Genomic DNA, 62819 nt, shown 5'->3' on the forward strand with positions numbered 1-62819 from the left:
CGCGTTCTGCGTGTGCGTATTGCTGGCTGCAATCACTGTTTGTGGTGCCTGGAGACTGCTGCTTGACTTCAGTAAGGGAAGTTTGATGCGGAACTCTGTCTTTCTGTTCTGTTTGTAATTAACACCTTTGACTTTCTGCTCTAATGAGCCCCAGTGGCAACATGTTGTCTGACTCCATTTCCAGTCTTGCATCTCACACTGGGCCCCATTAAAACTCCAAGTAACTAGTTTTGTGCCACTTCCTTCAGCATTATAAGCATTGTGCAGTCAATTAGGGACCTCTCAGCTGTGTTTCAGTGAATGCATACAGTACCATTTTGATTTGTCACTTATTCTAATCATATATTATCAGAAGAATGGGAACAAGTACATTTTGAAAGGAAATTATTCTGTTTTATATCCATGTGGGAATCAGACAGAGAAAGGAGGAATTTCTTTGTGATGAAGCAGTGGTTGGCCAGAGATATCCTTTGATTCATGTGCTGGGAAAAAGACAGATTTTTTTAGTTAGTTCTCTTGCCACTGCAGCCCACAGCAGCTATTTGCAGAGCCTTTGCCTGCTTTAATTACAACTGTCTTTACCTGTTTTCCTAACTATGCACAGAAACCAGAGGAATATTCATCATAATTCCCCCCGGATTTCAAGGCTTGTTTTAATGAAAGGAAGAAAAGTGTTTATTAAAAATAAAAAATTATGTTGTGTGCTAAGAACATTATTCCTAAATGGTTGGGGAAGTGCTTGTCCTGCTCTCCTCTGTTCTGGTACAGCCTCGATTTGAGCTGCAGCTGTGCACAGTTTTGGACATCACAGTATAAGAACATAAAACTATTAGGGAGCAAACGAATAACAACTGAAATGGGCAATGCATGAGGGGTAGCTGAATGCACTTGGTTCAGCCTGGAGAAGACTGAGGGCAGGCCTGGCTGCTTATAGCTTCCTCATGAAAGGAGTGGAAGGGCAGGCATGATTCTGTACAATACTTGGCAAAAAAAGCTACTTTATTTTATGTCTGATATAGGCAAACCAAAAAGTTAGGAAAATTTTAATAATAAAAGATAGAAAAAAGCAAGAAACCTGGGGAAGAAACAACATTTCTTTCTCGAAGTTTTTTTTTTTTTTTTTTTTTTTTTTGTTTGTTTGTTTGTTTTGTTTTGTTTTATATCCATCTATACCATTTTAATTTTAAGAAAGATTACTATCTACCTCTTTATCAATTCTCCGTAGTTTTACTTGTGGCTGTATTGTTTTGTCTAGCTGACAATGGCTTGTAGTGTTTTCTTTTTACTAAAAACGGTATACAAATTTTAAATGAAGTTTCACCAAGATAGACAATAAAAAAATCATCCTTCTGAGCATTTAATCATCCTTGTGAGCATTTAATCTGAACATCTCACGGTGCATCTGTGGCCCTCTATTTGTGTCTGTGCATGTTTAAGGCCTTTTCTTTTTCATTTTCAAAAATCCTGATGAGAACCTTGCTTTTTCATGAATGACCTGTATAGAACTGAGCTGACATTGGCCAGTGGACATAAAGGGCAACAAAAACTGCTTCTGTAAGTATCTCAGAGATGAAAGGAAGAGTAGGGAAAATGTAGGCTCATGCTGGAAGAAGATGGGAGTCCTGGTTACCTGAGATGTAGGGAAGACTGAGGTACTGAATGAGGTTTTGCCCATCTTCACCAACACATTCTTCAGCCACACCATGGAAGTTGCAGAAGACAAAAGCAGAGAGTAGGAGAATGAAGAACTACTCACTGCAGGAGATGTTCAGGTCTGAGACCATTTAAGAAACCTAAAAGTGCTTACCTCCATGGAGCCTGATGAGACGCATCTGAGGATCCCGGGAACTGGCAGATGACATTACTAAGCTGCTATCCATTGCATGCAGAAGCTGTGGCAGTCTGGTGAAATTTCAACTGAATGGAAAAGGGGAAAAATAACACCCAGTTTTGAAAAGTGAAAAAAAAGAACATCCTGGGAACTACAGTCTGATTAGACTCATGTCTGGGCCCAGCAAGATCGTGGAGTCAGTGTTCTTGGAAACTGTGCTAAGGCACATGGAAAATAAGGAGCTGACTGATGACAGCCAGCATGGCTTCAGTAAGGGCAAATTGTACTTGACAAATTTGGTGGCCTTCTTTTACAGGGTTACAGCATTAGTAGATAAAGGAAGAGCAACTGATGTTATCCACCTGGACTTGTGCAAAGCATCTGATACTATCTCTTACGTCATTCTTCTCTCTGAATTGTAGAGACATGGATTGGATGAGAGACATGGACCACTCTGTGGATACGAAGATGACTGGATGGTTGCATTGAAAGACCTGTAGTCTTTTAATTAGAGTCTATTACTTTGTTCAGGTTGAATTCCCCTGTTTTGGGAACGTTTGACAGCTGCTCCATCAGCTTCTTCTGCCAAAGGGCTCTGCTCTCTCTGTCAGGGCTGCAGTAATTCTTCAGCATGAATTTGGATAGGTCTAGGTAGAGACCATTGATGCGCAGTGTTCCTCAGAGGTCGGTCCTAGGACCAGTGCTATGTGACATCTTTGTCTGACGTGGGCAGTGGGATTGAGTGAACCCTCAGGAAATTTACTGACAATACCAAGCTATGTGCTACAGTCAACATGCTGGAGGGAAGGGATGTCATCCAGAAGGACCTTGGCAGGTGTTGATGTTTTTAGTCTGGTTCAGCCCAATTCCATGACTAATTGGGGCGGAGGGACCCACAAACCCAGGCTCCGGGGGAAGGGAAAGGGGATAAGGAACACGTAGAGAGATAAAAACAAAAACAGTGACAGTGAGCTAATGGAGAAAAATAATTTACTGAATATGATACCAGAATGCAAGGTAACACAATATAATACAATATAATTGGAAGCTAATAAATCACATAAAATGAGAGAGACAGTGTCCAAAACCAAAGGCCTTGCTCTAACGGTTTCCAAATTCTGAGAACCAGGTACCTGGAAATAGTGACAATCCATGAACTGGAGCATTAACCCTTTAACTCCCAGTGCACTACGTGATGTCGTGATGTCATAAAACCATAAAACCAGGCTTGAGAGATGGGCCCGTGCAAACATCAAATTCAGCAAGGCCAGTTGCAAAGTATTGCACCTGGGTTGAGAAAATTGCAAGCACAAATACAGGCTAGGTGGGAATGGATGCAGAGTAGCTATGCAGAGAAGGACTTATGGGTCTTGGCTGATGAGAAACTCAACATAAGTCTGCAGTGTCTACTTAAAGCTCAGAAAGCCAATTGTTATCTGGGCTGCATCAAAAGAAGTGTAGCTAACATACTGAAAGACTATGTGGTGAAGAGTTTGGGGGAGGGAGATAAAACATGTTTTCTTTCTCTAAGCCCTTTAATAAAAATTCAGTGCTCAACTTCCATCTGCTGATGGAAGCACCTTGATGTAGGCTTCATCTTCAGGGTTGCTTTGCAATTTTGATGCAGAAAGAATTGTGAGCGTCCTATGATTTTTCTGTGCAGTGTTAGAGGGTGAGTACTAGGCAGAAAAGATGCTAGCAAAACTAACACTACAGACACACTTCACAGAAGAGATGAATTTGCATTAACACAAATGTCTTTTGATATTTAAATTCTCCTGGAGCATTCAGGACTTTCAAATGAGTTTGATGTAGGACATGTGGGATATTTGCATCTTCTCTTTCCCTAAAGAAGAGTTTGGAGTGCAGGCAGTATCCCAGTGTGTAGTAAGATGTCAGTCAGACATCAGTATTCAGGCAAAAGACCACTTCTGGTGTCTTCCACATCTGTGTTGCTGTGTTTATGAGGTGTCCAAATTCTGATCCTCTGACCTGCAAACTGTTTGTGAGATATATGAAACAAAGCTATAGAGGCCAAGAGAGTGTTTTAGGTTCCTTAGGAGGAGACCTATATTTCAACCTATTAATTGCTCTGCTGCCTTAATTGACTGCATTAAGTGAACTTGACTGTATCAAGCATAGAGACACTGACCTATGGGATACAAAGCTTCTCTGTAGGCATCTAAATCCAAATGTCCACATCCGCATCTGATTTGCCCCCTCTGGAATTTAGGGTAACTTACGTTGCTCTGTCATAGCCTTGTAAAACTGCTTGGCTGATCATTTCAAGTCAGCATAATTTCCAAGGTGGAAGACAATTACAAAGGAAATAAGTAATACTACTCCAGGGGTGGATTAAATCCTTCCAAGTCTTTGTGGTGTCTGACTTATACTTCTAAGTTACAGGTGCTTGCCTTGTGCATGGCCAGAAAGGATCTATGCAGTGTGATCTATTTTCTAAATACTGATGGCTAAAATCATTGGATGAATCACTCCCTGGAGAGCCTCGTCTTCTGTCTTGACTGAACAAAGTCCTTGAACCACTGCCTTGCACTTTGGCTGCCCACTCAGATGAATTCTGTCTCAAATGTGTTTTACATTAACACGCAGCTGTTGGACACAACTCCATAGGTAATGCAGAATATACCGTGGAATTTTGGCTAAGATTCTTGAATCTTTTTGAAATTGCAGCATATATAAAATCATTACAGTTATTTCTCTTCTTTTTCTATCACAGTAAACCATTTTTATCTCAACCTGCACATTCTCCCTTTTTTTCCCAGATTCTTTCCCCAGTCCCACTGGGGGAGGGGAGAGTGAGGAAGGGCTGCGCAGCTGGATGTGGTGCTTACCAGGTGAAACCAAGACAGGTCAGTGTCACTTAAAGAAAATGCAAAATGAAAGCCAATGGCACTAAATGAAGGATTTTGTTTTTCTCCACATTTGTCTATCAGAACTGAACCTTTTTGCAGCACATCCTGTACTTTGAAAGGCAGATTATACATAAAGCACATACATGCAAAAGATTTTTTTTTTTCAGGAATAGAGATTAATTTCATTTAAAAAACAAACAAACAAACAAACACAAAACTTGTATAACTGAAATGTCATAAAACAGAATGTGATTTTTTAACTTGCAAGTCAGGTCACTGTGACCTGTGCATAGAAAAACCCCCTCAGAAGAGAAGATAACTCAGTAGAAGTGTTTTTTGGCTGATCTAATCTGTAAAACATTTCCAGGAGTTTGTAAAACAAAAGATGTTCATCTCAGGAATATTTGTTTCTCCCAGTCTGTATGGTAGTATTTCTCTTCCTTTGTATTACTATATATATATATATACAAATACATAGAAAATAATCTGAAGAATGACATGTTCAACTCTCTGCCTTCCTGAAGGAGATGAAAACATGCTTATTAATATAAAATGTATTCCCTGGCTTCAGGGTACCATAAGATTACTGCTGTGTGGACCGTGCCGATCACTGATACATACAGTAAGTTGAGGATGACTACATGGTTTCGTAATGGCCAGGACCAGCATGGCATAGAAAAGTGTGGAAATTCACATACTCTGCATAAATCTTTCTTTAGTTCTGCACAGAATGTACAATTTTCCATTCTCTCACTCCCACTCCTATGGCAGCATGGTGAGAGAATAGGAAGAGCAAAAGCAAGAGAACTCATCTGTTGAGATAAAGGCATTTTAATAAGTCAGGAAAGGAAAAAAATAAATGACCCGTATGCATTCACTTCTGATGCAAATCACATGTAAACTGATGCCCAGTAAGTCTCTAAGCAATGTCTACCTTGGAAGATGACATCCCCAACTTATTCCAGCTCCTTCCCTTCCCTCTACTTTCCTTCCCTTTCTTCATCAGTTGTCCCCGCTGCATCTCTGTCCAACATCTTGCACACCCCCTGCAGCATGGGGAAGTTCAGATCCTGAAGGTGCTGAGCTCTACAGAGCAACATAAGAGGAAATTTGCTGCTTCCAGACACTCATCTAGATGGACATCTGCAGAGAGAAAAAGTAGAGGGGGAACACTGTGCAGAAAGAGAAAATGATGTGTATTGACTGTCTCATAGACTGCTGTACAAAGCACAGGGAAAGAGGAATATAGGTGTTGGCTGTGCATTTCATGGGAAAGGCCCAGAGCATAAGTTCTCCCAGAAAAATCTTCTTACCAGCTTTTTCTCAACAGCTTTGGCCTCCGGAAGCTCTGACCAAGACACCCTCTGTCTGTACTGGTACAACCACACTAAGGCCAAAACTGTGATCTGCACAATTGGATTCATATCCTGGTGTGAGGAACTGAACAATCAGGGGGAAAAAAAGATAAAGAAAGACCTAAAGCAGCATAAACCTCTGGACAAAGAAATTTGTCCAGGCTTCTAAAATCCTCAAGGATGGAATGTTTGCAGATCATGGACTCATAGACTTACAGAACCACAGAATGGTTTTGGTTGAAAAGAACCCTACAGATTACATAGTTCCATGTCCGCTGCTGTGGACTGGTTGTCACCCACTAGATCTGCCCAGGGCCCATCCATCCTGCCCTCAGAGGCCGCTGGCAATGAGATTTCCAGAACTTCTCTGGGCAACCTGTTGTAGAACTTCATTACGCTATGAATAAAGAATGTCCTTCTAACACCGTATCTAAATCTTCCCTCTTAGTTTAAGGCATTCCCCCCTTGTCCTACCGCTGTCAGACCACGTAAAAAGATACTTGTGCTGATTCCATCACCCCTTTCCACAAGCAGAGAGGCTCTATATCCTGACTGTTTTCACATCCTCTTGTCAGTTCAGCTCAGGCTGGAAACTTAGAGCAAAGAAAGTTTCAGCTTGTGATATTTCCATACACTCGACCCTGATCAGCTTACTTTATTGAGACTTTGTCATTCAACATCAGTCTTGCTGTGCCCCAAGGCAGAGAGAAGGGCTGAGGATCTGAATCTCCCCTCCTTTAATTAAAAACCATTCCGTTTTCACCATGTAGAAAGTTGATCCCTATTATTTTTTTTATGAGATCCTGTTAAGGGAAATGCTGCAACCTGCTCTCCTCAAAGCCTTCTCTTCTCCAGGCAGACCAACTTCAACTGCCATTCTTCAGAGGAGAGGTACTCCAGCCCTCTGGTCATCTTCATGACACTCCTGTGGGATCCACTCTGACAACCACCTATTCTTGTGCTCCAGCCTCAGGTCTGGATGCAGTATCCAGGTGGGGCCTCACAAGAGAAGAGCAGAGTGGGACGATCACTTCCTTCATCCGCCTGGCCACATCTCTTTTGATGCAGCTGACCTTGGTACACACCCATGGCTCGTGTAAGTCTTTCCATTCACTAGAACCCCCATTGCCTTCTCCACGAGTTCTTCTCTCAGTCTGCACATGTCAAGGATTTCCCCAACCCAGGCGCAGCACCTTGCTCTTGGCCTTTTTGAACCTCAATCAATTACAGTCCAAACCACTGCCATTCACAATAAGTCTCCCTCCAACCCTGATGGAGTAGCAGTATTAAAAGCCAGAATGCCAGGCTGGCAGTAAAGTCTTGTGGCGTTTTTTTTTGTTTGTTTGTTTGTTTTTTGTTTTTTTTTTTTTTTTTGTTCAATTAGTTGGAAACAGAAATGCTGAGATACTAACAGGCTGACTCCTGTGCTTACCCCTGCCATCAGAATGGTTACAAAGCATGTTTATCAGTCAGGTGATAGGTGCTTTATATATGAAAATGAAAATGAAAATGAAAATGAAAAATATATGTGGAAATACAAAAAAAACTGTTTGAACAGCAGCTGTGGAGCAAGATAAACAGCATGAGAACCAAGGAGACCTCTAGAAGAAGAAAGAACATCTGATGGCTCTGTGGAGAAGTGCCTGCATGAACGGTTGAAGAGCGTTTTGTAGAATGCTCTGCTGTCATGTAAAGGTGGATGGGAAAGCTAGAGAAAGAGAACTTGTGAAGGTATATAAGTGATGTGAGAACTTGTAATAAATGATTTGGATTGTTCACCTCTGAATCTGTGCATCAGACACTGCACATATATAAAAGTATTTTAACATTTTATTTATATGCAGACCCATTTCCTAAGCTTGCCCAGGTCCATGTCCCTTTGGTGTAGTCTGCCTACTTGCTGAGGGTGCACTTAATGCCCTTTTGTCTCATTGATAAACACTGGTAAATATGCTAAAGCATGGGTGTCCAACCTTCTGGCTTGCCTGGGCCCCGCTGAGTGAAGAGGAATTGCCTGCGGCCTCATCTATAAAGGCTGCTCCAAAAATAGTGTCTCCTAATTATTTGTATGGAAACTAACACAGAGAGCAAAATAACACTGTTTGATAGAGCAAATTCCAAGTTATAAAACATCTTTTTTGCACAGAGTCACTACCATTAGCTATGCATTTTCACCAGTTATGAGCGAGAGCCTGCATGCTGCACTCGTAAACACCTGCACTGCAGAGGTGACCCACTGTCACTGCTACCACTGTTGAAATGCTCCATCTCCATTCACTGTGCTGACATCCACTGTTTCATCTCAATAAATATTCAGCAACCATCGATGAATGCCAGTCATTCATGAATGCTGGTGCTGAATTGACCTATCAGTCATGAACCTGGCAATTTCTTCTATCCCTCACATTCTGCATTTTCTTATCCACTCCTTCAACACTCATCTACCTCTCATCTACCTGGATGGCCATCCATATATCCAACTGCAAAGTTACTCATCCATTCTCCTCTACAGCTTCACATATTTCACATTTTTCTGCCATTCACTCCTGCTGGCTCCAAATAGAGCCCACTCCAACCACTGAGATGGGCCACCTGCTTCACACACTATGAATGACTTCACCCATCTGTTCTGTTTCGTCTGTTCTGTCTGTCCGCTCCTCTGCCCATTTCTTCCTCTGTCAGCACTGATGCTCGTTTTGTCTAGGCACAAAATTATGTCTTCATTTTCCAGCCTGAAACATTTAAAGGAGAAGACATGATGTGTGAGTAAGTCACTGAGTGAGTAAGAAAGTCACACAAGAGCAAAAGAGAAAAAGAAAAACTTCAATCACCAACATCTGATACAAGATCATAAATCATGAATACTGAATTAGTAATTAGTAATTAATATACACTCATAGTGAACAAAAGACACACAAAGATGCAAAGCACACTTTGAAACACATCCATTTTTCCAGAATTTCAAGCTATCAGGGCATTTAAAAAGAGTGAAACATGAAAGAAAAATAACCAAAACCAAAACAAACATACAGAGGAGGAGAAAGCTTCCTTTCAGCAGTGTGTGTTTATACCTTCCTCAGGTCAGCTAAAATTTTGATTATCACTGCTTTCACTTCCTTATTCCTCAGGCTGTAAATCAGGGGATTTAGCATGGGGATTATAGCAGTATATATGAGAGACAAGACTTTCTTAGTGTCCTGTGAATTACTGGACTTGGGCCGTAAGTAAATCAAGGTCCCACTGCCATAATAAAGCGACACAACAATGAGATGGGAAGAACAAGTGGAGAAGGTCTTGCATCTGCCCTCTGCAGAGGAAATCTTGAGGATGGTGGAGACGATGCAGGCATAGGATACCAGGATGAGACAAAACGGTGTGAAGATGACCAGCACGGTGGCTGTAACAATCTGCTTCTCGTACAAGGAGGTGTCCGTGCAGGAGAGCATGATGAGTGGAGGGATATCACAGAAGAAGTAGTTAATCTTGTTGGGCCCACAAAACGGCAGTGTGAACACCCATGTTGTCTGCACCACGGACACTACATTACCACTGCAATATGACAGCAGGACTAGGGAAAGGCTAGCTCTTCTGCTCATGATGATGGCATACCTCAGGGGGTTGCATATGGCCACGTAGCGGTCATAGGCCATAGCTGCCAAAAGGTAGCATTCGGTGGCCGCCAGGAAAATGACAAAGTAGAGCTGTGAGGCGCAGCCTACATAGGAAATTTTGCTGTCCTCTTCCTGGAAGCTTACCAGCATCCTGGGGACAACTATGGATGCTGTGGAAATATCCAGGAAGGACAGGACCCGGAGGAAGAAGTACATGGGCATATGGAGGTTGGGATGCAATGTGATCAGGAAGATGAGGAGGTTTCCAGTGATGGTGAAGGTGTAAATCAAGCAGAATGTGAAGAACAGCAAGTTCTGCAGTTCTGGGTGGCTGGACAATCCAGAGAGGACAAATTTCCAGTTCTCATTCTTCATTTGGCTTCATCTGGGAGGAATCAAAAGAACCAGAGGGCCAGTCGGTACACTGAAATCAGAGTGCTTCAGCCCAGCTGGCAACCAAAACACCTACAGTGCAAAAAAGCAAAAGCCTTTTGCTACCTGGGGAGCAGTGGGCACTTCTCTGCTTCAACAGTGCCTGCTTGCTCTCTGCCACAATCTAGTTTTTCCCAGCTAAGAGGACTCTAAGGAACAGCTTCTGCCTCCTGTGCAGCTTGTTTTGCGGATGTCAGAACCAATACATTTTGATCTTAGTTCTTCCTCAGATTTGCTTCATTATCACAGCAGCGAGCATTCTGAGGGAAGCGTCCTACCTTCAGCAGTTCTGCCATCCAGTGCCTTCAAGACAGATGATGTGAATTTCACCAGAAAAATACAGCTTCTTTTCTTCTCTAGGGACAATGTTGGACTGACAGCTCAGATAGACAGCTCGCATTGCAGATTTAAAATCTTATTTTAAATGCAGATGCTGTTCTGCCATCGCTTGGATCATCTGTGACATTAGCACAGGATTTATTTTCCATGGAATACCAGGCGTTCTTTCTCCTAAGCACGATAAATGGATTTAATCTGATACTATCATTCCAGTTGCCAAAGTCTGATCTCACTCTGAAGAAGAAATTTGTCAATGTTGATTAAATTTAGTTAAATTGGATACAGCTGAAAAAGCAGAGGCCTTAATTCATCTGCTGATTTATTTATTTATTGTCCAAGAGTGCAGCTGAGCTTCCTCTGAGTCATGAATTACTTCAGGTTTAAGTAGATTCTCTTGAAATCCCCACTGCCCTTCTGGGCAGGATTACTTTCAGCTGGTTTTGGAAAGGTGTTGATTGCTCAGAACTTGAGTCTTCCTCCATAGTCAGTGGGAAGGGACAAAGCAATTATGTATGTCTAATAGTAGATAATTTGCTATTTTGAGTGGCAATTTTATCTTGCTTGTCTGTTATGGACTTAGACATATCATATCTTACTTATTTAACACTATGAGTGATGCATCCTAATGCAAATGATCACTTTTAGCCAAGAGGGTCTGAAAAATAGCCAGGAACATTAGGGGCTTTGTGATTCAGGTGACAGAATTACAGGAAGAAATCCTTGCTTTAGTCTTAGATCTAATTGCTGATCTAGCCTGCTGTCTTTGTCTAATTGGACTGCCTACCTTTAGAGGGAGCATCTGAGATTTCATTCACCTCTAGCTAATCACTTTTCAGCCTTTGGTTTTTACTAATTACTTGTTAACTTTGAGTCTTTCTCCTTTTACCTTCCCTACTTTTCCCTCTGTTACAGTGACACTGTTGTATTCCACATCACAATTCAAGACGCTGGCAGAAATAATCATGATGGTTCAAGATGCCCAAATTATTACTTGGCATAATATTACTGCAATCCATTAGCACAGTAAGGAGGTTGAAAAACCATGAGAGAACATTTAAAGGAACTCCTTTTCTGTATATTTTCCAGCAATCTGGGTTGTGAATTCTGACGTGTAAGCCAGCAAATAGTTGCAGTGTTCTGAACAGTGCTGATGGAATATTAATGCAGTACTGTGCCACTCGTAGCTTAGCGTTTTCTTTGTTGACAGTAAACTGATGTACAGTGAAAGAGAAGAAATTAGACAGCCACAGAGGAGAAAATGGTCATTAATTCTGTGTTCTCCATGCTCAGCCTCTGGGGGGAACCTTCACCAGACTGCGCTAGTTTTCTCAAGGCACAAAATGTCCTTTGGTGGCAGAAAAGTATCCTTACGTGGGGATCTTGTCAACAAACAACTGCACATAGCAAATCATCAAAGTAAGAACTACAAACACAACTGTACTATGAGTTCATTATCTCTCTTGTTCTGCTCACTTAACCCTAGGCTCCAATTCTGGCATTCAGCAGTTTATCTTGCATCTTTCTGGATACTCTTAGGGAAGGACCTGAAGATACATCCAGATTTTTTCTCCTTGATATGGAAAAAAGCAGAACGCGATTGCGTGGCACAAAAACTCACAGTTGATCATTACTTGTTAGCATTTACTTGACAGAGAGGTTGCAGTCAGTTTCATTATTAGACTCCTCCTAAATGTGCTGTGGGATTTTTCTCTTCTCGTGTCAGAAATTTGCACTGCAGATACAGTGGTACATCTGGTGTTCTGGTGAATCAAACCACAAATATTCCGCTGAGATGTAGCCATTTAATCAGAAGGAATTCATGTTCCCTTAGTCTGCTGCCTTAAATCACCTGACATCAAATTTTAGCCACTGGGTTTTCTAACATGAACCAAGAAGCAAAATAAATATGAGATGGAGCCACCGATGAGTTTAGGTTTCAAAAGAAGAAAAAAAGAAGAATTTGAACATTTTCAAATAGTAAGAATCCTTTGAATTCAAAGATAAATTTTGTTTAACCATATGACAGCAGGTGAATGAATGTCCTGTGTCCAGTGTGCCCAATGGACATTTCTGATACCCTTCTTATTATCAGCAAAATGGAGAGCAAGTATTACAAAAATATAGAAAAACGGAAAGCATTCTTACATACTTTTCATGAAAACAATTTTAGAATGCTTTCTTTAGCATGCTGAAGTGATTTAGCTGAAGTGGAATCAGTTGAGCTGTGTTCCCTGATCTTAAGATAAAAATCTGTGTTGCTATAGTAGCTCTTAAAAGAGAGTTCCAAATTTTGAGCTGCTGATCCTAGGTATGTTAAAAGCAAGTAAACAAACAACAACAAAAGCACCACATTCTGAAGAATCTGCTTTCAGTTTACGAACAATGCACCTTTGATTTCCACAGGCAATCAATGCCTCACAGTTACCTGAAATTTTTGTAGGAAAGTCAGATCAACTCTTGTGAGTAAGCAGCTGAATGATGTTGACAGGCATTCCTTCTAAAAGGCAATCTTCATTTATTTTCCCTGGGAATAAAATGAATCCCATCAGATGCTGCTTGTAAATGCGGCTATGAAGTTCAAGTGTGGCCAAATCTGGGTGAACAGAGCGGGGTTGGTCTCTTCCCACCGGTGACAGGACAGGAGGAAACGGCCTGAAGTTGCACTAGGATAAGTTTAGGTTGGCTATCAGGAAATGCTTCCTTACAGAAAGGGCTGTTAAGCATAGGAATGGGCTCCCCAGGGAGGTGGTTGAGTCACCATCTCTGAATGTGTTTGAAAACCGTTTGGATGTGGTGCTCAGGGACACGATTTAGCGGAGGGCTGTTAGAGCTGGGGTTACATGGCTGGGTTGCATTTGGACTTGATCTTTAAGGTCTCTTCCAACGTGAGCAATTCTACAATTCTGTGATGTGGATTTAGACAGCTTGCAGGCCAACAGATGGAGATGTGGATCAACAGTATTCTAGTGATGTGGAACTTCTCTGGTAACAAGCATTGTTCCTTTCATTGGAGAATAGATCACAGAATCACAGAATTGTAGGGGTTGGAAGGGACCTCCAGAGATCATCGAGTCCAACTCCCCTGCCAAAGCAGGTTCCCTACACCAGGTAATGATGTTACGCAAATAGGAGGGGAAGAGCCTCTGTCAGTGGTTTATGGGCACAGCTCTGTGAGCAGCAGGGCAGAGGGATTTCACAGATCCGTGCCTCCGGAAAAGGGAAACAGGGGACCCCAAAGTCATTAAAAACAGTGGCAACGATCTGAGGAGAAACAAACTGATTTACTAAATAGGGGATCGGAATGCAAGGTAACACACTGCAATTCATAATATGTACATAATACATAATTAGAATTGAAGCTACTAAATCAAATATGATGACAGAGTGTCCGAGAGGTGGACAGGCCTCGCCACAATGCTGAGGTGCAGTGCGCAGTCTGGCTGAGCAGCAGGGAGGAGGGCCTGGTGAAGAAGAGCCCCTCAGGTGACCTGCCAGGAGTTACATCTCCCCTCTGACCGCAGAGCCCCTGGGGCGTGTGGCTCTTCTTCTCTTCCGGACAGGTGCCCGGAGCTGGAGCACTAACAGTTTAACTCCTGGTGCACTACGTGATGTTACGATGTGGAATGCCGATAACCAACAATCATAACACCGCGACAACTTCTTTGTCCTGCGCCCCAGCTGCAATTTAACCAGTGCATCTGCTAGCGTAAACTTCCCAGGTTCCCATCACAGAATCACACATAATCACAGAATTGTAGGGGTTGGAAGGGACCTCCAGAGATCATCGTGTCCAACCCCCTGCCAAAGCAGGTTCCCTACAGTAGGTCGCACAGGTCGGCATCCAGGCAGGTCTTGAACATCTCCAGAGAAGGAGACTCCACCACCTCCCTGGGCAGCCTGTTCCAGTGCTCCGTCACCTCACTGTAAAGCAGTTCCTTCGCACATTGGTGCAGAACTTCCTATGCTGCAGTTTCCAGCCGTTTCCCCTTGTCCTGTCTCCACTCACCAATGAAAAGAGTCTGGCCTCGCCATTCTGCCCCCCACACCTCAGATATTTATAGACCTGGATCAGGTCCCCTCTCAGTCTCCTTTTCTCCAGGCTGAACAGACCCAGTTCACTCAGCCTTTCCTCATAGGGGAGATGCTCCAGGCCCTTCACCATCTTCGTGGCCCTCCGCTGGACCCTTTCCAAGAGATCCCTGTCTTTTTTGTACTGGGGAGCCCAGAACTGGACACAGTGCTCCAGATGAGGTCTTACCAGGGCAGAGTAGAGGGGGAGGATCACCTCCTTTGACCTGCTTTGCAACCAGAGATGGCTCCCTCTCACTCAGCTTGGTAGGATTTCTCCACCTGTGTGCCATTTCCCTGCACTTTGCACACTGCTTTTGTTCCAGTGGGGCGGATCCCTCCCTGTTACACCCTATTCATCTTTGCCTTCCTCAGCCTGTGTCCTTCCCAAACTTTTTACTTTCCAAACTCTCATCATTACATAAACTACTAACGTCATGTTTCAGTTTCACCTCCTCCTCTCCAGAGGCTTCCAGTGCTAACGCTGGGATTTTGGGTTTCCTCGCGCAGCAGTCTCTGTCCCCGGCTCTCTCTCCCACACCAAGTTCTGCTCATGGGAACGGTGCGGGGGGTTGCTCTCATGCCAATGCAGATAAACTCACTTTCTCTTTAACCCTTTTTCCTCTGTACTATTCCACTATTTGTGCTCTCAGTTAAACTTCCACATACCCTCAATTCTACTTCCATATACCATTAACGATTACACTTATACCATCAAAACAGCTTATCCCATCCCTTCAAAACCCACAAATCAAACAATACAGTACTTCAGTTTCCATAAACACCCTTCATACCTTCTTTCCCCTAACAATCCGTGCTGTTTGGTTATAAACACCTCGCTGCAGAACCAGCACTGAGTGACCCGCCTCCCTCACACACCTCCTCGCAAGCAGAACACAGTATTACATAAATGAGTTGGCACTCATTCCCCGAATGGAATGGGAATCTGTCTCTGGGTTCATCATTCCCATTCATAAATTCCTACAAAAAGGCAAAGACTGTCAGACAATGATCATCGTTACTCCACACTCACCCTGCAGCTGTGCTGCAATGTCTCATGAAGTCAACACATCCACTCGCAATCACACACAGTGCCAGCTTTACACTTTACCAAATCAGAGCTCCGGACTCCTTCCCAGTGCTCTGATAGCAATTACTCAAACACACGGTACTGAATGCTTACAGCAGACGGTGATAACAATAACACAACCTGCAACTCCCACATTTCAATTTGACAAGATACCCGCTGTTACCGATCACCCAAGGGAGAGCTATTGCTCTTCCTCGCGTACGACTTACAGGTCTCCTTCATAGGAACTTCTCCAAGGAGTCTTCCTACTCCAGCCAGCCACCCAATCCGTGAGCTCACCTACCTCGGTGGGGAAGCATGCACAATGCACGCTCCTTCATACCCCACACAGGAGGGCTCCTCACGAGTTACGGATTCCCCCTTTGCACACACATACCTGGTCTGCTGATGGATGGTCCTTGTCTGTTCCCGCAGTGACCGGATGAGGAAGGGGAGTCCTGAGGAATCTCGGGGCGCACCAAAGGCGTCCCCCTCTCAGCCGGTCCTGCCGCCGAACAAAGGTTGTCCCATCTGAGGTGCCAAATGGACATGCAGAAATCAAATCCTATAGCCAGACTAAGGATATAGAGCAGGCATGTTTATTCTAGCAATGCACATACACCCTGGAGCAAGGGGGATAGATCTGCCTAACCTGCACACCGTGAGGAAAAAGCATGCTACAGATAAAGGCCAAACTAATACATGATCAATTGTTTCCAGGAATTTGGATGCATATTTATTACATTTGTGAGAACCCATCAGCATGTAGTCCCTCCCCCTCACATGTGCAGGGTGAGTCATGGGGGTCTCCTCCTGGTGGTGGTGGGATGAAGAATCATCCTCTTCCTCACTGTAAACTTCTGATCTTGCGGGAGGGGCAGCTCCCGATCCAGTTCTAGCCTGCCCTGAGGATATCTTATCGCCTACCTGCCGGAGGTCCTCGGGCTGTTCTCAGACTCTTGTCTTTATGTTCGCTACTGCCCTCACCGTCCCAGTGCCATTGTCCACAATCCTCATCCTTTTAGCAGCCGCTGCACATGTGCTTCTGTCAACTCTCTTTTACCCTTTGTTTCTGTGAACCATCTTTTACTCTTCACATCCCTTGTGGCGTCCCCCCCAGTCTGCTTCCTTTCCCTCGCAGTGTTTCCCCCCGGTCCCCTTTCCTTCCCTTGTGGTGTCTCACCCTGTTTCCCTTCCTTTCCCATGTGGCATATTCCCCCAGTCCCATCTCCTTCCCTTCCCTTACACCATCTCCCCCATCCCCTTCCCTTCCCATATGGCGTTTCCTCACGGTTTCTTTCCCATTCCTTCCCTTCCCATGGGGCGTCTCCTTCCGGTCTCCTTTCCCTTCCATTACCTTGCTGCGTCTCTCACCAGTTTCCCTCCCTTCCCTTCCCATTGCCCCTCGTGCAAGTCATGGAATCATGCAGCATTAACTTTTGTTATTACTGTGTGTCCCTGCATGGTCCCTGCTGGATCACAAAAACCACAGGGTAGGAGGAGAGAGGCTTTAGACAAGACGAGGAGGTCAGCTCCTGGACATCAAACCGGGAGCCTCGGAGTGAGATGGCATCAGTTGCCCCTCCTGGGACCACCAGTACTGTCACTCCCATTGTAGGCCACCAGGTGGCTCAGGCACCATCTGCCCTTGGTGAAGCCATGCTTGCAGTCTCGCATCACTTCCTCATCTCGCATGAGTCTCAGCATCTCTTCTGGGAGCATCCACTCCAAGACCTCCCTGGGCTCAGAGCTGTGCCTGCCAATCATCTGCCTTACCAGATTCCCCTCATTTCCCCCGTTTCGGATTTCCCCTCCAGCCGTGTCCCCCGTGGAAAGACAAATGGTTTCTTACAGTACAGCTGTTCCAGTCAAGCTCAATGTGCCCTTCAGACTGCCACCTCAAATCTTTGTCCCAATGCTGTTAGCGCAAGAGGTCGGATGATTTCCTCTGTTTCAGAGAGAGAATGTAGATGTTCCCCTTCCAGACAGCAGTGTAACAGCTGGTTTGAAACTCCCTGGCTACAGTTACAAGCAAACCCACTTTTGCAATACAGTCCCCAGCTGCAGGCAGGAGTGCTCTCGAGCCCTCTGGGGAAAGGAGAGGCCTTTCAGATGCCCTCGTTTTCCCCATGCCCCTGCCTCTGCTCCTTGTCCCCATGGAGCTCCCTTGCGGTTCTGCCACAGCATTTCTGTTGCTGGGAGGGAGCTATGGGGATACGAGGGGACACACGACTTCTGCACAGGAAACATGCACGGACGGCAGAGATGGCTGCCATCCTGGGAACTCACTCTTGGAGAGCATGGGCCTGCCGGGCCTTGGGAGCAGCTCTCGCTGCCACTCAAACTGCTCTCTTAAAGCACGGCTCCAGCTTCCTCACGTCAGTTGATGGCGACAGACACGACACCAGCAGACTGAGTGGAAATAAAGCCAATTCATTTTTATTGGAAGTACTGCGTCCAGAGCTGGAACCCCGGTACAAGAAAGACGCAGAGCTCTTGGATCAAGAGGAGGGCCACTGAGATGATCAGAGGGCTGGAGCACCTCTCCTGTGAAGAAAGGTGGAGAGAACCGGGCTTGTTTAGCTTGGTGAGGAGAAGGCTCCGGGCAGACCTCATTGTGGCCTTCCAATTCTTGAAGGGAGGATGTAAACTGGAGGGGGAACAGCCGTTGACGAGGCTGGATAGTGGTGGGATAAGGGGGAGTGGTTTTAACTGTGAAAGGGGGGATAATCTGGTTAGATGTTAGCAGGAGTTCTTCACAAGGAGGGTGGTGACGTGCTGGAACAGCTGGCCGAGAGGTGGTGGATGCCCCTGGAGGCATTCAAGGCCAGGCTGGATGTGGCTCTGGGCAGCCCGGTCTGCTGGTGGGTGACCCCGCACACGGCAGGGGGGTTGAAACCAGATGATCGTCAAGGTCCTTTTCCATCCAGGCCATCCCACCAGTCTTTGATTCTACGATCTTCCATTCACAGGTGGAAATCTGGACGGCTTCCCAGCCCCCTTGCTGACAGCTCCACCGCGGTCACCACCGTTGGCTGCACCTTCCTCTCTGGAGCGGTGCGAGCATCGAGCCCTAGAGAGGCGAGAAGAGCAGAGCGCAGAGCGTTAGGGCTGAGCGCAGGCAAGGCAAGGCAAGGCTGGGCTCCAGCCCGGCTCTCGGGATCTGCTGCCTATGGAGCTCACCTGGGGAACTGCCGCTTCAGCTCCAGCTTCTGCCGGTTTCTTTCTGCAGTGCTGGCAAAAGCCTCTTGCTGATGGAGGTATGGCTCCAACTTCTGGAGCACCTGAGCCGCTCGCGGGGAAAGGAGGCTGCAACAGGAGGAGAAAGTCATCCCTCGGGCTCCGCCGAGCTGCCCCTGCCTCTGCCCTCACCCGGCCCCGCATCCCCTGCTGCCCCCTGTGTGTCCCCAGCCTTGCACCCCGCCAGCAGTTTTTGGCCCGGGCCGTGCCTGTCCCTGAGCTGCAGTCACAGCTGCCCCAGTGCCTCGGGCAGCTGGCAGAGCCCACACACACTTACTCAGCATGCAGTGCCAGCTTGGTCGCTGTCCCCATTTTACTTGCTGGCACAGGATCCACGTCCTTCCTCCACCTCCTTCCCTCTTTCTGTCCCCTGGGCTGGGCTGGAGGATGCGGAACACGCACGCTCTCCCTGGCCAACAGCTGCCAAAGAGGAGACGCTGTCAGCAAAGTGGCTGGGAGCACGGGGCTGTTCCCCAGAGGCCCTCTGCCAAGGGCCCTGCAGCAGGCCCCGGCAAGCAGGAGACTCGGCCCTGCCGGCCCACAGCTCCCGCCGCCCTTCCCTTCTCCCTGCAGGGCCGTGCCAAGCTCTCCTCCCAGGAGGAGCGGGCCAGCCCCTGCCATGCTGCGCGGCGCCCGTCCCGCTCCCACCCCCTGCGCCCTGCTGAGCTCACACCCTGGCTCAGCAGCTGTTGCCAGCAGGGTCGATCCCTGACAGTACCTGGGGTGGACGCTGGTCCTTCCCTGCGCTCCAGCCTTCCCATGCCGCCATTTCTGCCCGTGCTTGCTCTATTTGCTGCTGGTGCACGGGCCACGTGTGGTCTGCTTCTTTCCAGAGCGCAGACACTTTCCGGAGCTCCTGCAGAGACACAGCAGCATACAGGATCAGCCTCAGCCCCTGGGGCCTTCCTTCAGCTCCCCGTTCCTGCTCCTCTCCTCTGCCAGCCTGTCAGCACTGCTTTGCCCCTGAAGGACCAGGGGCCCCAAAGCCAGGGATCCGCATCTCGTGGCCAACGTGGCTCAGAGGCCGTATTCCTCTCTCACGGCCCCTGTGTGTGCTGTGGCAGGTGGCAGGCCAGGAGGTGAGAAGAGACAGGGAAGGTGTGCAGCACCCCCCATCTACCGAAGAGGAGCTGAAGGAGCGGACAGAAATGTGAAATGATGGCACCCGAAGGGCTGTGCTCCAGATCACTGCACACACAGAGGCTTTTGCTTCCCTCCCTGTGGAAGTTCCCAAGGCCAGGCTGGGTCGGGCTTAGAGCAACCTGGTCTAGAGACAGGTGTCCCTGCCTGCAGCAGGGGATTGGAACCAGGTGATCAGAACGGTCCCTTCCAACCCAAACTTTTCTATGATTCTACCGTTCCGTCATTGGTGCAGTCTCAAGCAGCACAGTCCCTGCAGCAAGGCAGAGCCCGTACCTGCAGCACTCTCTTAGACTCCTCAGTGGCAGGGAGTGCAGCGCTGGTCTGGGCAATAGATGCTTCCTTCTGTTCTCCTTTCTTTGTCCTGCGGAAGCTGCCTGCACACGGTGGGAGCGCGCTGCAAACAGACACAAGAGGAGTTTGCAGGAGCCCGGGGCACCTTGGCCTCCCCGTGCTCCCACAACCGTAAAAGATGGGCTCTGGCGCAACGCGGAGAGACCCCTGAAGGGAGAAGAGCTTCTGCCATCAATAGGGATCAGCACTCAGCTCCCCCAGGGACCGGGGACCAGGGTAGAACACGAAGCTGGTGTGTCTGCCTCGGGAAATCGTGCTGCGCACTTGCCATCCCTGGAGAGAACGGCCCTCCCTGGGACACACGTGTGTCAGGAGCCTTTCTGGGTGCTGAGAGCTGGCAGCTCCGAAGGGGAGGCCGCTCCTACACGAGCACGCACATCTCCTTCTTTTTGCCCAAGGCCCTCACCTGGTAGGAGGCTCCTTCGCCAACTCTTGCTGCCTTGAGCCTGGCTTGCGCTGCAGCATGGGGGGGGTAAGTGTCTTCCGCTTTGGCAGCAGCCTGCCGACAGAGACTCCTGCAACCAAGAGAGAAAGAAGTTCTTCAGAGCAGCCCCATGGGCACGGCACGTGAACCTGGATCCGGTCACCCGGCACGGGACAGGGCCCCCCTCCCCACAGCTGGGACCCATTCCCTCACCTCTACTCATCTTCCGCTCTATTGCGGATTTCTTGTCTGCAGCAGCCTCTGCTCTGCTCTTTTTCACGGTGAGCTGAAACCTGGAAACAGAGAGTGACAACCCTTGAAGAAGGATGACCTCCTGCCCCACGCAGCTGGTCGGTGGTATTTATTCCATGTGCTATGCAAAGCGTGGCACCCTTTTCCTTTCCTGCTTGGGCACCAGTAACACAACCGCGATCCCCCATCACTCCGGGAGAAGACACACACAGCCGAAAAGCAGCAGTAGTTAACCAGGAGCCAGACTTTCCAGGATTTCTCCCCGACTGGATGCTGAGCACGGAGACCCAGCAGGGCATGTTCCAGAGGAGGAGGAGGTGGGAAGGAAGCCTGTCTGCTGGCCAGCTAAGAGCTGCAGAGGAAACGCACTCACCTCGGGAACAAGCGGATCCCACGGGCGGTGGTCTCTGGCCCGAAGTCAGCAAGATCTTCCGTCCAGAATCTCTGCAAAGGGACACAGACCTGCTGGAGGCTAGCCAAGGCCATTTCTTCATGGCTCTTGTTGACAGGAAGCAAGCCTGGCTCCCATGCCAAGAGAAAGCTACTGTCCACCAAAGCCTCATCCATGAACATCAGAGCTTTGTTCTGCTCTGAAGGAGCAGGATGGCCAAATAGTGAGGCTGTGCAAGAGCACTGCCAGGCAGGGGCAGAGATCCAGGAAATCTCTTTGCCCCTGGAGAAAGCCGTGCGGGCAACCGTGGGGAAAGGCATTTGACTGGCCTGCCACGTCCAGGCTGGCCAGCGGTGATCCGATGGTGCACCTCACAACCTCCTCAACTTACAGTGTGGATCAGTGCGAGGATGGGGGCATTGCTCTCCAGCGTTTCAACGCAGCTGCAGAAGAACCTCATGCAGAGGAAGTTGTCCTGGCAGGTCATAACGCCGAGGTTCTTGAACACAAACGGGACGGGCGTCTTGTTCCTCAGGAGGTGACAGTAGAAGAGGACGCTCTCCCGCACGCAGCGCGGCACCAAGTGCAGCGGGACACCGGAGGCTCGCGAGAGCTGCCGGTAGTTGAGCGGCTCAATCTTGATGCTGTCTGCAAGGAGAAGGCACATTCTCACTGCCACAGCCAGCCCATGCAGCATTCATAACCAAATCCACAGAAAAGGTCCTTTGGAGAAACAGCTCTTGGGCTGCGGTTCCTTTGGGAGGAACTCGCACTGCACCCCGAGCTTTGCAGATGATTCTCTGCTGCTCGCTGCCATTTCCAAAGAGCAGGGAGAACACAGATGGCCCGGACGTGGGGTGGGAAGGGGAAGGTGGCTGCTGCCTTCTTACCAGGGATGATGTCGCTGGGAGACTGGAGGTCCGGCAGCCACAGCACCCTGATGTTCAGTTCGAAGACGGGTCTTCGGACTGAAAGCACCTCTTCTTTGCTGTGGAATTGCTCTCGGACCCCAGCAAAGATCCCGAGTCCCGGAACCAGGACTCCCTGCACAGGGAAAAAACATAATGGCTGATGAGCGTGTACTTTAGGGGCGGCAAAAGCCACGAACATCAGGAGCATGGGGTCACTGCTCTCCCCACTCCTGACGGACAGGGGAGCGAGATGGGTCTCTGGAAAGCTTTGGAAAACATCTGTGGTCCCTGCTATACGTCTATATATATATATATATATATATATATATATATATATACGTCCCTGCTATATATGTCACCTCCGCACAGTATTTCCCAGCATCCCTTGGCTAAAGAAGAGCCCAGGCATTGACAGCACAGGGCTGAAGCCTGGGACTGATTGCCACGGATTATCCCTGGCACAGCCAGAAAAACCCCCCACCCATTTCTCCCTTTGCTCTCCCCATTCTGACCGCAGGGCAGAGCGAAGCCCCTGTGTGTGCCAAATGCTTGATCAGGGCAGCTCTGGCCATGGGTTTCCCTCCCAGTTGGCCAACAAGCCGCTCTGAGCACCCGGCTTGGGCTCAGTGTGCTGCTGTGGTGCTCAGGGAGGGATTGCTCTGCGGAGCCCAGGCTCTCGGCAGGACTGAACCCCTCTCCAGGGCGAGGGCCACCAGGACACCAGCCCACCTTGTCCAGCTTCATCTGTTCCAGGATGTACTGAGACACAGCGTCCCAGACTGCCACAATCTCTGCAAAGGAAAGAAAAGACAAGTCAGGCTCCAGGCCAGCCTCTTCACAACCTCTTGGCAAGCTCCTCACACAGACAGCGATCGATACAGGCACACGCAGAAAAACACCACCATGGCTAAGGAGCTGGGCTTTGCTCCGATTTCAGCCTTATTCAGAGCCCCAAGGGGAAATGGGGACATAGGAAGCCTCTGGGATACAGGATGTCTTTCTTCCCAGAGCTGGAATCTACAGAAACACCCTCTCCCAGGGAAACCTGGCCTTGGACTGCCCTATCACAGAACCCAGGGGCTATGGGCAGCTCTACTCTCGGGAGCTGGCTGCCACGTGGTCCCCAGAGCCCAGCGGGACCCTTTGGCGGGGCTCTTGCAGCGGCCCCCAGCCACGTCCAGCCAAGCGCAGAGGGCAGGAGCTGCGGCTTTGGACTAACAGCTGACAGCCCCGTGCGATGCCTTGGGAAGGGGGTCTGGAAAGCCTTACCTTCGGCAGAGAGTTCCAGCAGCGTTGGGAACGCGGAGGCCAGCTCTGAGCTGATGCTCGCAGTCCAGCAGCCTTCCATGTGGCTTGCCGACAGCCTCAGCTCAGAACTAAGGATGGCCTCCACCAACAAGGCTCCTCAACCAACCAACAATTCTCTGCAAAGCGCCCCTGCTCCTCCACGTGTCAGTGAGGGTCACCCAGTGCAGCCTGGCTGCGCTGGAGCCGACTCCTGGTCGCAGAAGGACAGAGCCCCTGAGCAGTGCTGCAGCAGCACCCAGGACCCACAGGGAAGTGCCGGCCCTGCCGCTGCCCCGGGGAAGATCTGCTTGTGAGGCAGCTAATGGCATTGTGACATCAGCCCGTGTCACCTGGAGCTCTGTTAGGCATTGTGACATCAGCCTGTGTCACCTGGAGCTCTGTTAGGTCACCGGCACGGAGAGGGGAGCTCCTCTTCCAGGAGGAGTTCCAGTTAACTTACTAAATTGTTTTACGAAAGAACGCAAGCCTAACTTTAATGGTTTAGTAAGAGAAGTTGTTTCACGTCTGCTAAATAAACAAAACCCTGTGCGTTCTCAGGCACACACACCTCACGAGCTTGAAATATCATTATCGACAGTCGCTGTGGTTTACTCAGCAAATGGCACAAGAACCTGCCACGTGTCACACAGGCTGAATTCAGCTCAACAGAGGCTGGGTGGTGAGCGCGAGAGGCGGTCAGCCCTGCACCATGCCTGCCATGCATCACACAGCACTCTTTCTGCTGGAGCCCACACAAATGTTGCTCAGTGCCGACTCTCCCATAGACTGAGTGTTACATTGCGGTATCTGCAGGCAGACGAGATGCCAGCAGGTGCCGTGGAGGCAACAGACGCTGGCAAGAGAGGCTGCAGAAGGATTCCCGTCATCCTCCGGCATACGCAGGCACACCTGGTGCCTTTGGAGATGCTCTGTTGCCATTCAAGCAGGGTTTCCAAGTTCCAGAAATGCTTTTCTACCAAGTTCTGCAAGTAGTAGGCACTTCAGAGCAAAGAAACCTCACCCACACACATCAGAAAAATAAACCCGTCCAGGGGAAGTCTTTCACTTAGAAGCTGGTGAGCTGCTGGCACAGGCTGCCCAGAGACGCTGTGCGTACCCCGTCCTGAGGGGTGCTCAAGTTCAGGCTGGATGGCACCCTGGGTAACCTGACCGGGAGCCTGATCTCGCTGTTGGCCGCAGCAGGGGGTTGGAACTGGGTGATCTGTGAGGCCCCGTGTGCTGAAAGTCAGCCACGTGGTCTCCCCAGAGCCTTCTGTTCTCCGGGCTCAACGAGCCCAAACCTCCCAGTCTCTCTCCAAAGGAGACGTTCCCAATGCTGGCCTTTCAAGTCACGTTGCTGATGTCCAAGTTACGTGCCCATCATGTGCTGATGCTGTTGTGCCACTTGATGGGCTCAACAGGGAGAACAAAGACACCAACATCTTAGGGATAGGCTTATTTTACTGCCTACGACAAAATAGTAGAAACAATAATAGTGGCAGCGTCTGTAGCCAAAGGAGAAGCTAGCAGTAAAGGCAGTAAGCAAGGCAGTGGGCCTGCTCCTTGCCACGTGAGCGCAGCGATGAAGGAAGGTACATCACCAATTGCCCCAGTATTTAACCATCACCCAGAGCCGCAGCCACTGGGGAGCCCGTTTGCAATGAGGATCTGGAGAACCTCTCCCAACCACAGGGAAGTTGCATCCATCAGCAATGCATCCATCCCACGGGTGAGGCGTCCAGAGCCGCTGCAAGCAGCTCCAGCCTTTCTAGCACGGAATAAACCAATCGACGGAGCAGTCCGGGGGAACAGCCGGTGCCCTCTTTCTCCTCTCGGTTTTCTCCCCGAAGCCTGGCCAGGGCTCAAGGAGAAACAAAAGGAGTCGTGCTGTCAATCCCGCTGCAGCACGGGCCTCTGTGGCAAGGCTGTCTGCCCAGCCCCCCCGCAACGGGCTTCATCGGGTAACAAACACGGCAGAAAGCTGCCCTCGGCTCCTCGGGGGGGGCCGCCGTCGGCATGGAAACGCAGCGCGACAGCACTCAGGCTCCAGCAGCCCGGCTGATGTCACCGGCGCTGCGACTTGCTGTGCCCGCCCCGGAGCCGCAGCCTGCGAGCTGTCCCGGCCTCGCACGCTAACCAGCCGACGCCTGCCGTGCTGGATGCGGTCCCTCCGGGCAGAGGCCCGCCAGCTCGGAGCCTCGCCCAGCCGCGCTGCGGCCTGCCGGCCCGGGCTGTACCGGCCGGGCCCCTCCGACTCCACCTCGGGCTGCCGCAGCGCACGCGGGCGCCCCGCCTTCAGAAGCGGCCGCTTCAGCCGCGGGGAAAGGCGGCGCGCCAGCTGCGCCAGCTGCCATCGGCCCGGCCCGGCCCGGCCTCCCTCTCATTGGTCACCGCCCGCGCCGACCCGCCTCCGGCCCCTCTCTCATTGGTCAGCGCCTGCGCCCACCCGCCCCCGGCCTCCCTCTCATTGGTCAGCGCCAGCGCCGCCGGCTGTCTTCTCGGGAAAATGGCAGTCGGGTCCTCCACCTGCGGGGCAGCAGCTCAGCACAGCGCTGACGACCGTTCGAGCCGAGCGAGAACTGAAGGCGTCCGCCTGACTGCGTGCCGGGCTCGATCGCGTCTCGATCCGCGGGGTCGCTCCCTCACTTTCGGGGCTGCCCGGCTCAGCCAGAAGCCGCTCTCGGACACCGGGCGAATCCCGCCGCTCGCGGTCAGCGGCCAGTTCTCACGGCTCGGCGGCGCCCTGCCGCAACGACGACTCCAGAGGACGGCTCGGTTCTTACGGGGGACGGACGGGGCCCCGAGGCATGGGGCGGGCGGCGGCGGGGACGCGGGGCGGCGAAGCGCCGCTTTCCCCGCGCGGAGCCCCGCGCCCGCCATCGGCGGAGAGCCCGCCGCTCGGCCCCGCCTTCGCCGCGCAGCCATTGGTCGGTCCGCGGGACGAGGCGGGCGCTCCGCGCGGGGTGCTTTCCGTCGTTGCGTCATCACCGCGCGTCTCGGATGGCCCCGGCCTGGCTGCCCGCTCCGCTTCCGGGGCCCGCGCCTCCGGCTCGTTTTGCTCCGCGCGGCGTTCCTGCCGCTCTGCCCCCAGCCTGCAGCGATGCCTGGGGTTGTTGTGAGCGAAGTGCGGGACCGGCGAGTGGCGGTGTTGAGCCTCGTGCCGTTGGCGTCGGCCGTCGATCAGCCTGTGCGGACCGCTCTGCAGGGTCTTCGTATCCTTAGGCGGATAATAGGAGGATGCGGGAGCTGAGGGGCGATGGGAGAGAGCGGAGCGTCCTGCCGTGCCGCCGGCAGCCCGGGGACCGCGTGCTGTGGGTGCCGGCACGAAACTCCTCCATCCGTCAGCACAGGAGCGGCAGGAACTCGGCGCAGCCCTGCAGAGAGCGGTCCGGCAGCAGGGGAAGATGACGGCCGTGGAGCGTGAGTACCTCAGCGGTGTCTGCAGCCTGCTAGGAGCCGAGCGGGGCTGGGAAGAGGAAGGTGTGGGAGTCCTGGGGAGGGACGCAGAATGGCAGCGTCAGCGGCAGGCTCGGCTGCTTCTTCCTCCTCCACTCCTGACACTGTGCGCTGGTTTCCTTTGAGAAGCACCCCAGAAGCCAGAGGCCATTGTCACATCTGTGGGGTAAGTTGAGGTTGGACAAACTTCTATGCAAAGGGTTGTTAAGCACTGGAACGGGCTGCCCAGGGAGGTGGTTGAGTCACCATCCCTGGATGTGTTTAAAAACCACCTGGATGTGGTGCACGGGGCCACAATTTAGAGGAGGGAACAGCCTGGCAGGAGCAGTCGTTGGGATCAGCCCGGCAAGAAGGACCTGGGGGTCTTGATGGAAGAAAAGCTTAACATGAGCCAGCAGTGTGCTCTTACAAGCTGGGAAAGCAAATGGGATCCTGGGCTCCATCAGCAGAGGGGTGGCAGCAGGGTCAGGGAAGTGATTGTCCCCCTCTACTCTGCTCTCATGAGTCCCCATCTGCAGCACTGCCTCCAGGTCTGGAGCCCCCAGCACAAGAAAGAGCTGCTGGAGAGGGTCTGGAGGAGAGCCACAAAGATGATCAGGGGGCTGGAGCAGCTCCCCTACGAAGACAGGCTGAGGGTGCTGGGCTTGTTCAGCCTGGAGCAAAGAAGGCTGCACGGTGACCTCATTGCAGCCTTTCAGGACCTAAAGGGAGCCTGCAAACAGGAGGGGAGTCAACTCTGAAAGGGTAGATAACAGCAGGACAAGGGGAAATGGCTTTGAGTTGAGGGAGGGCTGATTGAGGTTGGAAGTCGGGGGGAAGTTCTTTACAGAGTGCGAAGACCAGAAGGAGTTGTGTTACTTTAGTTTGATGAGCTGCTGCATTTCACTGGACTATGATCACTGTGCGCAAAGTCTGTGAAGAAGGAACTGCATTTCAATTTGTGCTGCTTTTTCCCCCCCTCGCTCTCTCACCCCATACGTCACCACGTGGACATTATCTGCTAATTGTGCTTTCAACGGTGATTTTCTTTCCCTTATGATCCTAACGCAGTGAATTTCCCAGTGGTTGCTGAGACGAAGGTGATCATAAATGCAGGTTTTAGCATTATCGCATCTAGGAATAGAAAACGCCCAATAGCTGATTGCGTTCTGATGCACAAAAGAAAGCATTGTTCCTTTTTAATAAAGCAAAAAACAAACTGCTTCTCCCCCCTCCAAGCGCCCCCCCCCCCCCCAATAAAAAAAAAAAGGGACAAATCCTCAAACATTTATGCTAAGTTAATATAGTGAACAATGCAAAGTGGGCAAAGAGAACATTATAATGTCTTTTTAATGTCTGTTTCCTTCCCAGATGGCCCCGAGACCTGCCATGTGCCTATGGAAATGGTGAGAGTGACTTCTGAGGCTGTGAGCAGTGGCTGATGAGAGAAGCTGAAGAGAGGAGCCTCCGAATTGAGCTGAGTGGTAAATCCAAGCCTTAGGGTTTATATGCTCTTTGTTCTAACAAACACGTCTGACCCTTCATTACTTTAAGGGACCGATGTTTTCATGTGGCACCAGACAAGGCAGGGAAGCTCTAGGACTTGCTATGCTTGCTTTGGTGCTTCTCTCAGCCAGCTTTTGCCTTTCTGCAATAGCATAACATCCTAGGCAGGGACTTGCCAATAATCTTCTCGAGTCAAATGGCCTTAGTGCTTAGACCTGCTCACTGTGCTGAATATAAATGATTTATCATGAAGCTGCACTTCTGAATTTTCACTGTCCTCAGTGAAGCTTCTCAAGCTGTGGTTCCCATCCCACTGAGAAAGTCTGCCCTTTGTGTTGCAGTGTGGGAAGGTACATGCAGTGTCCATCTCTTCTGGAGCGTTGTCCTTCCTGCTGCTGACTGTTTCAGTCAGTGCACTCTGGTAAGGCACTGAAGCTTGAGAAATGGACCTTGGAGGGGGTGGGCTGGGAGGTGTGTGTCCGACACGAGTTTTTGCCCTGCTGTGCTTTTACAGTAGAATATAAGTTCTGCATGTGAAGTATTTCAGTAATATCTTGTTTCTGTTGTTACTGACATTCTGTATGGCCACGGCTTGATGAGAAACCGTGGAAAAAGGCATCATCTCCCAAGCTGAAGAGCCTGTTACATGCTATTGCTCATGGCATATAATGTGTAACAGGGCTAAGGGTTGTAGAGAGCTCTCCCAGCACGACTGTTCTTTTCAGTGAGGCTGCGGGCCGAAGGCTGAGAGAAATAAGCACCTGCCTTGAATTTTCATACAGACTTTTTCCCTGGAGGGCTGCCAGAACCAATCGGAGCGATTTCCTTTGGCCAACCAAAGCCTTAGAGTTCAGTAATGGCTGTGGAAGATTTGTTTCTGTGTATGCGATTTGACATGTCGGCACATCCTCACTTCTCAACATGGCTTTTTACCTTTTGCTTTACAGATATGGAACGAAAGGGCATTTGATTGCAAATGGATCAAGGTGTGTCTGTTTTCCTTCTGAAAGGTGAAATGTGCTGCTGAAGTTCCCTTGTTATCACACGTGCTTTGCTTGTCTGCTTTTCTCCAGAGCGGAGGCCTTCATCCTGTGCCTGCTTGGCTTCCTGACCTGTTGTGGTAGCTGCAGGCACGAAGCACTAAGAGGAGCACAGGATCAGATCCTGGGGTGTTTGGGGTTTGTTATTATCTGAAGCTGGTAAGTCAGTGTATGCTACATAGGAAGCTGCAGTTGAACTGCACAAATTCATCTTCTGACTGGCTGGCAAACAGCTGATTTTATAAGTCAGGGATCTGGAATTCCTTCAGATTCTCCAGTGACGTTCCGACGGATACGATGCCCTTAAATTATTGGTACACAGCTCCAGGTTTTTATTGCATGTTCTGATCTGCCTTTTGCACAGAGTAAGAGCTCTGTGTTTTAACATCATCAAGGTAATCTGTCTGTACGTTTGCTAAGGTCTCTCTCAGGTTGTTTGTGTTCAGTTATGAAGAATAGGTGTAAGGATTTTGTTATCTGGGGTATCTGTACAACTTCTTTCTGAGAATCCAGTCTGAAATGTGCTGCAGTCTTTTGATATGTTTACTGTCTTCTGTACATTTTCTTGCCAAACTGTGATCTGGACGAAAGTTGCTGAGAAGTCATAGAGATGGTCTTAAAACAGACTAGGAAACAGACTTTGTTTCCAGTGAAACAATTAGTAATCTAAAAAAAGCCTTATTAAAGAAAGGGAAGGCACCACTATCTTAAGCACAATCATTTCAAAGCTGATAGCTTTGATGTGACTCTGTTTTGGATAAATAAAGAGTGCGTGGTCTGAAATAACTGAAACAGAGCTCAGCAGAAAGCATCCGCATGCTTGTCAAAGGAAATTTGAGTTGGCTGTCTTGTCTCCTGCACATTTAAAGGTTTAACAGGCTTGCCACGTGACTTCCTGGCTCTCGTATGCTTTAGTATCTTATTTGGAGGTTGATGCTGCTCCTGTTTTCTTCCTTTTACAAGCCCTTTGTGATAACACCAGCCCCGTTGGTTTAGCATTCCAGTAGCCCGACCTGCATGCAGAAATTATGATAGAACAGGTCCAAATCTGTAAATGCAGTATTGCTCTTATCTTGGCTTTTGTATCATAAATCAATTCTTCCTGGTGAAGGGAGGCTTATCTTTCTGCTGGACTCATTTCCTCTGAGCCTGAGTTCTCTGTGTTACCGTTGTCTTTCACTGAACTTAGGCAGAATTTTAATTTGAGGAAGCTACTGAATTTAACTTTTTTTTTTTTAAATGAGCATATTTATAGGAGAATTCAGGATCTCTCCTGAAGTGCACGTATTGTGCATTTATATGATGTGATAAATCTTAAACCCTGGCTTGAGCCCTTTTTGCTCATCTGCATACAGATGCACGATTTCAGGCCAGCCACTGTTTTCTGTAAGACTCTGTTATTAAACTGTATTTGCATGCTGTGGCTGTGAAGTTCAAGGTCCTGGCAACAGATTGCATTGAGGACCAGATCAGAAGACCTGGAAAATGGGGCCTTGTCAACTCCCTTGACTGCTTCTTAAAACGAGTCCTGGCAGATGGCTGCTCAGAGCTGTATTCTCTGCTTTATTGGTGTGCAGATAAAAGGCTGGTGATGTTTCTTACTGGTGCTTAAAAACAAACACTCCAAAGCCCACGCAAAGATCACCACCTCCAACCACAAAGCTACCAGAGGAACTGTAGAGCATAACAGCTTCTATAGCTACTGCTATTGGAGCACTTTGATCTGAAGGGCCTGCAAAGGTTAGTGTGCTTTCCATGGGTGTTTGTTTTATTGCTTTGTTTTATCCTTAAGTGGACATTTGATTCCTTTCAATTTGAGAAAATAGAGTGAAGAACCTTTGTATTCTTATCCCACTTGAGACTCTCGTCTGTGTAAGCCAGCATTTCTTTGTGCATGGCAAAAGGGAAGTACTTTGTCATGCTGGCTTCTGAAAACGTGGCTTGGCAATTACTGTGCCAGCAGTCTTGTGCTGCCTGTGCCGCAGCTCTGCGGAGAGGTGGCACATATGGTGATGGCGAAGGGAAATGCCTTGATTTTCATTCTTTGTTCGTTACTGCATGTATAACAGCGTTCAAGAAAATGGCTTCATGTCATCTGAACAGTTCTTCTGCTCCTTTCCTTTTGCAGACAATCACTCAATCTGTCAGGCCTCCCCTGCCTCATTTCCAACCTTCCCCTCAGCGAGCAGCTTTCTACCTCAGAGTCTTGTAAGTACACCTTCAGTACATTTGGTTGCATTGAATTACGCTTGGTGAAGTGAGTTGCACTGCTTCTTGTGCATGCACGCAAATTACGACCAGATACCAGAATTCAGAACTGCTCGCCTCCAGTGCTGCAGGTGCTGTGCCTGACAAAGTCTCAAACATCCTGCTTTTCTTCTTACCATACAACACAGTGGTACAACGAATTTGTAGGGTTAGTGCCTCCCAGTCTGTGTGTGTATATTGAAGAAAAACTGGCTGGAACAGAGACGCAGTTTGGTTTATCCTTGGGGTTTATTCCAAGGCTGCGTGCTCTGACATGCTGCTGTGGTTTGAGTGTTGGAAGTGGTCGTGACCTTTCTGCTGGCATCAGTTCCTTCCCAGGGAATAACTGCAGCTGACTGCAGTGTTGGTTTTGTTGTTCCATCCCCACAAAAGATATTCTGAGAGTCTGTGTTTTTCTGTTCCTATTATTAGTATTACTGCAGTATTAGGATGGTGGCTCACTGAGGTACGTAGATTGCTCTGAAAGGAATGCCTCCTATTTATTTCCACGGAAATGACAATGGATACATAGGGCGAGTTCTCAGCTACAAAGCTGTTTCTCAACATGGTCACCACCATTAACTATCCTTTTTCTTTTTTTTTTTTTTTTTTTCTCTCCAGTGTTGAGCAAGAGCCTGTGTGCTGTGCTTGTTTAAAAAGGAGTAACAATAATTAAAATAAATCCATTTGCTGTCTGGGTGGCTCATCTTGCATTGCTGCTGCCACTGCTGAAATGCACCACCACTGCTTCACTGTGCTCACCTCCACGTGTTGGGCTTCATAAATATTCTGCAGGCATTGATGGATGTCAGTGGTGCGATGTTTTCAGTGTGGAGGAGTTCAGGGACACCCTGTGCTCCATGAGCACTTCCATGTCAGGTGCTGTGCTGTCATTCTGGCCCTCTGCTGCTGTCTGCCGCATGGCTGCAAAATGTAACTGAATGCTGGCAGGAAGGTTCAACCTCTGCTGTCATCCCACCAGCATCCACCTGTGATGTTGTGGGCCGGCTTTATAAGACAGGAGGCATTACTTTTGGATCAGCCAGTGTGCAATTATGAAAAATTAAGGCTTATAATGGCTGGCTGAGTAAATTGGTGGCTTCTAATGAGATCCACAACTTCAGGATAACAGTAGTTAGACACTGGCAGCTTTCAAGGTCAGTTTAGATTACGTGGCTGTGTTGGGTTAATTTTTATTTAATGTTGTGTTTCATTGCAGTATTTCCTGAAAACTCCTCAGGTGTGGCATTCCAAATCTGCAAACTCTGATGTTCTTGAGCAACTCCATCCTGTAGAGGTGAGTGGATTAGTTCTCATACTCGATTGTAAAAGTGCTGTTAATAACTGGTATTGCAAGAAAGAAGCCTTCTTTTGTTTTATAATACGGAATTACAAAGTCAGAAGTAGAATCCTGCATGTGGAAGTATTGTAAGGATGTTTTACTCGTCTCTTCTGAGAGGACCTTTGGGGTCTTTGGTGTGCATGCATAAAGTGCTGATTAGTCTGGTGATGCAGATTGTTTTGGAGGTCTCAAACACTGCAGCCTTTTAGCAGATACACGCTTTGAGAGTAGTGATTGATGTGGTTCCAGCGTGACAGTGCAGCACACGGCTGGCCTTTTCCATCTTCGGGCCCACCTTACTGCCTTTCCATCCTGTGCACTGAATTGCAATGGCATGTCAGTATCGGATCCCTCAGCACTGTGCTGAGCCTCGCCTTACTCATACTCACCCACTGGACGTTACTCAGCTTTAGCAATCGTGTTTCTGCTACAGAAGGGCTTGCCGGATATCTGTAGTATTGATCCGGCCCGAAGGTGACAACCTTCCAACCTGCTGGTCTCTGCCCATGTTCTCTGTCACAACATCGGATGTGCGTGCTCGCTGGATGCACTGGTAAGAAATGTTTTTGAGAAGAGAACCTCGTGCTTCCCAGAGCAGTAAGACTGTGAGGATTTGGGAGGCTCTTCACAAACCTGGTTAGAGTGTGCTTTCCCAGACGGCGTGCTGTTAAAGCAGCCTTTCTCAAAAGCAGAGCATTGTGCCTGGTGTGACTTAAATCCCACCCACAAAGGAGCATTCCCTGCAGTCTCTGATCTCAGGCGCGTGTTTCCCCCACTGCTGCAACTGCTGGGCTTTCATGCCTTCACTGTATGTGTTTGGCTCTCTTTATTAGCTCTGTTTGTCCTACTAGCTGTATGCAAATGTATTGGGAGGAAATGAAAAGATCTTTGAAAATAGCTTGGAGATATTAACCTGAGGCAAGAAGGTGAATTTTACTGCCTTAAATCAGGCTTCAGAGGATGTCCTTGAACTCAGAAGCTTGGGCTTTGTTGTAGCCTGATATTTACTGCTTGAACTTTCTTTAACTCTAGGACTGAAGGGGGAGATTTTCTTCACACCTTGCTGTGTATGAAATCTACACTTGAACTGCACTTGAGACGGGCAGAAATGTAGCTGAGCAGAGCCTCCAACAGCTCAGCCCTTTCCTTCAAACGATGAAGATGGCTTCAGTATTCGTAAGTCAGAAATCTCGTGTCAAGACTTAATTTTGGTATGGACACACCTCGCTGTGGAAGACGTGGCAGGTGTGGTCTTTGAGTCACCACAGGTGTGGGACATGTGAAGTAATCTGGACGTGTTTCAGTTTCTGTTTTTCCCCGTTTCTCTGATCATTTCTCTGTATTGCTGCATCTGGCAGGGATTGCTGTCCTGGCCCAGAGCTCTGTTCCCTCATGGGCTGCACTCGTTTTGCTATCCCACCATTTGGGTTGCACAGGCCATCCACATCCAGTGTTCCCATCCTCCTGGGCCTCCACACACGTGGCAGTTAGCAAGAAAGAGCAAAGTTGTTCAACCTTGTCCTAAAGTTATCAATCTGTTCATCCAACCTGTGCCTTGGTCACAGTGGCAGCGTGCCGTTAGCAATGCCATCACTGCACTCAGGTCACAAGCTCTGACAGCAGGCATTGGGGATAATGTCAGGTGAGGCCGTTCTTCACATCCAGGCACACGGATGGTGTCTTTTTCCAAATGGACCATGCTGGTAGGCGGGTAAATCCAGTCGTGCAGGATCTGCAAAATAAAATGATACACTACGTACATAGTTCTCCAGAGTGGTGGTGATCTGAGGTGGATCTCCTTTTCTCACAACCGTTTTTAAAACTGGCGGTGTCAAGAACTGTGCTGTTCTGTCATGGGGTTGAGTTAAATCTTGGGTTTAATTAAATCTTGTTCACTGCTGTTGAACGGAATTTGATTCATCCTTGATAATCTGCATCCATTACACCTCTCGTGACATGAGTTTTCTGCCTCCAAAACCCAAGGGAACCTTTTCCTTTCCCTGTTTTTGCCAGAAGCTCCAGTTGGCACGTGCCCCATTTGCAGACACGTTTAACTCTGTTTCTGCTTTTTGCATGGGCCGTAAGTCTGAGGCCCTTTGAAGAGCCTTTGTTGCTAATTCAAAGGCAACCTGCATTTCGTTTCCCCCTCCAACTCTTCCTTGTCACTTTGTATATAAACGGGGTTAAAATTTGTCCTAGGTATGGAACGTGCTGTCTCCATAAAACCAAACAGCCCAATACACTGCTGTGCCTCGTTCTTATTACAGGGTACTGCCAAGTCTAAAATGTTGTGTTGAGTTTTGGGTAGTATTCCCCAATGCCCAAAATGCCTCTGAATTCCTAAAAATGTCATTGTTTGAATTTCAGTAGGATGAATTTCCCAGCCTTTCTGTTTCATCTGATCCACAACCAATTCCAGCATTTGTTGCACCTCTTCCTCGGTTTCCCTGAGTCAGGACGTCATCTACGTAATGAACTGTTTGCACGTGAGGAGGCAGTTTGGTGTCATGCAGATGTTCAGCCACAGTTCTGTGGCAGATGGTTGGGCTGCGCAGCCGTCCCCGAGGCCATCTGCAGGCAGGATCTTGTCACCTCTGCCACGGGAAGGCGTTCCTCTGCAATCGGGATCGTGAAGAAGCTAGCATTAGCTAAATCAATTGCAGCATGCTCTGCTCTGGAATGGTTCTGAGCTTTTTCTGTTAAAGCAACACTACCTGCTGCAGCCGCTGTGAGAGGCGGGGTGAGCTTGTTTAATTCCTCCCACAACCCACCGCTTTTTGACAGGCCATATTGGATTGTTCCGAGCTGCAGTAGTTGACTTCAAAACTCCGGCACCCAATAAATCATTAATTGTCCTTGATATCTCTTCATGCTCCCTCCCCCCCCCAGGTCCTGTACTGTTTCACTGTCACTACTTCAGTTGCAGCAGGCATTGTTACTTTTCCCACTGAAATTGTTGGAGCGTGAATGCAATTCCTTATTCCAAACTGGGGCTGAGCACTGGGGAGATTCAGTGTTAGTCATTTTAGAATGCCCATCCCTGCGATGTATTCTGGGGCGGGGGCAGTCATCACAGGATGCAGCCGTTGTGGGAGGTTTCCTATTCTCATTTCTATTTGTGTTTGTACAGCTTCAGTTTGTTTCCCTCCCAACCCTATAATAACTACCAGTTGTCCTTCACGTTTCTTGGGGTTCCCATATGTTAAGGAGGCCTCCGCTCCGGGGTCATTTAAGGCTCTTACAGTTTGCGAGGACCCGTTTTTCCAAAATATTTGGAGCTGCACGAGGGGTTGTTGGTCCTGCACCCGTTGCATTGGAGCTTGGCCATCATTTCATTCTTGTCTTTATGTGGAGCTGCTTCCCTAGCCTCCTTCCAAGGATACAAACTGGAACATGGTTCCCAATTCTTCTCCCCCAGAGCAGCTGATCCTCCCGCGTTGGGCCCTGTGAGCAGATGAGAGTCCCACCGAGCCTCTCAAGGGAGTGCAGTAGCTGGAATTGTTCCTGTGTCTTTTGCTTTAGAATGTGACACTTTCTTGCTAGGTTTCTTAACCCCTCTGTTTATGTATCCTCTGTAATTCAGGAATTGGAAAACCATCCGTCTTATTGTGAGGCATCCTGTCTTGTAATAAAGCTGTAAACACTTATTTTCAAGGAATCCTTTTTTCACTGCCTTTCTGCTCTTCCCTCTTGTCCATTCTCTCCTGCCATCTCCTGTTTTCCCCTGCCCCATTAGCTCTGCTCCTCTTACCTGTGTTCTTTCTTCTCTTCTGCCCTCTCTGTCCTCCCCTCTCATTCATCACACTTCTGTTCTCCTGGTTTACAGTTTCCCTTCAACTTGGTGGTGGGCTGCCAGGGGATTCTGTTGGCAGCCTGGAGCAGGGACAGCACAGGGATAGGGAAGGGAAGGAAACAGGAGAGGGAGAGGGGTGGGATAGGGAAACGTGTAGGGATAGGGGCAGGACGAGTGATAGGGACAGGGGCAGGAGAGGGAAAAGAGAGGGACGGGCAGTGATAGGAGGATAAAGAAAAGGGTGAGAGTAGGTGTGGAGGTAGTGGTAGGGTCAGGGTAGGGACAGGAACACAGGCAAGGTGAGGTGGAGGATCAGGGACAAGACAAGAACAGAAATGGGCTGAACGGAATGGGGGCAGAACAGGGCCTGGTCAGGGCTACATCAGAGGCAGGAGAGGAACTCGAAAAGCGCAGGACTGGAGACAGGCACTGCTGGGACTGCTGACACTTTGTGGTGGTGAGGATGGAGGGATGCCTGCTGCATTTCCTGGCTTGTGAGAAGTAGAAGATCGTGGGGATTTCTCTCTTTTTATTTATTTTCTCCAAATAGCTTATTCATTGCATTGAATAGTGACTTAGCAAAATTAATGTAAATGTTCAACTTGTTAACTTGTTCTCTGTGAGTGTGGAGTATGGACAGACTTGCTGTGCTTTGTGTGCATGTTGCCTGTAGATCTGGAGGTGGGGAAGCTGCTCCACTGACTGCAGAAGGAGCTCTAGCTGCATTGTGCCTGGTTACAGGTCAGCATTGTAGTCATGGTCTGTCTCACTTGACTAGTTAATTGTAACACATTGGCAAAGCTCTGCTGGGCTTAATGGTGACACATGGGCACAGCTCTGCTGGGTTTAATGGTGGCACATTGGCACAGCTCTGCTGGGTTTGTTGGTGGCACATAGCACAGCTCTGCTGGCTTTAATGGCGACACATTGGCACAGCTCTGCTGGGTTTGATGGTGACACATTGGCACAGCTCTGCTGGCTTTAATGGTGACACATTGGCACAGCTCTGTTAGGCTTGGTGGTTGCACATTGGCTGACCTCTGCTGGGCTTGATGGTGGCACACTGGCACAGCTCTGCTGGGCTTATTGGTGTCACTTTGGCTCAGCTCTGCTGGGCTTAATGGCGGCACATGGCACAGCTCTGCTTGGTTTAATGGTGGCACATTGGCACAGCTCTGCTACTTTTAACGGGGGCAACACTGGCACAGCTGTGCTGGCTTTGATGGTGGCACATTGCACAGCTCTGCTCGGTATATTAGTGACACATTGGCACAACTCTGCTGGGTTAGTGGTGACATATTGGTGTTGTCAGCAACTGCGAAACTGCGAGACCCCCCCGCGGGGTCTGATGTGTTAAGCTCCCTCCCTGCTCTAATGATTGATGTGTGATGTGCCCCCTTGGGGGCGTAGACGAAGTAATTAGGCTATATAAGGTAGTGTATACGGGTAATAAACGCCATTTGCTGCTCATCATATTGGTGTCGCCTCAGTAATTGGCCAAGCTGCGGTCTCCCGGGAAATTCGGTACGGGCGTGAAAAGCAACAAGTGGTGACCCCGATCGACGTGATTCCTGGGAGTGAGTCAGCTGCCTGCCGGAAGCAGGATCCCACTGCGGTAGCGGTAAATTCAAATCCGCGGAGTAGTGGTAACCCGGGGACGGGGAGGAGTGCGCATTACTCCTCGTCAGGCGGGAGGCTCAGGAAAAGGAGCCAAGATTCCCCTAGGACGCTAGGGGGGAAACGCCAGAAGAGGCCAGGTGCATGTTCGGCCGGAGGCGTTATGGAAGCCGTCATAAAGGTGATTTTCCATGCATGCAAAAATTATTGCGGCAAAAATGTTCCTTCTAAGAAGGAGATATCAGCGACACTTTTGTTGCTGGAGAAGGAGGGATTACTATCATCCCCTTCTGATTTATATGATCCTAATAATTGGGATTCGTTTACTGCTGCGCTCTCACAGAGGGCAATGTTTAATCAGAAAGCAGCAGAGATTAAGGTGTGGGGATTGATTTTAACAGCTCTTAAGAAAGCAAAAGAGGAGAAGATTGCAGGTGACCGTGCTAGGGAGCTGCTGGGGCTCGGGCCAGGGGGGGGTCTTGTCTCCCCTACAGATTCGCCAGAGGGCAAGATGGCGCTGACTCCTTCGGCCCTACCAGAAACAACGACCCTGGAGATAAAGAAGAACGAAGTGAAGCAGGAGCAATCATACCATAAAAAGGAGGACCCGCCTCCGTACCCGGCTCGCAGCATATATCCTTCGCTTAAGCCCTGTAAAGATAACGGGGAAGGGGGGTCGGTGGAGGAAAGTGCTATAACTTCTAGTACAGCTGATAAGAGGGTCCTTGAGAAGGGAGAGATGTCTGGAGGGGCTGGGATACAACCTGTGGAATGCGACAGTGGGGGCGGGACTCACCTACTGCCCGATTCTGCCTGCTACGGTGGCCACCCCCCGAGGGGCGTGGATTGTCCCCGGCCTTGCTGTGGGGGGAGCGTTCCGACGGGGATGGCCCTGGAGTCCACCCAGGAGGGGCGTGGTCCCATATCGACAGCTTCATGGGGCCTGCCTACCCTCACTGATTGGGCTCGAGTGAGGGAGGATATACAGGCCGCAGATCCAACAGGTGTCGCTCTCACTTTGCCGGTGGTGATAAGACCAGAGGGTCCAGCTTGGGTTCCTCTGGAGTCCAAAGCGGTTACTCGTCTTTCGGATTTAGTTAAGAGCAAAGGCCTGCGTTCCCCTGTTACTATGGCAGCAGTGGAAGCTCTTATGGCTTCTAGTCTTTTGCCATATGATGCGGTGAACCTTATGCATGTTATTCTTGAGCCCGTACAATACACCCTGTGGAATGATGAATGGAATAGACTACTTCAAGCTGTGGTGGCTGCTGCCAACCGGGACCCCCACCATCCAGCCAACGGCCAGCGCAGAGGCGAGAGAACTAATCTTGCACGTCTTCAGGGCCTGGCAGATGGAATGGTGGGATCCCCGGAGGGCCAAGCAGCAATGCTCAGACCAGGAGAGCTGGCAGCTGTTACAACGGCAGCCCTCCAAGCCCTGCGAGAAGTGGCTAAGGTTGCGGAACCTGTGCATCCGTGGGCAGACATAAAGCAGAGCCACTCTGAGTCATTTTCTGATTTTGCGAATCGCCTAATTCGCGCAGTGGAGGGATCTGATCTCCCAAGGGAGGTCCAATCCGCAGTCATAATAGAATGTCTTAAACAGAAATCGTTGCCAGACATCCAGCAAATCATCAGAGCAGCACCGGGTAACCTAACTACCCCAGGGGAGCTTATTAAATATGTGTTAGATCATCAGAAAGTTGCACCATTAACTAATGAGGGATTAGCAGCCGCCATGCAGGAAATGATAGACGCCAATCGGGTCAAGGAAGGAAAGAATAAAGGCCCGTGTTTTAGGTGTGGGCAGCGTGGCCATTTCAAAGCACAGTGCCCTAAGAAGATGGGGCAAGGATCAGACAAACGGTGCCAATTATGTGGCGGAGCCGGACATGTCGCACGTCAGTGTAAAAAATTTAGAATCTCGCTGCAGGGAAACGGGAGAGGGAGGGAGCCAATGGCCCAGGACTCCTTCCCGTCATCCCTAGGTGGGCCAAAAGCACAACGTCCGCAGTGGCATTAACTATGGATTTAGAAGAACGACCAATCGTTACGGTTAGGATGTCATATATGGATCCAGATCTTCCATCATCGGTGCCCAAAGCGGTAATTTTTGTAGCCTTACTTGATTCTGGTGCAGATATTACTGTCATCTCAGAAGATGACTGGCCTCGGCAGTGGCCCGCGACTTTTATGTGGAGAACAATTGCGGGTGTGGGGGGCGATGTGCCCACCAGAAAGGCAGACAGAGTGGTAGAGCTTGCGATCATCAATGATGATGGTACCATGGAAAAAAATGTAATCATCCTTCCTACTTTAGCACCAATAGGAGGATCCATACTTGGCAGGGACTTTCTTTTTGAGATGGGAGTAAAACTGACAAATTTATGAAAAGGGCCACTGTCCATCATTTAGCGCTGCAATATGCGATTCCGTTGCGTTGGAAACGGGATATATTTCCCGTTTGGGTGGATCAGTGGCCCCTTTCTGTTGATAAATTAGCAGCGCTTGTACAGATTGTTTCACGAGAACTTAATGCAGGACATATAGAACCGTCACTCAGTAGTTGGAATACGCCTGTTTTTGTAATTCGAAAAGCATCGGGATCTTTCCGACTGTTACACGATCTCCGAGCAGTCAATGCACAACTTATCCCTTTTGGTCCGGTTCAGCAAGGGGGACCTCTACTTTCGGCTATACCGGAAGGATGGCCCCTGATGGTCATTGACCTTAAGGACTGCTTCTTTTCTATTCCGCTAGCAGAGCAGGACAGAGAGGCTTTTGCATTCACTGTCCCGGTCCTGAACAATCAGGGACCTGCTCAAAGATTTCAGTGGAAGGTTCTTCCACAAGGAATGACTTGCTCTCCAATAATTTGTCAATTGGTAGTAGGCAAAATTATAGAACCAGTAAGACAGTCACTATCGAACTGTCAGCTTGCTCATTATATGGACGACCTGTTGCTTGCAGCACCAAGTGATTCCCAGCTGCAAGTGTTAGAGGAGCAGATAGTTAATGTGCTTACTACTGCTGGATTTGTTATTTCACAAGAAAAAATTCAGAGAGAACCAGGAATTGAGTTCCTGGGATACAGGTTTGGATCTGAAACGGTGATCCCAGAAGGATTAAAAGTTAAACCCCATATTACAACCCTGTGGGATGTTCAGAAGCTTGTGGGGGCCATGCAATGGGTGCGAAATGCATTAGGCATACCTCCACGGCTTATGAAACCCTTTTATGATCAGCTAAAGGGATCTAATCCTCAGGAAAAGAGACGGTGGACACCAGAGATGGAGTCTGCTTGGCAAGAAATACTAGTAGCCTGTTCCTCCAACGCGCTTGCAAGGTGGAATTCAGATCAGCCACTAGAAGGCGCAGTGACTAGATGCCAGGAGGGATCAGCAGCTGTAATAGGGCATGCCCTTAGCTCTCGTCCTCGCCCATTGTGCTGGTTGTTTTCTGTTCAGCCGACAAAAGCATTTACCTCGTGGTTAGAGCAACTCTCGTTATTGTTACGTAAAACACGTCTTACTGCAATAAGGGCCTTTGGAAAGGACCTTGATATTATATACCTACCAGGAACCTTTCGGAACGCTCAACCTTTGCCAGAGGAGGTTTTCCTTGTTCTCCATGATTTCAGTGGTAATCTTAGCTACACAGACTCACTGCCTATCTTTGATCTAGCAAGGCCTCTCCAGATATCACTGCAGTATAGAGTACTGGATACCCCTGTGGACGGCCCAACAATTTTTACTGATGCTTCTTCAGCTACCAGACAAGGAGTAGCTGTCTGGCAAGCTCAGGATGGCAAATGGGAGTCTAAGGTGATAATAGATTGTTCAGCAAGTGTTCAAATGCTTGAGGCCAGAGCTGTGGCAGTTGCGTTACGCCTTTGGCCTCAGACACCTTGTAACATCGTTACTGATTCTGCATTCGTAGCTAAAATGTTACTGCGTATGGGCAAAGAGGGACAGCCCAATACAGTAACTGCAGCCCTATTGGAAGATGCCTTAGTGGTCAGGTCAGAGCCAGTTGCTATTCTTCACGTCCGTAGCCATTCTGAAGTTCCAGGATTTTTTACAAAAGGAAATGAAATAGCTGATCAAATGGCTAGGAAGCAGGTATATACCCTACAAGAGGCTCGTGATCTTCATTCCACATTACACATAGGGGCAAAAGCGTTAGCTCGAACGTGTTCTATCCCTATCACAGTTGCTAGGGAAATTGTGCAGATGTGTCCATATTGTAATTCTGCGCCGGCGTTAGGGGCAGGGGTTAATCCCCGTGGTCTCACCCCATTGGATATTTGGCAGACAGATTTCATGATGGAACCGCGAATGGCACCAAGACAATGGCTCGCAGTGACAGTTGATACGTCCTCTACAGTCATTATTGCTACACAGCACAGCCGTACCAGTTCTACGGCAGCACAACATCATTGGGCCACAGCCATAGCAATTTTGGGAATGCCACGCCATATAAAAACAGATAATGGTTCTTGTTTTACTTCACGTTCGTCTAAAGAATGGTTAGCCCGTTGGAATATCACACATACTACAGGAATTTCAGGCAACTCACAAGGTCAAGCTATTGTTGAAAGGGCTAACCGTCTCCTCAGAGAAAAAATTCGCGTCCTGGGGGAGGGCGGAGGACATACAGGAAGAATTCCGGTATCAGAACAAGGAGAGATTTTGGCACGAGCATTATATGCATAATCATTTTGAGCGTGGGGAAAACACAAGAACCCCGATACAAAAGCATTGGCAGCCAAGAATCATTGAGGAAGGGCCACCGGTTAAGATCAAGGTAGATAGTGGTATTTGGGAATCGGGCTGGTCTATTTTGGTATGGGGAAGAGGATATGCTGCAGTAAAAAATAAGAATTCCGGAAAAATTTTGTGGGTCCCATCCAGGAAAGTTAAACCTGATGTAAGTGGGACATGATGGAAAAGCAGAGAAATAATCAAGAACTGAGTGCTTTGTTTTCAGGCATTGCTGTTTGGAACTCGTCAAGAAAAAACACCGAACCCTCGACCGAAGCCACGACCGAAGCCCGCCTCGGGAAAGGAAACAGACAAGGAGCCACTGATAACGACGAGATCAATCTCTCTTGTGTTGTTATCTGTGTGTTTTTGTTGTTTACAGCTATTTCTCCTGGAGAGGGTATAACTATCAGTGATTTACGGTATGGTCGTAAGGAATATACAGGAATGATGGGACCAGTAAATAATTTGACTTTGCTGACCGTGGTGTTACGGGAAAACAGACCGTATGACAAAAGTGAATGGGGATGGGAGAATGCTACCAGATCTCCACGAATTTGGGGAAAACCAGGGCAGAATGTAGAAGTAAAGTGTTGGATGGTAAATGGATCTCACTATAAGAAGGCCACTCAAATTTCGAAAACAGATGTTATATCAGGCGTAAGGGATCGTAAATCCTGTGTTATTGAACAGGGAGATTGCCAGTATAATTTCATCCTGACCCAACCTGTAATGATAACATGCCTTTGGACACAAGGCACCTTAGGACGATCTTTTAAATTCAAGGTGGATCTCCTTAATCAACAAACAACTGATGTCCCATATATAACTCCCACTAGGAGACTGGAGAGTGTTATCTTCCCACAAATTTATCAAATCGGGCCGTACGCCATAAAGAACACAGGTCAGCGTCAGGTGATCTTTAATCCAACGTGGTCCCTTAAACGAGTGATGCTATTATTACAGACTAATGTGTCAACTATTAAACCAGATTGTGCATTATTTTTAGGCATGTCATATGCCGGATGGTCAGCATGGCTTCATCGACAGGCACTTGATACATCTAGAAGAGCAAAAAGAGATGTTTCTGGTATTCTGGGAACAGGTTTAGGAGTCTTAAACAGTATAGACACTGAAATACTCATGAGTAAATTGAATGCCATTACAAGTAATATACGTGAATTGCAACATCCTCTACAGTCGTCCCTATCAGGTTTAGGAACAAGCCAATGGCTTTTATCAGATGTGTTACCGCAATGGGAAAAGATAAATAGGAAAGATCATCTGTTGATTATGGATGCGCTTTCAGCAGTCCAAGGTAATACTTCTTTAGCCCTCAGTTGCATTCAGGCCCAGATGTGGATGCAATTTATAGCAGCGACAATCGTGAGAGAAGGTGAGGATGGCACTATACCCACTGAAATTAGAAAAGTAATTTGGGACAATGCAAATAGGTTTGAAAGAAAATTTCAATCATGGTGGCATTTAGTTAACTTCACTTATGATCCTGTCACCAATTATGCCGTGGCTTTTGTTTTGATGATAAGTAATGCTTCAGTATACACGATATATCCAATCGTAGCCCTAGGATTAAATCATGGTGAGACTACTCTGTATCCAATTGAACATCGGATGTGGGCTCTTCAAAAGAATGAGAAATGGCAAACTGTGGACGTTAGTTCATGTGCCATGCGAGAACAACAAGGATTTATTTGTGAAAGTAATACATTTGAGACCCAAGATATCTGTTTTGACACTGAACAAAATATCTGCCACTTTGAGGTCCAACCTGGTAGGATGTTCGAATCAATGCTTGTATATATTGGAAAAGGATGTGCTTGCATCAGAACTCATTGTGACTCCATACAAATAGGGAATATGATTGTTAATACTGCCAATCACTCAAATCTTTGTGTTTGCAATTTTATCAATATTTTAGGATGTGATTTTAACTATACAGTTCCTGTTACTTCATATCAGCTTTTGCAGTTCAATTACACTCTGATCAAAGATTTGCGTCCAGCGCTGATTGGAATGAATCTCGCTTTGGTAAAGGAGCTTCTACAACATGACGATCTGCATCGACTATTAGAACGCATCAAAGACAACGGACAAAAGACCTTGATTACTGTTCATCATGACGTGAAAAAGATACATCGCGTCTTGGAAAGAGTAATGAAAACTGGAGAACATCACTGGTGGGAGGTTCTTTTCGGTTGGTCTCCCACAGCTACGGGAATATTTAACTCTGTACTACATCCGGTAGTTGTTATATTAGGTTTAATAGTATTATGCTTGGTTCTTATAGTTATATTATATATAAAGACATGGCGCTTGCTAAAGCAAGTGTCCCAGCTTGATTTAGCATTAAATAGGGATACACTGCGTCGTTTTTTGTAAGACTTATTTTAAGGCTGATAGACGGTTATAACGTTAAGGTAGAACTTATATAAGATATTAAGATTTTAGGATTGTTAAGATAATAGGTTGTCATTAAGTTATAAGGTTATAAGTATATAAGTTATAAAGTTATAAGGTTATAAGGTTATAAGTATATAAGTTATAAAGTTATAAGTATATAGGTCATTAAATTATAAAGTTATAAGGTTATAAGTTATAAGGTTATATAGGGTTATAAGTTATATAGTGTTATATAAGTTATAGGGTTATTAGGATAGGATATTTTGCGAATCGGGTTGTAACGGGGCAAGGCTTAACCGAGAGGACAATGGCATGTATAGGCGCAATGCGGGGATTTCGGGGTGTACGCGGTTAGGGTCCTCTCGAGTTGTAGTATGCTTTCTTGAGCATGGAGAGGGGGAGATGTTGTCAGCAACTGCGAAACTGCGAGACCCCCCCGCGGGGTCTGATGTGTTAAGCTCCCTCCCTGCTCTAATGATTGATGTGTGATGTGCCCCCTTGGGGGCGTAGACGAAGTAATTAGGCTATATAAGGTAGTGTATACGGGTAATAAACGCCATTTGCTGCTCATCATATTGGTGTCGCCTCAGTAATTGGCCAAGCTGCGGTCTCCCGGGAAATTCGGTACGGGCGTGAAAAGCAACACATATTGGCAAAGCACCGCCGGCATTAATGGAGGCACATTGCACAGCTCTGCTGCAGGGTTTCTTAGTGACATGTTGCCCCAGTTCTGCAGGGTAAAATGGGGCCACACTGGCACAGCTCTGCTGGTGACACTATGCCTGGCTCTGAAGGTTGTGTCCATGCCTTTCGATCCAGCGACAATTCGTTGCAGTGTGGTTCTCCGTGACTGGAGACCAGGAAACCCAGGAAACCCAGAAGAGATGGGCCAGTGTGTCTCCATGAAACCCAGCATATGTTTGCAGTGTTTCACCATTCAACCCATCAGAGCTGTGCAAGGTGTCACTATGGAACAGAGCAGAGCTGTCAGTTGTGTTACCATTAAGAACAACAAAGCTGTGCCGGATTAAACCCAGCAGAGCTGTGCCAAAGTCTCACCATTCAACCCAGAGAGCTGTGCTAATGTGCCACCATTAAAGCATGCAGGGTTGTTCCAGTGTTCCCCCATTAAGCCCAGCAGAGCTGTGCTAATGCTCCCCCATTAAAAAAACATAACCTTTTCCACTGTGCCACCTTGAAGGCATAAGAGATGAGGCATATGGTGACGCAGAGCCAGGCGTAGTGCAATCTTCGTATTTTTACACGAGGCGAAGTCCGAACATCTGCGTTTCTACGTGTGCAGAAGAGCATGCAACTCGGAGAAAAGCAGCCGACTGCAGTCGCCCTTTCCCGGCAACCGAGAAGCCCGAGGCTGCTGCTGGAGGCTGCAAGTGGCATTTGGGGAGAATAGCGAATTCTCGGAGGCGAGTGCAAACGCTCTGCAGCGGTTCTCGCTGTTGCCACTTTCGAACCGGGAGAGCGAAGTAGTGCCATTCCGATGCCAAGAACGTGCAAATTCTGCCTGCCGCGATCCTCTCGACGGGGTTTGTATGTCCGCACTTCAGGAAGGATCCCTACAGTCTTCTTCGAATGCGCTCCCAAACAGCACAGCATCTGTCACTGCTTGCATTTCCCGGTTCCTCTTCAGAGAGGCTTATACTTTTGACTCTTGTCGTCAAAGAATGCAGACCTGGAGCCACGGAGAAGCACACTACCACGAAAAAATGTACTTCAGGGAGCTCCCAAACCCCCTGCTGACCGACCAGCTGTACGACAAGTTCTCGGTAAGCACAAGGCAACGCCTTTCCTTTACCTCTTCCCGGAGCCTCTTGGGAGATGGCTGCAGCAGTGCCCCAGCTCTGAGGCCCTTCTTCTGTTACCCCCATGGGGTTTACTCGCATGTCTTTGCCACATCCTGCATCCTACCGATGCCACTTCTGGTGGGAGGTGGTTATTTCCATATTCACGATGCTTGTGAGAATGCGTGTGTTGTTTGTTTGTTTGTTTTTTGCTATTCCCCAACTATTTCTGCAGCGGGAATAGCCGAGCGTACTTGGAGATGAACGCCCACTTCGAGGAGCTGAGCTGCTCAACCTGGCTATAAAGCGGCCCGGTGTCTGGACTCCTTGGCCTTGGTGGCACCAGCTGCCCTCAGCCTGCAGAGCTCAGCCCTGCTGCACTTCAGAGGGCAATGGTGCAATTCCAGGCTTTGTCTCACGTGAGCAACGGGATGCCTGGGTATGCTGAAACACTGCATGGGGTTAATTGATGGGGTCAGCTCTTGGGCATGGGGGCACGCTGGGAGCAGCTGATGGCTGCGGCTGTGCTGGGCTGGGGCTGGGTGCTGCAGCGTGGCACTTGGTCAAGTTAGATCTAGTTCATCTTCAGCATCAGTAGCAGTAATAACAACTAGTGTGAATTGAGGTTTGCTTTGTGAGTGGCAGCATGGCATGGTGAACATTTGCCTCTCTTGTTTTCCAGGGCACCTGATGAGACACTTGGCCTGTCTGGCTGCGAACAGTTCTGTCACCAACATGCATGCTTAGAACTTAGCCATTGTGTGGGCTCCAAACCTCTTAAGGTAAACTTCTTTTTCCATTTCAACGCTTACATCTGTTCTCCAGTAAAATAAAGCAGTCCTCCCTTTTTCTCCACCGAATGTGCTCTTCTCCTGTAAAATCTGCAGTGAGTGGCTGACAGCAGAGCAGGAGCCTGGACTGTTCTCCAACCCCACGTGGGCACAATTTCTAGATGAGCATTGCTGCTCTCTTGTTTAGATGGGACTGGTGTGTCCTTGATCAGCCAGGAGAACTTCTTCAGTGGCATCACTGATTGCCCACTGCGGAAGTCTCTGGAGCCCAGTTTGACAGCTTTGGGCTGCAACAGTTCAGACCCGGGGAAGCGATCTTGGCTGAATGACTTCTAAAACCTGCCTTTTCTGCAGATCACAGCAGAGCGAGTCTGCCTGCGCCAGTGGGAGAGCTGCCTGCACAGAACTGCAGACGCAGTCGGCAGTGGTGGAATTCATCATTGACCACACAGACGTCCTCTTCTGCTCCACATCTGGACCTGACATCGCAGCTGGAGCAGATGAGTGTCTTCCTCCATTAGCTTCATCTTGATCAGACACCTGGATCAAATGCAGGCCTTCTCCAAGTCCTTTGAAATACACTTTTACTGCCAAGGGGACAGCAGACTTCTGGGCTTAGGTTAGAATCTGGCACCCTGTTGCTGGATGCTGAGAATGTGCAAGCCCAAACGTGACAAGAAGAAAACCGTCACCATCATTATGATGTTTTGCAAGCAGGTGAAGCTTGGTGAAAGTGTGGCAGCGGAGCTTTCTGAGTTCACTGTACCTGCTTTCTAGAGTTTTTGTTTGCCTGTTTCGATACAGGGAGCTGCTCTTAATTATGACTGCATCCTTTGCCACAAACACACCTCTGAGCACATGGTTGTTTTGAGCTGCTCTTCTTCCAGCGGCTCGGATAAGCAAATCTGAGAGAAACACAGCACCTCCCGGACCTGTGATGGCTGTGCTGCTGCTTTCTGATCCTGGCTCTCACCTGTGGTTTTCCCTTACAGGGCACAGTTCTCTCTCAGGGCCCAAGTCTGTGCGGGCCTCTTCTCCTGCCACAGAGCTGCTCAGCCTGGAGGAGGCGCAGGCACAGAGGCGAGGCCACAGCAGCTCTCCTGTCATTGTGACAGAGAGCAGGGACGTGGAAGTGGAAGAAAGCCCCACAGCTTTACCGGGCAAATTCCACACAGTCATCGACTTTCCACCTGAAAGGTAAAGAGGACTTCCTTTTCTGGCACCTATCAGCATTGTTGGGGTGGGTTTTTGTGTTTGTTTCTTTTTGTGTTGGTTTGTTTTCCCTCCCCCCCATTACTTCTAGTGCCAAAGATTGCTGAAATTCAGTTAAACTGATGGTGCCTGAAGTGTTGCAGTGAATCTCCACTTCCTTTGGACTGTGAGATTTAACTAGCATTCAGTTGCCCACCAGGCAGGCAGTCACGAGATGCACAAAGCCACGCTGACGTCTACCCTGGCCTGTGCTGGCTGTACCTGGAACCGTTGGGGTTTTCCAGATTTCAGAGCCTCATGCCTGAATCCAGTTCCGGTTCACCTCAAAGCAGAGCTGTTGGTCAGACCTGCGGGCACTGGAAACTAGAAATGGCAGTGAGATGGGGCCGATGAGGTGTTGTCACAGTCAGAGATGCTTTTGAAGTTCCTTTATGGCTGCACAATTCCTCAGCAAGCAGTTACGCCTGCCAGCTCAATCAAAGCCATCCTTTGATGCTGTCCTGTACAGCTGTGGAGCCTTTGCTCACATGCTCTGCATCTTGCTTGACACAGTTGAGGGGAATTTAGCCAGCAAGACTTCAGGGCTGAGCTGTGGGAATGGAACCATCCTCAACTGTTTGAAACAGAGCGAGTTTCTAAGCTGTGTTTCAGCAGGAACCAGGCGGTGCTAGGAACAAGCAACTGTTGGCAAGAGCTCAGTGCAGCTCTTCCCTCACCCTGCACCACGCACGGCTCACACCATTCTCTGTTTCCTCTCTCCTGACCAAGTCCACCGGGCAGGATGAAGGAATCACCAGCTGCCTGTTGGCGTTCCTGCTTCAGCCTGGGAAAACCATCCTCTGTGGCCAAATGCCAACCGCAGCGCCGTCCCAGGGAGCCCTCAGAAACAGATGTTGTAGTGGTGGCAGGTAAGGGTGCAAATCCTGCTTTCAGCACCCTGTTTTTTAGCAACATAGAATTCGTGCTGTCAGTGGGCTCGATTGTCCTTCTAGCGTTCCAGCCCATACCTAACATCTTCAGCTCATTCCTGATCAAGAACCACTTTGATAATTCGGCTTGTGAACTTTTGGCACTAACCCTGTGTATCCTTCCCAGGTGAATTGAGCCCTTGTCAAGCCGAAAGATCCAGAGCAAATAGCGATGATGCGCTGTGTGCTTCCACGCATGGAGAGCTCTTAGGAAGCACAAATGGCTGCGGTTCAGACGACAGCCTTCAACATAACAACGGGGATGGAGAGAAGGAGCTCATCCAAGTCCAAGCCCTCGTTTCTCCCGTCTCTGCTGAAGTTGCTGACCCAAGGTTGCCAGACACCAGAGGCATCAGCCTGGACTGTGACCCGGTGCCTCTGCAATGTGCAGCACAGCCCGGGTGCCCCGACAGCAGCACCTCTGTGCAGGAGCAGGTCGGCATCAGCGAGGAGTAGCAGAGCCTCTTGGAGGGGGGCTTAGAATCAGGCCTCCAGTCCCAGGCACCGGGCAGCAGCACTGAGAGCTCTGAGCCACTCTCTCTGTGACCTTTCCACCCAAGAGAGGACGATTCCCATCTTTACCCGGACCTCTCACACCCTCCTGTCTTTTCCTTTAATAATAAAAGCACACTTGTGCTCACTCAATGCCTTGACTGCCTGTGGAGTCTTCATTCACGAGGACTGGGATGAATGCAGCACACAGCAAGGCACCTCAGCTTGCAACGCTGAGGCTGCAGGGTACACAAAGCAGAGCTCCAGGCTTGTTCCCGTTTTGTCTGGCTTTGGGGTGTCTGCAGCTCCCATTTGGTACGATAGCAAATAATCTCTAGCATCCTGGATGCTGCTCGTGATAACCCCAAGCTTCCTGTCAGTGGCTTTGTGATGCCTTTCAGGGCTTTTGGATGCACTGTGATGCCTTGGCTGCTCCCTAACACCTCTCCTCCAGCTGTGTCCATTCCTGGCTCCCAACCTCTGGGCTGCCTGCGCAGATCATCTGCAGTCCTGTCATCAGCACGCTGCAGCAGGAAGAGCTCACCCAGAACCGGCGTCTCATTGGTCATCGTCAGCGCTGTCCCGCCCTCGCCAGCCTCTCATTGGTCATCGGCAGCGCTGTCCCTCCCTCGCCAGTCTCTCATTGGTCAGTGGCAACGCCATCCCGCCTCCGACAGCCTCTCATTGGTCATCAGCAGCACTGTCCCGCCACCGCCAGCGTCTTAATGGTCATCGGCAGCGCTGTCCCCTCCCCGCCAGCCTCTCATTGGTCATCGGGGGTGCCGTCCTGCCCTTGCCAGCCTCTCATTGGTCATCGCCAGCGCAGTCCCGCCCCTGCCAGTCTCTCATTGGTCAGCAGCAGTGCCGTCCCGCCCCCATGTGCCTCTCATTGGTCATCGGCAGTGCTGTCCCTCCCCACCAGCCTCTCATTGGTCAGCGGCAGCGCTGTCCCTCCCCACCAGCCTCTCATTGGTCAGCGGCAGCGTTGTCCCGCCCATACCAGCTTCTCATTGGTCATCGGCAGCGCCATCCCGCCCCCGCCAGCCTCTCATTGGTCAGCAGCAGTGCCGTCCCACCCCCATGTGCCTCTCATTGGTCATCGGCAGCGCCATCCCTCCCCACCAGCCTCTCATTGGTCAGTGGAAGCGACGTCCCGCCCTCACCAGCCTCTCATTGGTCATTGGCAGCGCCGTCCCTCCCTTGCCAGCCTCTCATTGGTCATCGGCAGCGCCGTCCCACCCTCGCCAGCTTCTCATTCATCAGCGGCTGCTCTGTCCCGCCACCACCAGCCTCTCATTGGTCATTGGCAGCGTCTTCCCGCCCTCGCCAGCTTCTCATTGATCAGTGGCAACGCCATTGTGCCCCCGCCAGCCTCTCATTGGTCATCCGTAGCATCGTCCCGCCCTCGCCAGCCTCTTATTGGTCATCGGCAGTGCAGTCTCGCCCCCGCCAGCCTATCATTGGTCTTCGGCAGTGCTGTCCCGCCCTCGCCAGTGTCTTATTGGTCATCGGCAGTGCAGTCCCACCTCCGCCAGCCTCTCATTGGTCATCCGTAGCACCATCCCGCCCTCACCAGCGTCTTATTGGTCATCGGCATCACCGTCCCGCCCCAGGCAGCGTCTTATTGGTCATCGGCAGTGCTGTCCCGTCCTCGCCAGCCTCTCATTAGTCAGTGGCAACACCGTCCCGCCCCCGCCAGCCTCTCATTGGTCAGTGGCAGCACCATCCCACCCTCGCCAGCCTCTTATATCCTCTTATAAGGCTGTAGTACAAACCTTGGTGAAGAGTGGTCTGCTGGGGCTCTGTGTCGCCCTCTAAGGCTCCAGTTCTGCCATTCCCGAAGGCAGGTGGCACCGATCCACTGGTACAGGATCCAAGAGAAATTAATGGCACAGCTCTCAATGACGCTTCTTTTAGGCCCTTCTTTCAGGATGGGGTGAATCGTAATTTGGAAACACCTTTCTGCCTCCGTGGGCTGCCTTTCTCTTTTGGACTGGGTACCTGGGTTTTTGGTGGCTGAATTGAGGTGCGCTGGCTCTTAGCGCTGTTGTTAGCCAAAATATTAACTCTGTACTTCTATGCTCCTTTTTGAAACAAGTGCCCCAAAGCTGCACAGAATGGAGCAGATCGTCTTGAGGGAGACCATGCGGCACGTGCGGGATGAGCGGGGGATCAGGCCCAGCAGCATGGGTTCATGAAGGGCAGGTCCTGTTTGACCAACCTGATCTCCTTCTATGATCCGGTGACCCATCTGGTGGATGAGGGAAAGGCTGTGGATGTGCTCTGCCTCGACTCCAGCAAAGCCTTTGGCGCTGTCTCCCACAGCATTCTCCTGCAGAAGCTGGCAGCTTGGATGGCTGCACTCTGTGCTGGGTGAGGAGCTGGCTGGAGGGCCGGGCTCAGAGAGTGGCGGTGAATGGAGTCAAATCCAGTTGGCGACCAGTCGTGAGCAGTGTGCCCCAGGGCTCGGTGCTGGGCCTGTCCTCTTCAATATCTGTATTGATGACCTGGATGAGGGCATCGAGTGCACCCTCAGTAAATTTGCAGATGACACCAAATTGGCTGGAAGTGTGGATCTGCCTGGGGGTGGCGAGGCCCTACAGAGGGATCTGGACAGGCTGGAGAGCTGGGCTGGAGCCCATGGAATGGGTTTCAACAAGGCCAAATGCCGGGTCCTGCACTTGGGCTACAACAACCCCAGGCGACGCTGCAGGCTTGGGGCGGTGTGGCTGGAGGACTGTGTAGAGGAAATGGACCTGGGGGTATGGATGGATGCTGGGCTGAACAGGAGCCAGCAGTGTGCCCAGGTGGCCAAGAAGGCCAATGGCATCCTGGCTTGCATCAGAAACAGTGCTGCCAGCAGGAGCAGGGAGGTGATTGTGCCCTGTACTCAGCACTGGTGAGGCCGCACCTCAAGTGCTGTGTCCAGTTTTGGGCCCCTCACTGCAAGAAAGACGTCGAGGCCCTGGAACGTGTTAAAGGAGGGCAACAAAGCTGGTGAGGGGTCTGGAACACAGGGCTGATGAGGAGAGGCTGAAGGAGCTGGGAATGTTCAGTCTGGAGAAGAGGAGGCTCAGGGGAGACCTCACTGCTCTCTATAACTTCCTGAAGGGAGGCTGTAGTGAGCTGGGGGTCGGCCTCTGCTCTCGTGTCATCAGTGATAGGCGCAGAGGGAATGGCTTCAAGCTACGGCAGGGGAGATTCAGGCTGGACATGAGGAAGTATTACTTTTTGGAAAGGGCGGTCAGGCACTGGAATGGATGCCCAGGGAGGTGGTGGAGTCACCGAGCCTGGGGGTGTTGAAGGAAAGACTGGATGTTGTGTTGAGGGACATGGTTCAGTGGGAGCTGTTGGTAAGAGGTGAACGGTTGGACTGGATGGGCTTTGAGGTCTTTTCCAACCTTGGTGATTCTGTGATTCTATGATTCTGTGTGTCCCTATGGATTCCCCATAGGGATGGCAACCCTGTGTTGTTGTGTTGAGGGACGTGGTTCAGTGGGAGCTACTGGTAATGGGTTAAAGGTTGGACTGGGTGAGCTTTGAGCTCTTTTCCAGCCTCAGTGATTCTATGATTCCATGACCAAAAGTAGACTAAATCCATGCAATTGTGACTGGGAATCCTACTGCCATTAACATGGCAGTAAGTTTCAACCGTGGTGCCCGTGGTCAGGACGCACTGAGGCAGATCTGGACCCCAGTGGCGAAGGAAATGATTGAGGACAAATCGCTCGACATCAGAACGGATCCAGTGGATATTTACAAGTCCCGGGTTAACCTGATGGCATCTCAGACTGGTGAGGCCGGGTATGGAAGCTGTTGCTGCTGTTTCTTTCTACAAGTTGCTCAGCTGCTCTGCATTGCTCTGTTCATCGTTCCAAACCATCCCTGCATTCATGGCATGCATCTGACCAATTGATACCAGCTTTCTTCCATCACCTCCATTTCATCACCGGTGAGTCTCACCTCCGTGCCTGGGAAGATCATGGAACAGATCCTCCTGGACGACATGCTCGGTCACATAAAGAATGAGCATGTGATCCGAGACAGCCAGCACGGCTTCACCAAAGGAAGGTCATGCCTAACTAATCTTGTGGCCTTCTATGATGGAGTGACGGCATTGGTGGACGAAGGGAAGGCGACCGATGTCATTTACCTGGACCTGAGCAAGGCCTTTGACATGGTCCCCCACCACATCCTCATCTCCAAATTGGAGGGAAGTGAATTTGATGGGTGGACGACCCGATGGATAAGCAATTGGTTGAAAGGCCGCAGACAGAGGGTGGTGGTCAATGGCTCTATGTCCAGGTGGAGGCCGGTAACAAGTGGTGTCCGCCAAGGGTCTGTCTTGGGACCAGTGCTCTTTAACATCTTTATTAATGACATCGATGAGGGAATTGAGTGCACCCTCAGCAAGTTTGCTGACGACACCAAGCTGAGTGGTGCGGTTGATACGGTGGAAGGAAGGGATGCCATTCAGAGGGACCTCGACAGGCTGGAGGGCTGGGCTCGGGTGAACCTGATGAGGTTCAACACGGCAAAGTGCAAGGTTTTGCATTTGGGCTGGAAGAACCCCAGGCACCTGTACAGGCTGGGAGGAGCGGTCCTTGAGAGCAGCTCGGCAGAGAAGGACCTGGGGGTCCTGATGGACGAGAGACTGAACATGAGCCAGCAGTGCGCTCTGGCAGCTCAAAAGGCAAATGGGATCCTGGGCTCCATCAGGAGAGGGGTGGCCAGCAGGGACAGGGAGGTGATTGTCCCTCTCTACTTGGCTCTTGTGAGGCCCCATCTGGAGTACTGTGTCCAGGTGTGGAGCCCTCAGTACAAGAAAGACATTGAGATTTTGGAAAGGGTCCAGAGGAGGGCGACTAAGATGATCAGGGGGCTGGAGCACCTCCCCTATGAGGACAGGCTGAGGGAGTTGGGCTTGTTCAGCCTGGAGAAGAGAAGGCTGCGGGGTGACCTCATTGCAGCCTATCAATACCTGAAGGGAACCTACACCCAGGAGGGGAGTAAACTCTTCAAAAGGGCTGACAACAGCAGGACTAGGGGAAATGGTTTTAAGTTGAAGGAGGGAAGATTTAGGTTGGATGTTAGGGGGAAGTTCTTTACTAGGAGAGTGGTTAGGCCCTGGAACGGGCTGCCCAGGGAGGTTGTGGATGCCCCGTCCTTGGACGTGTTTAAGGCCAGGTTGGACGGGGTCCTGGGCAACCTGATCTGAATGTGTATGTTTGGTGGCCCTGCTAGGCAGGGGGGTTGGAACTACATGATCCTTGGGGTCCCTTCCAACCCAGGTGATTCTGTGATTCTGTGATTCTGTGATTCTGTGACCTCGAGATGGCTTTCTTCTGAAAGGTGTAAAGATCATCTTGTGACAGGGGTGTAGAGACTGTGAGAAGGGGATCTCATTAAGAGACAGGCCAGAAAACAAACCCCAAAGCATTTCTTCTGTGTTAACTCATAGATACAGATAATAATTGATTCGTCTTCTAAGCTAGCAGGTATCACGTTGAGAGAAAGTACCCAGGGATCAGTTCCATGCCAAAGTGTGTGCAGTCTTTTTCCATTTTATGTGTAGCCAGGACTGAGGTTCTATTGGCAAGAGAACAAAACCTGCAGAACAAGCATGACGTTGCAGTTTCTTTTGGTCCTCATCTTCTCACCTTCATCATTCAACCCTCTCCCTATTCGTGGGAACCAAGTCTCGCATTTCTCCTTTAGGCAGGGCTCACGTTTTCCCTGCTTTTGCTTTTATCACTGGGTGAACTTACAGAAGCTTTTTGCCCTCCATATCCCTGTCCATTTCCATCAGATCAGGGCTCTGCCTTTCCTGGGGTGGCTTCTCGGACTCTTTCTCTGTGTCACTTCCAGGCTTGCTGTTCTTATGTCTGCAGTCTTTTATGAACTCTTGATCGGCTCCCATCCGTCCCCAGTCAGAGTTCTGCGTTTCTTCCAGTGCTGGATGTTCACCAGATTTGAGGGTTCTGTTGTTGGTTGCTTTTGGTTTGTTTTTAACGCACTGCAAGGGAAGCGGAGGAAAAGAAATGACAGGGATCTCTTGGAAAGAGGCCACGAAGATGGCGAGGGGCCTGGAGCATCTGTGCTATGGGGAAAGGCTGAGTGAGCTGGGTCTGTTCAGCCTGGAGAAAAGAAGGCTGAGGGGGGACCTGATCCAGGTCTGTGAATATCTGAGGTGTGGGGCAGAATGGCGAGGCTGGACGCTGTTCAGTGGGGAGTGGAGACAGGACGAGGGAAAATGGCCGGAAACTGCAGCACAGGAAGTTGTGCAGCAATGTGCAAAGGAACGGCTGTGCGGTGAGGGCCGTGGTTCAGTGGGAGCTGTTGGCGATGGCTGAGCGGTTGGACGGGGTGAACTTGGAGCTCTGTTCCAACCTCGGTGATTCCATGATTCTATGACAGGTGACCCATAGAGCCCCACAGTTGACCTGTGACCCACAAGTGCCCCACTGTGCCCCACGAGTGACCCACGAGTGACGCCGCAGGGACCAACAAGTGCCTGACAAGTGACCCATAGTGCCCTGCAAGTGACCTGTGACCCACAAGTACCGCCCTGGTGCCCCACAACTGACCCACAAGTGACCCATAAGTGGCACAGCAGGGACCCACAAGTGCCTCCCAAGTGACACATCAATGCCCCATAAGTGACCCACAAGTGACAACTCAGGGTCCCACAGTTGCCCCACAGCGACCCACAAGTGACACAAAGAGCCCCCCAAGTGACCTGTGACCCAGAAGTGCCCCCCCAGTGCCCCATGAGTGACCCACAAGTGACCCACATTTGGCACAGCAGGGACACAGAAGTGACCCACAAGTGAAACATAAATGCCCTATAAGTGACCCACAAGTGACCTACAGCGCCCCACAAGTCACCCAAAGAGCCCCACAAGTGACCTGTGACCCCAAATTTTTCCCCAGTATCCCACATGTGACCCATAAGTGACACATCAGCGCCCCACAAGTGACCCACAAGTTTCACAGCAGGGACCCCTAAGTGCCTCCCAAGTGACACATCAGTGCCCAGTTTGTGACCCACAAGTGACCTTTATTATTTATTACTTATTTTTTTAATTTTTAATTTATTTTTAATTTTTTTCTTTTTAGTTTTTTTATTTTTATTTATTTTATTAATTTTTTTAATTTTTTTTTTATTTTACTTTTTACTTTTTACGTTCTATTTTTTTTTGTTATATCTTTATGTTTTATTTCATTTTCATTTCATTTTATTTTCATGTTATTTTTATTTCCCGGTCTCTGCTGCCATTTTGTGGCCAAATGCAGTGTTTTCTTTGGGACAATCACGCGCGGCGCTCCTGCCGTTTTGCACATGTGGAAAATGGCGGCCGTGTGGCATTGGGCATCAAGTGCCAGCAAAGCGTCAGTAAAGGCTGCCTCGTGCCAAGGGCGCGCGGTGCTGAGAACCTGCCTGGAAGTGAGCGCGGTGTGGGAAGCGGCGCCCCCTGGTGGGGGAGGAGGGGAATGCATTGTTGGTGCCATGGAGGAACTGGGATCGTCGAACTAGGAGAAGGCTCCGGGCAGATTTCACTGTGGCCTTCCAGTACGTGAAAGAAAAGCATAAACCAGTGGGGGAACGGCTGTTTACGAGCGTGTATAGCAATGGGACAAGGGGGAATGGTTTTAAATTGAGACAAGGGAGATTTCGGTTAGATATTCAGAAGAAGTTTTGCAGTCAGAGAGTGGTGACACGCTGCAAGATGTTGCCCAGGGAGGTCATGGACGTCCTGTCCCTGCATGCATTCGAGGCCAGGCTGGATGTGTCTCAGGGCAGCCTGGTGTGGTCGGTGGTGACCCTGCGCATAGCAGGGGAGTTGAAACTAAATGGTCATTGAGGACCTTTTCAACCCAGGCCATTCTATGATATATCTTGTGATTACCTGGAGATCTTCGCTGTAACACATCACCTTAGAGAAGCTCACAGATTTGCAAACTAACCCTGGTCTCTTAGAGAAGATCTGTGTCAGCAAGGTGTCTTGACGTCAAACTGAGTGGGATCTCTGTAAAGGTGTGACCTTGAGAGCCATCCCTGATTGTGGGGAGATCCTGTCGTGCACCCACTGCTGTGCAGGAGGTGCCTGGGCTGCTCCCTGTTTAGGGCTGACTGCCTCCTTGCTATGCACTGTCTTTAGGCACACAGTCCATGAGCCCTCAGCTGTTGAACCGGGTGTCAGTTCTTTGTGCCACCCAGTCAGAGTCAGCTTTGTGATTTGTAATCAGCTTTAACCAGAGCCTTACCAGTGCTGCTGCTGCTTGTGTTCCTGTGCAAGGCCTGCTGTGCCGTCCCCCAGGCAGTGCCCTGCAGATGGGCTGTGGAGGGCTGGGCTGGGACAGGGACTGCTGCGTTCCCTCACAGCTCCCCTGCCATTTCTCTTGTCCCTGCAGGCTCCAGTGTAACTTCTGCCTTCCAGCCGTGATCATCTCAACTACAGGAGAGCAGCAGATGGCCACAGCACATCCATCTCAGGTAGGGGCTGGGGGAAGCAGGCAGGAGAGGCTGAGGGGCGAGGGATGTGAATGCAGGGGGAGAGGGAGGTGGCCTCAGCCAGCATGTGTGTGCTGGGGGCAGAGAAGCGGCTGGGACGGGAGTTTGTGTCCTGTTTGAGCTGCTTCCCTGGGCCTTGGCTGTTCCCAGCAAGGAGCCTCTTTGCTTGCAGGAGCCCGTGAGCTTTGCGGAGGTGGCCGTGTATTTCAGCAGGGAGGAGTGGGCGCTGCTGGACCCTGCGCAGTGAGCGCTGTACCGGGATGTGATGCTGGAGACGTAGCAGTGCGTGGCCTCGCTGGGTGAGGGCTTTGCTGCCTTTCCTCCTCGTTAGGGCACCTCTGGCTGTGCAGAATGAGCCTCTGCAGGTCAGACCTACAATAAACTGCTATAGAGTTACTTGTTAACTCACACCACAGTGACAACAACAAAAGGAACACATGAGATTCAGAGTGGCTTACAGATCCCAGCACTCTGATAAAATCATAGCTGGCAAGCAGGCATCAGGCAGGAGGGGGATGGCTGTCTCCCTGCAAACAGCCTTTGTGTTGTTGCTCTGCATGGTGCCACCAGCTGCAGCAGTCAGATCGCTCCCAGGTTGCTCCATTAGTGTTTATTGGCTTTCTGTTCCATTCCCGTGTGCATTTTTGAATCCTTTAACACAGAGCAGTTTGGAAAAAACTGATGGAAACATTGGAATGGGAGTGTGTTTGCAGTGTCATTCAGGCGCTGATTGTGGTTTCACCATGGAGGGACACCGAGTGGAGTGGTTGGAGAAGCAGCTGTGTCAGAATAATGATAATAAACTCATCTCCCCTGTTTCTCTCGTTGAAGCTCCACTTCCAGCCCCCAAACCCATGGGGATCTCCCTGCTTGAAGGAGGGGAAGACCCCTGGATCCCAGATGTGCGTAGTTCTGAGGCTGTGCCAGGAGACCTCAGCCCTGGTAAGGTGGTGGAAGGAAGGAGGAAATTTGGGCTGGAAGAGCCGTCTCTGTCTGGGTTTTATTTTGTGTACCATCTACTATTTCTGGATTTTCTCTGTTATCCAGCAGGAGGTGGGCTTACAAATGTAAAGGAAGCTGAGCAGGAAAGTGTTGTGGCCAAAAAGCAGTTGAGTGTCATCTCCGTGGAAGAAATCAGAAGGGATGTCCAAGGAGGCCTGGAGCAAGGTCAGGGTGAGCACATCAAGAAGCCGCTGGGAAAGCATCTGGGAAAGACATCAAGAAGCCCATTGGACTTCAGCATAGGTCAAAAGGAGCCTGAAGAATCCGGGAGCAAGGATGTGTGCCAGAAGAAGAAGCAGAATCCATGCAATGAGTGTGGGAAAAGTTCTAAAGTAGATTCCAGCGCTGTTAACCACCAGTGGATAAACTCAAGAAAAAGCCTGTACAAGTGCTCTGACTGTGGGAAGAGCTTCAAAAGGAGATCCCACCTAAACCGCCACCAGCGTGTCCACACAGGAGAGAAACCCTTTCAGTGTCCTGAGTGTGAGAAGAGCTTCAAACGCAGAGCTAGTCTCAACAGCCACCAGCGCATCCACAGGCTGTAGAGGTATCCCAAGATACAGCGTACCTTCAAAAGCAGTTCCAGCCCCATTACCTACCAACACAGCCATACAAGTTACAGAGCCTCCAGAGCCCTGAAGGTGGGAAGAGCCTCAGCCATAGCCCCAGCCTGCTCACTACCTGTGGCTTTGTGTGGTGATGAACCTTACAAATCCCGTGCGTAAAGCAAGAGCTCTGCAGACAAACTAAATCCTCTTTCTCCTTCTTAGCTTGAGAACTATGCATATTGCTGTCCTTCAGCTGCAGTTGAGTGGCCACGCATAGGAGAATGCATACTGAGATGTGTCACAGCCACAGGAAACCCCCTGCCAGGTGGCACGTTTCTGCCAGGGCTGTGTGCAAGGAGTCACCTCTTAGCTCCCCTGTAGAAACTCCTGTGCTGTGGGGCAGCAGGTGAGGACCATAAGGAAAAACCTCAGCTGGGCAGATATTTCACCAGGAAGGAAGAAATTCTGTCTGCAGGTTGTGTTGGAAGAGCTTCATCTGGAGCTCAACACTCTGTGGACGCCAGAGAACCGACCCAAGAGGAGAATCCCTGTGAGAGCCTTGACTGCAGGAAGAGGTCCGACCAGAGCTGGGAGCTCATCGCACACCGGTGGATCCACGTGAGGAACCCCATGGATGTGCAGCCTGCAAGAAGAGCTTTGGGCACAGCTTGAACCTGCTGAGGTACCAGAGTGTCTGCGCTGGGGTGAAGTCCAATCCGTGCCTGCAGCAGTGAGTTGACGTGGCAGGAAGCCTTAGAAATGCCTCGAGTGTGAGAAGGGCTTTGTGCAGAGCACAGAGCTCCTCGCTCACAGGAGATGGCACTCATGGAAGAAGTGCTACAAATGTCCCATGTCCCCATGTTGCCGGGGACCCACTCAGGGCAGAGACCCTAGAAATGCCTGCACTGCAGGAAGAGCTTCATCCAGAGTTCGATCCTCATTAAACATTGCCCAGTCCATGTGATAAAGTGGCCCTGCAAGTGTCTCTGGTGCAGGAAGCTTCTCTCCGGGCTGGCACCCCATTTATCATGGGAAAACACCCAGCAGAGAGACCATGAGGATGCTGGTGAGCCCAAGGATGAGGGAGACCCAGATACTTCTCTGCACACAGGATGAGTTTGGAAGGGAGATGGCATCAGTGGCACCCTCTGCAGAAGGGACTTAAGCCAGGAGCTTCAGATGGCCTCTCCTTGCTACCCAAAGCCGTTCTCTCACCATGCCCGCTTTCCTCTTCTGCTCTTCCTGCCAGCAGCTTTTTGGTGCCGTTTCCTAAGGAGAAGTGGCTGTGCAGGGATGTTCTGTGTGTCTGTGTGCATGTGCTGCTCTCAGTAATGTGTGAGTGCACTGATGAGCCTGAGAGAAGGGTCAGGAGAGCAGTAATGTGGCTCTTGGAGGTTTTCTGTGAATCTTTTGTAGAGTAAAGAGAAGGGGGTGAATAAAGCAGCTGAGTTGATCTGAAGCTTTTTTCACTGTAGTCTTTTGTTCTTAAAATAAATGTCCGCATGTGCAATGAGGAGAGGGAAAGGTGCAAGCAGAGTTTGGTTTGGGTGCCTCCTCCAGCCCAGTGATTGCTTCTGGGGAAGGCATTTCTTCCACACAACCCTATCATCCTTCCTAACCCAGTGTGCTGCACATTGGTTCTACTGCTCTTCTCGAATGCTTTAATCAGCTGGTCAGAGCAGCTGTGTGACACCAAGCCTTGTTTGCCTCCAATAAAACTACAAAAAGCTGAGCTTGGTCTTCCTAAATGC

At 49.7% G+C, this 62819-nt stretch overlaps 3 protein-coding genes across 6 annotated transcripts; 1 reads left to right on the forward strand and 2 right to left on the reverse strand.

Annotated features, from left to right (window-relative positions):
• Positions 1-8958: 8958 nt before the first annotated feature.
• Positions 8959-10114, reverse strand: LOC122188947 (olfactory receptor 10A5-like). Its single transcript, XM_042887637.1, has one exon. It carries the CDS (start codon positions 10043-10045, stop codon positions 9125-9127), a length of 921 nt encoding a protein of 306 aa, XP_042743571.1. The 5' UTR covers positions 10046-10114; the 3' UTR covers positions 8959-9124.
• Positions 10115-17995: 7881 nt separating this feature from the next.
• On the reverse strand, positions 17996-26390 carry LOC122188952. Of its 2 annotated transcripts, none has more exons than XM_042887641.1 (12): positions 26104-26390; positions 23020-23081; positions 22270-22423; positions 21771-22027; positions 21362-21432; positions 20950-21029; positions 20719-20827; positions 20235-20355; positions 19537-19674; positions 19096-19238; positions 18762-18887; positions 17996-18651 (listed from the first exon to the last, which is right to left on the reverse strand). In XM_042887641.1, exons 2-12 carry the CDS (start codon positions 23032-23034, stop codon positions 18531-18533), a joined length of 1335 nt encoding a protein of 444 aa, XP_042743575.1. In that variant the 5' UTR covers positions 23035-23081; positions 26104-26390; the 3' UTR covers positions 17996-18530. The 2 variants fall into 2 exon arrangements, with proteins under 2 accessions (XP_042743575.1, XP_042743574.1); XM_042887640.1 differs by lacking the exon at positions 26104-26390 and adding an exon at positions 23560-25734.
• Positions 26391-26577: 187 nt separating this feature from the next.
• LOC122188945 lies at positions 26578-43898 on the forward strand. 3 transcript variants are annotated; one of them, XR_006181678.1, is made up of 8 exons: positions 26578-27199; positions 28384-28496; positions 28860-28939; positions 29466-29504; positions 29592-31766; positions 33025-34323; positions 37614-37681; positions 38431-38451. XR_006181678.1 is itself a non-coding variant. In XM_042887635.1 (2 exons), the coding sequence occupies exons 1-2, from the start codon at positions 37573-37575 to the stop codon at positions 40578-40580; spliced, it is 2259 nt and encodes a 752-aa protein (XP_042743569.1). In that variant the 5' UTR covers positions 37109-37572; the 3' UTR covers positions 40581-40591. The 3 variants fall into 3 exon arrangements, 1 of the variants encoding a protein (XP_042743569.1); XR_006181679.1 differs by lacking the exons at positions 37614-37681; positions 38431-38451 and adding an exon at positions 43547-43898; XM_042887635.1 differs by lacking the exons at positions 26578-27199; positions 28384-28496; positions 28860-28939; ... (1 more) ...; positions 29592-31766; positions 33025-34323 and having other exon boundaries at positions 37109-37681; positions 38431-40591.
• The last annotated feature ends 18921 nt before the right edge of the window (positions 43899-62819 follow it).

This window comes from Lagopus leucura, unplaced genomic scaffold, assembly GCF_019238085.1.
Source record: "Lagopus leucura isolate 7727_CA_CO unplaced genomic scaffold, USGS_WTPT01 Super-Scaffold_100099, whole genome shotgun sequence".
Lineage (NCBI taxonomy): Eukaryota > Metazoa > Chordata > Aves > Galliformes > Phasianidae > Lagopus > Lagopus leucura.

Coding starts and splice junctions, on each gene's coding strand:
- LOC122188945 (XM_042887635.1), top strand. CDS start 37,573: ATGGACAGACTTGCTGTGCTTTGTGTGCATGTTGCCTGTAGATCTGGA. Junction 37,682..38,430: donor TGCATTGTGCCTGGTTACAG/GTCAGCATTGTA, acceptor GTGTCGCCTCAG/TAATTGGCCAAGCTGCGGTC.
- LOC122188947 (XM_042887637.1), bottom strand. CDS start 10,045: ATGAAGAATGAGAACTGGAAATTTGTCCTCTCTGGATTGTCCAGCCAC.
- LOC122188952 (XM_042887640.1), bottom strand. CDS start 23,638: ATGGAAGGCTGCTGGACTGCGAGCATCAGCTCAGAGCTGGCCTCCGCG. Junction 21,433..21,770: donor TCCTCGCACTGATCCACACT/GTAAGTTGAGGA, acceptor GTCCCTTTGCAG/AGATTCTGGACGGAAGATCT. Junction 18,652..18,761: donor CTGAAGCGGCAGTTCCCCAG/GTGAGCTCCATA, acceptor TCGCCTCTCTAG/GGCTCGATGCTCGCACCGCT.